General features: G+C 35.5%; 1 protein-coding gene and 1 long non-coding RNA gene across 8 annotated transcripts; both read left to right on the top strand.

The window, feature by feature from the left end:
* The first annotated feature begins 27,094 nt into the window (after positions 1 to 27,094).
* Positions 27,095 to 39,379, top strand: LOC121413208. 3 transcript variants are annotated; one of them, XR_005969707.1, is made up of 4 exons: positions 27,095 to 27,600; positions 31,846 to 31,927; positions 34,158 to 34,192; positions 38,350 to 39,379. It is a non-coding gene; the product is annotated as an uncharacterized LOC121413208 (long non-coding RNA). The 3 variants fall into 3 exon arrangements; XR_005969705.1 differs by lacking the exon at positions 38,350 to 39,379 and having other exon boundaries at positions 27,103 to 27,600; positions 34,158 to 34,641; XR_005969706.1 differs by lacking the exon at positions 38,350 to 39,379 and having other exon boundaries at positions 27,105 to 27,600; positions 31,850 to 31,927; positions 34,158 to 34,641.
* An 835-nt stretch (positions 39,380 to 40,214) lies between these two features.
* LOC121413207 lies at positions 40,215 to 61,250 on the top strand. 5 transcript variants are annotated; one of them, XR_005969704.1, is made up of 3 exons: positions 40,215 to 40,328; positions 60,110 to 60,302; positions 61,197 to 61,250. XR_005969704.1 is itself a non-coding variant. In XM_041605961.1 (2 exons), exons 1-2 carry the CDS (start codon positions 40,421 to 40,423, stop codon positions 43,104 to 43,106), a joined length of 1,941 nt encoding a protein of 646 aa, XP_041461895.1. In that variant the 5' UTR covers positions 40,338 to 40,420; the 3' UTR covers positions 43,107 to 43,747. The 5 variants fall into 5 exon arrangements, 1 of the variants encoding a protein (XP_041461895.1); XR_005969703.1 differs by lacking the exon at positions 61,197 to 61,250 and adding an exon at positions 42,148 to 42,212 and having other exon boundaries at positions 60,110 to 60,130; XR_005969702.1 differs by lacking the exon at positions 40,215 to 40,328 and adding an exon at positions 40,338 to 42,212.
* The last annotated feature ends 10,839 nt before the right edge of the window (positions 61,251 to 72,089 follow it).

Below are 72,089 nucleotides of genomic sequence, written 5' to 3'. Positions count from 1 at the left end.
TTAATACTCTATCGATATATGAAAAAAAAATTGGGGGTCAATGGACTATTTAAAGAGCTACAGTGAATTTGCAATAGGCATGTTTTTGCCCATATACGGCCTATAGTGAGAGCTCGCGCGCACACGTGCTGCAAACTTTAACGGGTGTTAATTTCGTTATTATTGGTCATAGAGAGCTAAATTGGGTATCAAATTGTTCAAAATTATGTTATCGATGCAATGATGTAAAAAAAACGGTGTTTTTGCACTGCGTTAAGGCATTACGCGCGGAAACGCGCGCGCATACGTGTGCGCGCGCAAATTTTTGAAATGCTTAGAATGACCTGAAACGTACTCTACTTTGGTCAAAAAGTGATTTTGAGCATTTTTTAATTTTGACGCGCGCGTACGCGCGCGTCGTGACCTCCAGCTGACCTTTGATGACATGATTTGATGACCCTTGACCTGAAGTTGGTATGATGTAAATTTAATTGATTTTTGATAATTGATAATGGAGATATGATATATAATGGGATTTTACAAAATGGCGCCTAGATGACGTCATCATGACCTGATGACCTTGAAAAGCTTATTCTGACGTGTCCATGACAGATTCTATAATTGACAAAAAAATCAGCAAAATTGATTCAGCCGATTCGGAGAAAAGTTGGCGACAAACATAGATGCGAAAAATAAATCAATGAAATGCTAACAATCACAATTAAAATACTAGAATTTAATTCGTCATGCGGACGAATTAGGTGGTCTGTCATGATTTGTCATTCAGTGTCGGCTGATGTATGAAATAAATCATTTAGATATCATTGATAATCTTGATCGTAGACATCCTAAGAATAAGTTTTGACCATTACTAAATGTGATTATTGATGTGGTGATGACAATCGTCAGACATACATCTTCAAACAGATACATACAAGATAGATGATTATACCTCACGGATCAACACGGCAATGCCGGCATGATCCGGGGAGGTCCGGGATAGTTTTGCCCCAGATGACCGTGAACACGGCATCAACACGGCAGCTTCACACGGATCTACACGGATCATGCCGGCAGAGCACGTCGTCAACACGGACCAATACGTCAGCAACACGAACCTACACGTCAGCTACACGGACCACCACGTCAGCAACACGGACCTACACGTCAGCAATACGGACGAACACGTCAAATGCGTTATCCATTAAGCTAGCATATTCCCCATAGAGATTACACGTAAGCAAATTTGAGAATTACAATTCAATTTTGCAAGCGAAATACGGGCATGATCCCGGCATCTGATCAAAAAATGGAGGGCATATTTTCGAAAGCTTAGAATCTCGGCTACAACATACTAAAAGCTCAGGGAAAACTGACAAGAAACAATGGAGATATGGCTCACGAAATAGAGGAATGTTGAATCTAGTTTTGAGAAAAGGTCATGTCCCATAGAGATTACACGCAAAATACATGTGATATGAAAAAAAGTAATTATAATCTGTTTTATCTTGCTAAATTTAAACTTTTATACCTTTAAATTATCATAAAGGATCATGTAAGAAGTGGCAAAAAGAAAAAAAAGTGAAAAAAAAATTCATCTTGTTCACCCCAGGACTCGAACCCGCGCCCTTTAAGAAGCAGTCAAAGCCACGATATTCCCCATAGAGAATACACGTAAGCAATTTTGAGAATTACAAGTCCAATTTTGCAAGCGAAATACGGGCATGATCCCGGCATCTGATCAAAAAATGGAGGGCATATTTTCGAAAGCTTAGAATCTCGGCTACAACATACTAAAAGCTCAGGGAAAACTGACAAGAAACAATGGAGATATGGCTCACGAAATAGAGGAATGTTGAATCTAGTTTTGAGAAAAGGTCATGTCCCATAGAGATTACACGCAAAATACATGTGATATGAAAAAAAGTAATTATAATCTGTTTTATCTTGCTAAATTTAAACTTTTATACCTTTAAATTATCATAAAGGATCATGTAAGAAGTGGCAAAAAGAAAAAAAAGTGAAAAAAAATTCATCTTGTTCACCCCAGGACTCGAACCCGCGCCCTTTAAGAAGCAGTCAAAGCCACGATTTTCCCATAGAGATTACACGTAAGCAATTTTGAGAATTACAATTCCAATTTTGCAAGCGAAATACGGGCATGATCCCGGCATCTGATCAAAAAATGGAGGGCATATTTTCGAAAGCTTAGAATCTCGGCTACAACATACTAAAAGCTCAGGGAAAACTGACAAGAAACAATGGAGATATGGCTCACGAAATAGAGGAATGTCGAATCTAGTTTTGAGAAAAGGTCATGTCCCATAGAGATTACACGCAAAATACATGTGATATGAAAAAAAGTAATTATAATCTGTTTTATCTTGCTAAATTTAAACTTTTATACCTTTAAATTATCATAAAGGATCATGTAAGAAGTGGCAAAAAGAAAAAAAAGTGAAAAAAAAATTCATCTTGTTCACCCCAGGACTCGAACCCGCGCCCTTTAAGAAGCAGTCAAAGCCACGATATTCCCCATAGAGAATACACGTAAGCAATTTTGAGAATTACAAGTCCAATTTTGCAAGTGAAATACGGGCATGATCCCGGCATCTGATCAAAAAATGAAGGGTAACGTGCGAAAGCTTAGAATCTCAGCTACAACATACTAAAAGCTTAAAGAAAACTGACAAGAAAAAATGGAGATATGGCTCACGAAATAGAGGAATGTCGAATCTGGTTTTGAGAAAAAGTCATGTCCCATAGAGATTACACGCAAAATGAGGAAAAATGACATTCCTCTTTTCATCGCTGTTTTACGCAATGATGCGTTTCTCAAAACGAATATTCATGTTAACTAAGGAGAAAGAGTACATTCTAAACTACAGCATATCGAAATCTGGGCGAAAAACGATCTATATTCGAGAAGTTACAACCAAATTTGCATAAATTTGATGACGTCATTTTTGAAAAAATGAAATTTTTAGTTTAGGCGCCATTTTGATGACGTCACGATATAATTTAGGGACAATGGTGACATGAAATCAAATCTACAACTCATACTCTATCGATTTATGAAAAAAAATTGGGGGTCAACGGATTATTTAAAGAGCTACAGTGAATTTTCAATAGGCATGTTTTTGCCCATATATGGCCTATAGTGAGAGCTCGCGCGCACACGTGCTGCAAACTTTAACGGGTGTTAATTTCGTCATTAATGGTCGTAGAAGGTTGATCAAGGTATCAAATTGTCCAGAATTTTATTATCAATGCAATGATGTAAAAAAAAACGGTGTTTCTGCGTTGCGTTAAGGTGTAACGCGCGGAAACGCGCGCGCATGCGTGTGCGCGCGCAAATTTTTGAAATGCTTAGAATGACCTGAAACGTACTTTCGTTTGGTCAAAAAGTGATTTTGAGCATTTTTAAATTTTGACGCGCGCGTACGCGCGCGTCGTGAATTCAGGTGACCTTTGATGACATGACCTAATGACCTTTGACCTGAAGTTGATGTGATGTTAATTTAATTGATTTTTGATAATTGATAATGGAGATATGATTGATAATGTGATTTTACAAAATGGCGCCTAGATGACGTCATCATGACCTGATGACCTTGAAAAGCTTATTTTGACGTGTCCATGACAGATCCTATAAATGACATGAAATTCAATGAAATTGATCAAGTCTATTTTGAGATAACTTGGCGACAAGAAAATCCGTAAAAATAAATAAATAATAATAAGAAAATTCTGACGAAATTAAGAGGTGATCTGTCATAAATGACAGACCACCTAACTAGAATTTAATTCGTCATGCGGACGAATTAGGTGGTCTGTCATGATTTGTCATTCAGTGTCGGCTGATGTATGAAATGAATCATTTAGATATCATTGATAATCTTGATCGTAGACATCCTAAGAATAAGTTTTGACCATTGCTAAATGTGATTATTGATGCGGTGATGACAATCGTCAGACATACATCTTCAAACAGATACATACAAGATAGATGATTATACCTCACGGATCAACACGGCAATGCCGGCATGATCCGGGGAGGTCCGGGATAGTTTTGCCCCAGATGACTGTGAACACGGCATCAACGCGGCAGCTTCACACGGATCTACACGGATCATGCCGGAAGAGCACGTCGTCAACACGGACCAATACGTCAGCAGCACGGACCTACACGTCAGCTACACGGACCACCACGTCAGCAACACGTACCTACACGTTAGCAATACGGACGAACAAGTCAAATGCGTTATCCATTGAGCTAGCATATTCCCCATAGAGATTACACGTAAGCAAATTTGAGAATTACAATTCCAATTTTGCAAGCGAAAGACGGGCATGATTCCGGCGTCTGATAAAAAAATGGAGGGCACACGGGCGAAGGCTTAGAATCTCAGCTACAACATATTAAAAGCTCAGGGAAAACCGACAACAAAAAATGGAGATATGGCTCACGAAATAGAGGATTGTCGAATCTAGTTTTGAGAAAAAGTCATGTCCCATAGAGATTACACGCAAAATGAGGAAAAATGACATGCCTCTTTTCATCACTGTTTTACGCAATGATGCGTTTCTCAAAACGATATTTCATGTCATTGACAAGAAAGGGTACATTCTAAACTACAACATATCGAAATCTGGGCGAAAAACGATTTATATTCGAGAAGTTACAACCAAATTTGCGTAAATTTGATGACGTCATTTTTGAGAAAATGAAATTTTTAGTTTAGGCGCCATTTTGATGACGTCATGATCAAATTGAGGGACAATGGTGACATGAAATCAAATCTACAACTCATACTCTATCGATATATATAAAAAAAATTGGGGGTCAATGGACTATTTAAAGAGCTATAGTGATTTTTCAATAGGCATGTTTTTGCCCATATACGGCATATAGTGAGAGCTCGCGCGCACACGTGCTGCAAACTTTAGCGGGTGTTAATTTCGTTATCATTGGTCATAGAGAGCTAAATTGGGTATCAAATTGTTCAAAATTATATAATCGATGCAATCATGTAAAAAAAAACGGTGTTTTTGCACTGCGTTAAGGCATTACGCGCGGAAACGCGCGCGCACACGTGTGCGCGCGCAAATTTTTGAAATGCTTAGAATGACCTAAAACGTACTCTATTTTGGTCAAAAAGTGATTTTGAGCGTTTTTTAATTTTGACGCACGCGTACGCGCGCGTCGTGACCTCCAGGTGACCTTTGATGTCATGACTTGATGACCCTTGACCTTAAGTTGGTATGATGTTAATTTGATTGATTTTTGATGATTGATAATGGAGATATGATTGATAATGTGATTTTACAAAATGGCGCCTAGATGACGTCATCATGACCTGATGACCTTGAAAAGCTTATTCTGACGTGTCCATGACAGATCCTATGTATGACGAAAAATTCAGCAAAATTGATTCAGCCGATTCGGAGAAAAGTTGGCGACAAACATAGGTGCGAAAAATAAATCAATGAAATGCTAACAATTACAATTAAAATACTAGAATTTAATTCGTCATGCGGACGAATTAGGTGGTCTGTCATGATTTTTCATTCAGAGTCGGCTAATGTATAAAATGAATAATTTAGATATGATTGATAATCTTGATTCTAGACATCCTAAGAATAAATTTTGACCATTGCTCAATGTGATTATTAATGTTTCCCATAGACTTTACACGTAAGCAATTTTGAGAATTACAATTCCAATATTGCAAGTGAAAAACGGGCATGATCCCCGGCATCTGATCAAAAAGTGGAGGGCACATTACCGAAAGCCCAGAATCTCAGCTATAACATATTAAAAGCTCCGGCAAAACTGACAAGAAGAAATGGAGATATGGCTCACGAAATAGAGGAATGTCGAATCTAGTTTTGGGAAAAAGTCATGTCCCATAGAGATTACACGCAAAATGAGGAAAAATGACATGCCTCTTTTCATCGCTGTTTTACGCAATGATGCGTTTCTCAAAACGAATATTTATGTTAACTGAGGAGAAAGAGTACATTATAAACTACAACATATTGAAATCTGGGCGAAAAATGATCTATATTCGAGAAGTTACAGCCAAATTTGCATAAATTTGATGACGTCATTTTTGAAAAAAATGAAATTTTTAGTTTGGGCGCCTATTTGATGACGTCACGATATAATTTAGGGACAATGGTGACATGAAATCAAATCTACAACTCATACTCTATTGATATATGAAAAAAAAATTGGGGGTCAACGGACTTTTTAAAGAGCTACAGTGAATTTACAATAGGCATGTTTTTGCCCATATATGGCCTATAGTGAGAGCTCGCGCGCACACGTGCTGCAAAGTTTAACGGGTGTTAATTTCGTTATTAATGGTTGTAGAAGGTTGATCAAGGTATCAAATTGCTCAGAATTTTATTAGCAATGCAATGATATTAAAAGAAACGGTTTTCCTGCGTTGCGTTAAGGTGTAACGCGCGGAAACGCGCGCGCATATGTGTGCGCGCGCAAATTTTTGAAATGCTTAAAATGACCTGAAACGTACCCAAAAAATTTTATAGGTCATTTGGACGATTTTTTTACCTTTGACGCGCGCGTACGCGCGCGTCATGACCTCTACATGACCTTTGATGACATTGACATTTGACCCTTGACATGAAGTTAATGTCATGTAAATATTGTTAATTTTTGATAATTGATAATGAAGATATGATCAAATGAAGAATTTTACAAAATGGCGCGTAGATGACGTCATCATGACCATATGACCTTGAAAAGCTTATTTTGCCGTCTCTATGATAGATTCTATATATGACGAAAAAATCAGCAAAATTGATTCAGCCAATTTCGAGAAAAGTTGGCGACAAAAAATAGGTACCATGAATAAAGAAATAAAGAAAGAAAGAAATAAAGAAAATTCTGACGAAATCAATAGGTGATCTGTCGTAGACAGACCACCTAACTAGAATTTAATTCGTCATGCGGACGAATTAGGTGGTCTGTCATGATTTGTCATTCAGTGTTGGCTGATGTATGAAATAAATCATTTAGATATCATTGATAATCTTGATCGTAGACATCCTAAGAATAAGTTTTGACCATTACTAAATGTGATTATTGATGTGGTGATGACAATCGTCAGACATACATCTTCAAACAGATACATACAAGATAGATGATTATACCTCACGGATCAACACGGCAATGCCGGCATGATCCGGGGAGGTCCGGGATAGTTTTGCCCCAGATGACTGTGAACACGGCATCAACACGGCAGCTTCACACGGATCTACACGGATCATGCCGGCAGAGCACGTCGTCAACACGGACCAATACGTCAGCAACACGGACCTACACATCAGCTACACGGACCACCACGTCAGCAACACGGACCTACACGTCAGCAATACGGACGAACACGTCAAATGCGTTATCCATTGAGCTAGCATATTCCCCATAGAGATTACACGTAAGCAAGTTTGAGAATTACAATTCAAATTTTGCAAGCGAAATACTGGCATGATCCCGGCATCTGATCAAAAAATAAAATGCAAGTTCCGAAAGCTTAGAATCTCAGCTACAACATACTAAAAGCTCAGGGAAAACTGACAAGAAACAATGGAGATATGGCTCACGAAATAGAGGAATGTCGAATCTAGTTTTGAGAAAAGGTCATGTCCCATAGAGATTACACGCAAAATACATGTGATATGAAAAAAGTAATTATAATCTGTTTTATCTTGCTAAATTTAAACTTTTATACCTTTAAATTATCATAAAGGATCATGTAAGAAGCGGCAAAAAGAAAAAAAGTGAAAAAAAAATTCATCTTGTTCACCCCAGGACTCGAACCCGCGCCCTTTAGAAAGCAGTCAAAGCCACGATATTCCCCATAGAGAATACACGTAAGCAATTTTGAGAATTACACGTCCAATTTTGCAAGCGAAATACAGGCATGATCCTGGCATCTGATCAAAAAATGGTCGGCACACTTGCGAAAGCTTAGAATCTCAGCTACAACATACTAAAAGCTTAAAGAAAACTGACAAGAAAAAATGGAGATATGGCTCACGAAATAGAGGAATGTCGAATCTAGTTTTGAGAAAAGGTCATGTCCCATAGAGATTACACGCAAAATACATGTGATATGAAAAAAAAGTAATTATAATCTGTTTTATCTTGCTAAATTTAAACTTTTATACCTTTAAATTATCATAAAGGATCATGTAACAAGTGGCAAAAAGAAAAAAAAAGTGAAAAAAAAATTCATCTTGTCCACCCCAGGACTCGAACCCGCGCCCTTTAAGAAGCAGTCAAAGCCACGATATTCCCCATAGAGAATACACGTAAGCAATTTTGAGAATTACAAGTCCAATTTTGCAAGTGAAATACGGGCATGATCTCGGCATCTGATCAAAAAATGAAGGGCACACTTGCGAAAGCTTAGAATCTCAGCTACAACATACTAAAAGCTTAAAGAAAACTGACAAGAAAAAATGGAGATATGGCTCACGAAATAGAGGAATGTCGAATCTGGTTTTGAGAAAAAGTCATGTCCCATAGAGATTACACGCAAAATGAGGAAAATGACATGCCTCTTTTCATCGCTGTTTTACGCAATGATGCGTTTCTCAAAACGAATATTCATGTTAACTGAGGAGAAAGAGTACATTCTAAACCACAACATATCGAAATCTAGGCGAAAAACGATCTATATTCGAGAAGTTACAACCAAATTTGCATAAATTTGATGACGTCATTTTTGAAAAAATGAAATTTTTAGTTTAGGCTCTATTTTGATGACGTCACGATATAATTTAGGGACAATGGTGACATGAAATCAAATCTACAACTCATACTCTATCGATATATGAAAAAAAATTGGGGGTCAATGGACTATTTAAAGAGCTACAGTGAATTTGCAATAGGCATGTTTTTGCCCATATATGGCCTATAGTGAGAGCTCGCGCGCACACGTGCTGCAGACTTTAACGGGTGTTAATATCGTTATTAATGGTCGTAGAAGGTTGATCAAGGTATCAAATTGTTCAAAATTTTATTATCAATGAAATGATGTAAAAAAAACGGTGTTTATGTGTTGCGTTCAGGCGTTACGCGCGGAAACGCGCGCGCGTACGTGCGCGCGCGCAAATTTTTGAAATGCTTAAAATGACCTAAAACGTACCCAAAAATTTTTATAGGCCATTTAGAGAATTTTTTACCTTTGACGCACGCGTACGCGCGCGTCATGACCTCTACATGATCTTTGATGACATTGACATTTGACCCTTGACATGAAGTTAATGTCATGTAAATATTGTTAAGTTTTGATAATTGATAATGAAGATATGATCAAATGAAGAATTTTACAAAATGGCGCGTAGATGACGTCATCATGACCATATGACCTTGAAAAGCTTATTTTGAGGTCTCTATGATAGATTCTATATATGACAAAAAAATCAGCAAAATTGATTCAGCCAATTTCGAGAAAAGTTGGCGACAAACATAGGTGCCAAGAATAAAGAAAGAAATAAAGAAATAAAGAAAGAAAATTCTGACGAAAACAATAGGTGATCTGTCATAGACAGACCACCTAACTAGAATTTAATTCGTCATGCGGACGAATTAGGTGGTCTGTCTTTATTCTCGCCATCATGATTTATAGACACAGATCTTCACGGATCAACACGGCAATGCCGGCATGATCAGGGGAGGTCCGGGATAGTTTTGCCCCAGATGACTGAACACGGCATGAACACGGCAGCTTCACACGGATCTACACGGATCATGCCGGCAGAGCACGTAGTCAACACGGACAAACACGTCAGCAACACGGACCTACACGTCAGCTACACGGACCAACACGTCAGCAACACGGACCAACACGTCAGCAACACGGACCTACACGTCAGCTACACGGACCAACACGTCAGCAACACGGACCAACACGTCAGCAACACAGGACCAACACGTCAAATGCGTTATCCATTGAGCCACGATATTCCCCATAGAGATTACACGTAAGCAATTTTGAGAATTACAATTCCAATTTTGCAAGCGAAATACGGGCATGATCCCGGCATCTGATCAAAAAAATAAAGGGCACATTCCGATAGCCCAGAATCTCAGCTACAACATACTAAAAGCTCAGGGGAAACTGACAAGAAACAATGGAGATATGTCTCACGAAATAGCGGAATGTCGAATCTAGTTTTGAGAAAAAGTCATGTCCCTTAGAGATTACACGCAAAATGAGGAAAAATGACATGCCTCTTTTTATCGCTGTTTTACGCAATGATGCGTTTCTCAAAACGATAATTCATGGCAACTGAGGAGAAAGAGTACATTCTAAACTACAACATATCGAAATCGGGCGAAAAACAATCTATATTCGAGAAGTTACAACCAAATTTGCATAAATTTGATGACGTCATTTTTGAAAAAAATGAAATTTTTAGTTTAGGCGCCATTTTGATGACGTCATGATATAATTTAGGGGACATTGATGACATGAAATCGAATCTACAACTCATACTCTATCGATATATGAAAAAAAAATTGGGGGTCAATGGACTATTTAAAGAGCTACAGTGAATTTTCAATAGGCATGTTTTTGCCCATATATGGCCTATAGTGAGAGCTCGCACGCACGTGCTGCAGAGTTTAACGGGTGTTAATTTCGTCATTAATGGTCGTAGAGAGCTAAATTTGGTATCAAATTGCTCAGAATTATATTATCAATGCAATGATGTAAAAAAAACGGTGTTTCTGAGTTTCGTTAAGGTGTAACGCGCGGAAACGCGCGCGCATACGTGCGCGCGCGCAAATTTTTGAAATGCTTAGAATGACCCTAAAACGTACTCTCGTTCGGTCAAAAAGTGATTTTGAGCTTTTTGAAATTTTGACGCGCGCGTACGTGCGCGTCGTGACCTCCAGGTGACCTTTGATGACATGACCTGATGACCTTTGACCTAGAGTTGATGTGATGTTAATTTAATTGATTTTTGATAATTGATAATGGAGATATGATTGATAATGTGATTTTACAAAATGGCGCCTAGATGACGTCATCATGACCTGATGACCTTGAAAAGCTTATTTTGACGTGTCCATGATAGATCCTATAGATGACATGAAATTCAATGATATTGATTAAGTCTATTTTGAGATAACCTGGCGACAAGAAAATCCGTAAAAATAAATAAATAAATAATAATAAAAATAAGACTAGAATTTAATTCGTCATGCGACGAATTAGGTGGTCTGTCATGATTTGTCATTCAGTGTCGGCTGATGTATGAAATAAATCATTTAGATATCATTGATAATCTTGATCGTAGACATCCTAAGAATAAGTTTTGACCATTGCTAAATGTGATTATTGATGTGGTGATGACAATCGTCAGACATACATCTTCAAACAGATACATACAAGATAGATGATTATACCTCACGGATCAACACGGCAATGCCGGCATGATCCGGGGAGGTCCGGATAGTTTTGCCCCAGATTACTGTGAACACGGCATCAAACACGGCAGCTTCACACGGATCTACACGGATCATGCCGGCAGAGCACGTCGTCAACACGGACCAATACGTCAGCAACACGGACCTACCACGTCAGCTACACGGACCACCACGTCAGCAACACGGACTACACGTCAGCAATACGGACGAACACATCAATGCGTTATCAATTGAGCTAGCATATTCCGCATAGAGATTACACGTAATCAAATTTGAGAATTACAATTCCATTTTGCAAGCGAAATACGGGCATGATCCCGGCATCTGATCAAAAAATGGAGGGCATATTTTTCGAAAGCTTAGAATCTCGGCTACAACATACTAAAAGCTCAGGGAAAACTGACAAGAAACAATGGAGATATAGCTCATGAAATAGAGGAATGTCGAATCTAGTTTTGAGAAAAGGTCATGTCCCGTAGAGATTACACGCAAAATACATGTGATATGGAAAAAGCAATTATAATCTGTTTTATCTTGCTAAATTTAAACTTTTATTATACTTTAAATTATCATAAAGGATCATGTAAGAAGTGGCAAAAAGAAAAAAAAAGTGAAAAAAAAATTCATCTTGTCCACCCCAGGACTCGAACCCGCGCCCTTTAAGAAGCAGTCAAAGCCACGATATTCCCCATAGAGAATACACGTAAGCAATTTTGAGAATTACAAGTCCAATTTTGCAAGTGAAATACGGGCATGATCTCGGCATCTGATCAAAAAATGAAGGGCACACTTGCGAAAGCTTAGAATCTCAGCTACAACATACTAAAGCTTAAAGAAAACTGACAAGAAAAAATGGAGATATGGCTCACGAAATAGAGGAATGTCGAATCTGGTTTTTGAGAAAAAGTCATGTCCCATAGAGATTACACGCAAAATGAGGAAAAATGACATGCCTCTTTTCATCGCGTGTTTTACGCAATGATGCGTTTCTCAAAACGAATATTAATGTTAACTAAGGAGAAAGAGTACATTCTAAACTACAACATATCGAAATCTGGGCGAAAAACGATCTATATTCGAGAAGTTACAACAAAATTTGCATAAATTTGATGACGTCATTTTGAAAAAAATGAAATTTTTAGTTAGGCTCTATTTTGATGACGTCACGATATAATTTAGGGACAATGGTGACATGAATAAAATCTACAACTCATACTCTATCGATATATGAAAAAAAAATTGGGGGTCAATGGACTATTTAAAGAGCTACAGTGAATTTGCAATAGGCATGTTTTTGCCCATATATGGCCTATAGTGAGAGCTCGCGCGCACACGTGCTGCAAACTTTAACGGGTGTTAATTTCGTTATTAATGGTCGTAGAAGGTTGATCAAGGTATCAAATTGTTCAGAATTTTATTATCAATGCAATGATGTAAAAAAAACGGTGTTTCTGCGTTGCGTATAGGCGTTACGCGCGGAAACGCGCGCGCATATGTGCGCGCGCACAAAATTTTGAAATGCTTGAAATGACCTTAAACGTACTCTCGTTTGGTCAAAAGGTGATTTTTAGCATTTTGAAATTTTGACGCGCGCGTACGCGCGCGTCGTGACCTACAGGTGACCTTTGATGACATGACCTGATGACCCTTGACCTGAAGTTGATATGATGTAAATATTGATAATTTTTGATAGTTGATTATGAAGATATGATTGATAATGTGATTTTACAAAATGGCGCCTAGATGACGTCATCATGACCTGATGACCTTGAAAAGCTTATTTTGACGTGTCCATGACAGATCCTATAGATGAATGAAATTCAATAAAATTGACTGAGTCCATTTTGAGATAACTTGGCGACAAGAAAATCCGTAAAAATAAAGAAATAATAAAGTAAGAAAGAAATAAAAAGAAAATTTTGACGAAAATTAAGAGGTGATCTGTCAAAGACAGACCACCTAAAAATTCTGACGAAATTAAGAGGTGATCTGTCATAAATGACAGACCACCTAACTAGAATTAATTCGTCATGCGGACGAACTAGGTGGTCTGTCATGATTTGTCATTCAGTGTCGGCTAATGTATGAAATGAATCATTTAGATATGATTGATAATCTTGATCGTAGACATCCAAAGAATAAATTTTGACCATTGCCAAATGTGATTATTAATGTGGTGATGACAATCGTCAGACATACATATTCAAACAGATATATAGAAGATAGATCATGATAATATATATAGTGGATGGCGCGATGGATGGATCAAGTGAGGGATAGAGAGATAAATGATAGGTGGTTATATTAATAAAACATAGATAGACAGACATATAGATAGATAGATAGACAGATAGATAGGTAGGTAAAGAGACAGATAGATTGATATAGAAAGATAGACATATTCAAATAGATATATATAAGAGAAATAGATAGATAGATAGATAGCCAGACAGACAAACATATAGAACGATAGATAGACAGGCAGATAGTTGGATGGATATATAGAAAGATAGATAAATATATATATCTAAACCGATAGGTATATTATATTAGACAGAGAGAGAGATAGATAGACAGATACATTATACAAAGTAGGTAGATAGATATTGACATATATATGGATAGATAGATAGATAGAGTGAGAGAGAGATACATATTCAAACAGGTAGATATATATTAATAGAGAGAGATAGACATTTATGTCATGTAGGTAGATAGATAGACAGACAGATGGATAGATAGATAGAAATATAGATAGATTTATAACAGATAGCGGATGGACGGATATGATTAGATAGATATATTACGAAAAAAAAGTAATTATAACCTGTTTTATTTTGCAATATTTAAGCTATTAATTATTAGAATTGTTATAATTGATCGTGCGCAAGATAGTAAAAAAAAAAAATCATGTTCACCCGCGGACTCGAACCCCTGCCCGCATGATTGAATGAGATGCAAGTCTGACGCCTAACCGATTGAGCTAGCATATTTCCTATAGACTTTACACGTAAGCAAAATTTGAGAATTACAAATCCAATTTTGCAAGCGATAAACGGGCATGATCTCAGCATCAAATCGAAAAATGAAGGCACAGGTGTGAAAGCTAAGAATCTCAGCTACAGCATACTAAAGGCTCAGGGAACACTGACAAGAAACAATGGAGATATGGCTCACGAAATAGAGGAATGTCGAATCTAGTTTTGAGAAAAAGTCATGTCCCATAGAGATTACACGCAAAACACATGTGATATGAAAAAAAAATCAATTATAATCTGTTTTATCTTGCTAAATTTAAACATTTATACTTTCAATTATCATAAAGGATCATGTAAGAAGTGGCAAAAAGAAAAAAAAAATGAAAAAAAAATCATCTTGTTCACCGCAGGACTCGAACCCGCGCCCTTTAGAAAGCAGTCAAAGCCACGATATTCCCCATAGAGAATACACGTAAGCAATTTTGAGAATTACAAGTCCAATTTTGCAAGTGAAATACGGGCATGATCCCGGCATCTGATCAAAGAATGAAGGGCACACTGCGAAAGCTTAGAATCTCAGCTACAACATACTAAAAGCTTAAAGAAAACTGACAAGAAAAAATGGAGATATGGCTCACGAAATAGAGGAATGTCGAATCTAGTTTTGAGAAAAGGTCATGTCCCATAGAGATTACACGCAAAATACATGTGATATGAAAAAAAGTAATCATAATCTGTTTTATCTTGCTAAATTTTAACTTTTATACCTTTTAATTATCATAAAGGATCATGTAAGAAGTGGCAAAAAGAAAAAAAAATGGAAAAAAAATCATCTTGTTCACCCCAGGACTCGAACCGCGCCCTTTAGAAAGCAGTCAAAGCCACGATATTCCCCATAGAGAATACACGTAAGCAATTTTGAGAATTACAAGTCCAATTTTGCAAGTGAAATACGGGCATGATCCCGGCATCTGATCAAAAAATGAAGGGCACACTGCGAAAGCTTAGAATCTCAGCTACAACATACTAAAAGCTTAAAGAAAACTGACAAGAAAAAATGGAGATATGGCTCACGAAATAGAGGAATGTCGAATCTAGTTTTGAGAAAAGGTCATGTCCCATAGAGATTACACGCAAAATACATGTGATATGAAAAAAAGTAATTATAATCTGTTTTATCTTGCTAAATTTTAACTTTTATACCTTTTAATTATCATAAAGGATCATGTAAGAAGTGGCAAAAAGAAAAAAAATGGAAAAAAAATCATCTTGTTCACCCCAGGACTCGAACCCGCGCCCTTTAGAAAGCAGTCAAAGCCACGATATTCCCCATAGAGAATACACGTAAGCAATTTTGAGAATTACAAGTCCAATTTTGCAAGTGAAATACGGGCATGATCCCGGCATCTGATCAAAAAATGAAGGGCACACTGCGAAAGCTTAGAATCTCAGCTACAACATACTAAAAGCTTAAAGAAAACTGACAAGAAAAAATGGAGATATGGCTCACGAAATAGAGGAATGTCGAATCTAGTTTTGAGAAAAGGTCATGTCCCATAGAGATTACACGCAAAATACATGTGATATGAAAAAAAGTAATTATAATCTGTTTTATCTTGCTAAATTTTAACTTTTATACCTTTTAGTTATCATAAAGGATCATGTAAGAAGTGGCAAAAAGAAAAAAAAATGGAAAAAAAATCATCTTGTTCACCCCAGGACTCGAACCCGCGCCCTTTAGAAAGCAGTAAAAGCCACGATATTCCCCATAGAGAATACACGTAAGCAATTTTGAGAATTACAAGTCCAATTTTGCAAGTGAAATACGGGCATGATCCCGGCATCTGATCAAAAATGAAGGGCACACTGCGAAAGCTTAGAATCTCAGCTACAACATACTAAAAGCTCAGGGAAAACCGACAAGAAAAAAATGGAGATATGGCTCACGAAATAGAGGAATGTCGAATCTAGTTTTGAGAAAAAGTCATGTCCCGTAGAGATTACACGCAAAATGAGGAAAAATGACATGCCTCTTTTCATCGCTGTTTTACGCAATGATGCGTTTCTCAAAACGAAAATTTATGTTTACTGAGGAGAAAGAGTATATTCTAAACTACATCATATCGAAATCTGGGCGAAAAATGATCTATATTCGAGAAGTTACAACCAAATTTGCATAAATTTGATGACGTCATTTTTGAAAAAATAAAATTTTTAGTTTAGGCGCCATTTTGATGACGTCACGATATAATTTAGGGACAATGGTGACATGAAATCAAATCTACAACTCATACTCTATCGATATATGAAAAAAAAATTGGGGGTCAACGGACTATTTAAAGAGCTACAGTGAATTTTCAATTGGCATGTTTTTGCCCATATATGGCCTATAGTGAGAGCTCGCGCGCACACGTGCTGCAAACTTTAACGGGTGTTAATTTCGTTATTAATGGTCGTAGAAGGTTGATCAAGGTATCGAATTGTTTAGAATTTTATTATCAATGCAATGATGTAAAAAAAACGGTGTTTCTGCGTTGCGTTAAGGTGTTACGCGCGGAAACGCGCACGCATGCGTGCGCGCGCGCAAATTTTTGAAATGCTTAGAATGACCTAAAACGTACTCTCGTTTGGTCAAAAAGTGATTTTGAGCATTTTTAAATTTTGACGCGCGCGTACGCGCGCGTCGTGACCTCCAGGTGACCTTTGATGACATGACCTGATGACCCTTGACCTGAAGTTGATGTGATGTAAATTTGATTGATTTTTGATAATTGATAATGGAGATGTGATTGATAATGTGATTTTACAAAATGGCGCCTAGATGACGTCATCATGATCTGTTGACCTTGAAAAGCTTATTCTGACGTGTCCATGACAGATCCTATAAATGACATGAAATTCAATGAAATTGATCAAGTCGATTTTGAGATAACTTGGCGACAAAAAAATCGTTAAAAATAAATAAAAAAATTCTGACGAAATTAAGAGGTGATCTGTCATAAATGACAGACCACCTAACTAGAATTTAATTCGTCATGCGGACGAATTAGGTGGTCTGTCATGATTTGTCATTCAGTGTCGGCTGATGTATGAAATAAATCATATAGATATCATTGATAATCTTGATCGTAGACATCCTAAGAATAAGTTTTGACCATTGCTAAATGTGATTATTGATGTGATGATGACAATCGTCAAACATACATCTTCAATCAGATACATACAAGATAGATGATTATATATATAGATGGATGGAGTGGTGGATGGAGCGATGGATGGATCAAGTGATCGATTGAGAGATAAATGATAGGTGGTTATATTAATAAAACATAGATAGACAGACAGACATATAGATAGATAAATAGATAGATAGATAGAGACAAATAGATTGATATATAGACAACAAAAAAAGTAAGTCCCCCTTAAACAAACATCAATAATTTCCAAACCAATGCTAGTTTTTAATATATTTTTACATGAGCGTGTAGGTAATTTTATAAGCTACCCTTTGAGTAAATGTTATGGACGTATTTTACGTCATATGCTTCAGTGAGCACCATCAGAAGGCAAAAATGTCACTTTTCAAAAGTCACAAGCCAAATATCATGACTTTGATTCCATTTTACTGGAACTTATTCCACATTCTCATCATGAAAAATAGTCAGAAGGCTTATAAAAGGTACTTTCTAAAAGACCATACAACTTTTTGGCTAAATTTCACGGTTGAATAAACACCAGTCCGAATTTGCTATCATTGGATATTTTACACTTTTCTATCAATAAAAATGATAGAATATGATGACAGTTATTTTTGGGAAGAGTTTCTTCAACAGTATTCATCGTTTCACGGTTCAATGAACATTTATTGAAAACAAAAAATATGATTTTCAAATATCATAGGCAAGTATTGTTTCATTTTGGTAACTGAAAATGATCTTTTCTCAACTTTTTCGTTGTGTTCATGACCAATTAACATGCTTCAATGATTCAAAGGCGTTTAATTAAACATTCACGCTTGAATGAACATGTGGAATGTGATTAGCTCTTTTTTACGTTATTGGAAAAAATGCAATTTGTAACTATGGATATCTGTCACAAACCTCCTTGCATAGTTAATTTGATTTAATTTTTGTGAAAATCCTGATGTTTAATGCATCAGTGAGCACACAATACTCGAAAATTATGCAAATGAGAAGAAAGTTCAAGGCCTTGGCCCCACTCTGTGCCGCATCGAATGGTTATTTTGGTGTGCGCACCTTTTGGATAGTGTTACTCTGAAGCCATGTGCGAAGTTTCATGAAATAACTGTTGGCAGAAGTAACAAAAACCGTCCATGAAACAAACCCTCATTTCAAAATTTTGACTTCCTCTCTCATAGACTTGTGTACATTATGGGTGCATATGTTTACGAATAAGTAACCCCTTATTCAATATGGTGGAACTTTTTTTCAAGGCTGTCTTTAGCAATGTCGTTTGGCAGTAATGTTTATCAACCTATGGGCAAAATTCTGTGCAAAAATGAAATCGATTTGTTTATTTATGGATGAGTGAGCACGCATCAAAGTGGGAAAATTGGTATTTTCAATGTCACAGACGCATTTTAAAGGATAATAAAGTGATTATTGGGGGCAAATTCGGTTTCAAATATGACTTTAATTGCTGTCGTTTTTATCATCCATCATTTCTATCACCACATACTTTCCGAATTTTAAACACTTTCATGGTTGAGCGAGCACAATCGAAAACTTAGGAATTAATACTCTTTATACTGCATAAATGTATTCTTTTCCTAACAATTTCTCAGGATCAGTTGAATGTATGGACAAATCAGTGGTAGATCCAGAATTTTAAAATAGGGGAAGGGGCCTACAATCAGGGAAGCCACCAACATTTTTAAATTTTAACAAGTTGTAGAGGATACTACCATAAACCCCTATAATTCAGGAGCCGCTGAACGGTTTTCAAAGTGGGAGGGGGGGGGGGGGGAGACCGGGCCAAAAGTGAGGGGGGGGGGGCTGATCATGCAAAAAAACAAAATCGTATGGTCATTTTTACATTTTTGTACATGCTTTTGGAAAAAAGTTGGGGCTGAAGCCCACCCCCCCCCCCGCTTCCGCAGCCCCTGCAATACATTGTGCTCACTCAACCATGAACATACGATATCAAAATCTGGTCTGAAGTGGTTGAATGATGGATAGTAAAACAGCATAACACCATAAAATTCACCTGAAAACAACTTTTGCCCAACTTTGTATTTGAACAAACTGAAAAATGACTCTTGTGACTTTTAAAAATGGTCATTTTTAATTCAATCTTAAATTACTCATGCATGACTCAACCGATCGATCTCATTTTTCCCCAAGAGTTGCTTAATAAGTGCAGAAAACCACCTATGAAATATCATATATTAAACTAATTTGGTTCAAAAGTTACAGCAATTTGATTTAGGGGGGACTTACTTTTTTTGTTGTGTATAGATAGATAGCCAGACAGACATACATATGGAAAGATAGATAGAGACAGGCAGATAGATTGGATATATAGAACGATAGATAGATATACATATCTAAACAGATAAATATGTTATATTAGACAGAGAGATAGACAGATACATATACAGAGTAGGTAGATAGACAGACATATATTCATGCAGATCAATATGATCTTCATGATGACGACGGAATATTCATTATGGATGGAATACTTGTGAAAGACGGGAGATGATAAAGCACTGTTAAAAGGGTCTCTTTCATGTATGACAATACATGTGATATGAAACAAAGTAATTATAATCTGTTTTATCTTGCGAAATTTTAAATTTTATACCATTAAATTATCACGAAGGATCATGGACGAGGTGGTAAAAAGAAAAAAAAATGAAAAAAAAATCTTGTTTACCACAGGACTCGAACCTGCGCCCCTGTGAAAGCGATTCAAATGCGTTATCCATTGAGCCACGATATTCCCCATAGAGAATACACGTAAGCAATTTTGAGAATTCCAATTTTGCAAGCGAAATACGAGCATGATCCCGGCATCTGATCAAAAAATGAAGGGCACACCTGCGAAAGCTTAGAATCTCAGCTACAACATACTAAAAGCCTAAAGAAAACTGACAAGAAAAAATGGAGATATGGCTCACGAAATAGAGGAATGTCGAATCTAGTTTTGAGAAAAAGTCATGTCCCATAGAGATTACACGCAAAACACATGTGATATGAAAAAAGCAATTATAATCTGTTTTATCTTGCTAAATTTTAACTTTTATACCTTTTAAATATCATAAAGGATCATGTAAGATGTTGCAAAAAGAAAAAAAAAACTGAAAAAAAAATCATCTTGTTCACCCCAGGACTCGAACCCGCGCCCTTTAGAAAGCAGTCAAAGCCACGATATTCCCCATAGAGAATACACGTAAGCAATTTTGAGAATTACAAGTCCAATTTTGCAAGTGAAATACGGGCATGATCCCGGCATCTGATCAAAAAATGAAGGGCACACCTGCGAAAGCTTAGAATCTCAGCTACAACATACTAAAAGCCTAAAGAAAACTGACAAGAAAAAATGGAGATATGGCTCACGAAATAGAGGAATGTCGAATCTAGTTTTGAGAAAAAGTCATGTCCCATAGAGATTACACGCAAAACACATGTGATATGAAAAAAGCAATTATAATCTATTTTATCTTGCTAAATTTTAACTTTTATACCTTTTAAATATCATAAAGGATCATGTAAGATGTTGCAAAAAGAAAAAAAAAACTGAAAAAAAAATCATCTTGTTCACCCCAGGACTCGAACCCGCGCCCTTTAGAAAGCAGTCAAAGCCACGATATTCCCCATAGAGAATACACGCAAGCAATTTTGAGAATTACAAGTCCAATTTTGCAAGTGAAATACGGGCATGATCCCGGCATCTGATCAAAAAATGATGGGCATACTTGCGGAAGCTTAGAATCTCAGCTACAACATACTAAAAGCTTAAAGAAAACTGACAAGAAAAAATGGAGATATGGCTCACGAAATAGCGGAATGTCGAATCTAGTTTTGAGAAAAAGTCAGGTCCCATAGAGATTACACGCAAAATGAGGAAAAATGACATGCCTCTTTTCATCGCTGTTTTACGCAATGATGCGTTTCTCAAAATGAAAATTCATGACAACTAATGAGAAAGAGTACATTCTAAACTACAACATATCGAAATCTGGGCGAAAAATGATCTATATTTGAGAAGTTACAACCAAATTTGCATAAATTTGATGACGTCATTTTTGAAAAAATGAAATTTTTAGTTTAGGCGCCATTTTGATGACGTCACGATATAATTTAGGGACAATGGTGACATGAAATCACATGTACAACTCATACTCTATCGATATATGAAAAAAAAATTGGGGGTCAATGGACTATTTAAAGAGCTACAGTGAATTTACAATAGGCATGTTTTTGCCCATATATGGCCTATAGTGAGAGCTCGCGCGCACACGTGCTGCAAACTTTAACGGGTGTTAATTTCGTTATTAATGGTCGTAGAAGGTTGATCAAGGTATCAAATTGTTCAGAATTTTATTATCAATGAAATGATGTAAAAAAACGGTGATTTTGCACTGTGTAAATGTGTTACGCGAGGAAAACGCGCGCGCATACGTGCGCGCGCGCAAATTTTTGAAATGCTTAAAATGACCTAAAACGTACTCTCGTTTGGTCAAAAAGTGATTTTGAGCATTTTGAAATTTTGACGCGCGCGCATGCGCGCGCACATGACCTCCAGGTGACCTTTGATGACATGACCTGATGACCCTTAACCTGAAATTAATGTGATGTAAATATTGTTAATTTTTGATAATTAATAATGGAGATATGATTGATAATGTGATTTTACAAAATGGCGCCTAGATGACGTCATCATGACCTGATGACCTTGAAAAGCTTATTTTGACGTGTCCATGACAGATCCTATAGATGACATGAAATTCAATGAAATTGATCAAGTCTATTTTGAGATAACTTGGCGACAAGAAAAATCCGTAAAAATTAATAAATAAAAACTAGAATTTAATTCGTCATGCGGACGAATTAGGTGGTCTGTCATGATTTTTCATTCAGAGTCGGCTAGTGTATAAAATGAATAATTTAGATATGATTGATAATCTTGATTCTAGACATCCTAAGAATAAATTTTGACCATTGCTCAATGTGATTATTAATGTTTCCCATAGACTTTACACGTAAGCAATTTTGAGAATTACAATTCCAATATTGCAAGTGAAAAACGGGCATGATCCCGGCATCTGATCAAAAAGTGAAGGGGACATTACCGAAAGCCCAGAATCTCAGCTATAACATATTAAAAGCTCCGGCAAAACTGACAAGAAGAAATGGAGATATGGCTCACGAAATAGAGGAATGTCGAATCTAGTTTTGAGAAAAAGTCATGTCCCATAGAGATTACACACAAAATACATGTGATATGAAAAAAACAATTATAATCTGTTTTATCTTGCTAAATTTTAACTTTCATACCTTTTAATTATCATAAAGGATCATGTAAGAGGTGGCAAAAAGAAAAAAAAATGAAAAAAAAATCATCTTTTCTACCCCAGGAATCGAACCTCCGCCCTCGAGAAAGCAAGTCAAATGCGTTATCCATTGAGCCACGATATTCCCCATAGAGATTACACGTAAGCAATTTTGAAAATTACAATTCCAATTTTGCAAGTGAAATACGGGCATGATCCCGGCATCTGATCCAAAAATGAAGGGCACACTTCCGATAGCCCAGAATCTCAGCTACAACATGTTAAAAGCTCAAGGAAAGCTGACAAGAAAAAATGGAGATATGGCTCACGAAATAGAGAAATGTCGAATCTAGTTTTGGGAAAAAGTCATGTCCCATAGAGATTACACGCAAAATGAGGAAAAATGACATGCCTCTTTTCATCGCTGTTTTACGCAATGATGCGTTCCTCAAAACGAATATTCATGTAACTGAGGAGAAAGAGTATCTTCTAAACTACAACATATCGAAATCTGGGCGAAAAATGATTTATATTCGAGAAGTTACAGCCAAATTTGCATAAATTTGATGACGTCATTTTTGAATAAATGAAATTTTTAGTTTGGGCGCCATTTGATGACGTCACGAGATAATTTAGGGACAATGGTGACATGAAATCAAATTTACAACTCATAATCTATCGATATATGAAAAAAAAATTGGGGGTCAACGGACTATTTAAAGAGCTACAGTGAATTTGCAATAGGCATGATTTTGCCCATATATGGCCTATAGTGAGAGCTCGCGCGCACACGTGCTGCAAAGTTTAACGGGTGTTAATTTCGTTATTAATGGTTGTAGAAGGTTGATCAAGGTATCAAATTGCTCAGAATTTTATTAGCAATGCAATGATATTAAAAGAAACGGTTTTTCTGCGTTGCGTTAAGGTGTAACGCGCGGAAACGCGCGCGCATATGTGCGCGCGCGCAAATTTTTGAAATGCTTAAAATGACCTGAAACGTACCCAAAAAAATTTATAGGTCATTTGGACGATTTTTTTACCTTTGACGCGCGCGTACGCGCGCGTCATGACCTCTACATGACCTTTGATGACATTGGCATTTGACCCCTGACATGAAGTTAATGTCATGTAAATATTGTTAATTTTTGATAATTGATAATGAAGATATGATCAAATGAAGAATTTTACAAAATGGCGCGTAGATGACGTCATCATGACCATATGACCTTGAAAAGCTTATTTTGCCGTCTCTATGATAGATTCTATATATGACAAAAAAATCAGCAAAATTGATTCAGCCAATTTCGAGAAAAGTTGGCGACAAAAAATAGGTACAATGAATAAAGATAGGAAGAAAGAAATAAAGAAAATTCTGACGAAATCAATAGGTGATCTGTCATAGACAGACCACCTAATAAGAAAATTCTGACGAAATTAAAAGGTGATCTGTCATAAATGACAGACCACCTAACTAGAATTTAATTCGTCATGCGGACGAATTAGGTGGTCTGTCATGATTTGTCATTCAGTGTCGGCTAATGTATGAAATAAATCATTTAGATATATTGATAATCTTGATCGTAGACATCCTAAGAATTAGTTTTGACCATTGCTAAATGTGATTATTGATGTGGTGATGACAATCGTCAGACATACATCTTCAAACAGATACATACAAGATAGATGATTATATATACATGTATATATATAGATGGATGGAGTGATGGATGGAGCGATGGATGGATCAAGTGATCGATTGAGAGATAAATGATAGGTGGTTATATTAATAAAACATAGATAGACAGACAGACAGACATATAGATAGATAAATAGATAGATAGAGACAAATAGATTGATATAGATAGATAGCCAGACAGACATACATATATAAAGATAGAGACAGGCAGATAGATTGATGGATATATAGAACGATAGATAGATATACATATCAAAACAGATAGATATGTTATATTAGACAGAGAGAGAGGGATAGATAGACAGATACATATACAAAGTAAGTAAATAGATAGACATATATATGGATAAATAGATAGATTTATAACAGATAGCGGATGGATGGATATGATTAGATAGATATAATATACGAAAAAAGTAATTATAATCTGTTCTATTTTGCAATATTTTAGGTATTAATTATTAGAATTGTTATAACTGATCATGCACAAGAGAGTAAAAAAAAAAAAATTCATGTTCACCCGCGGACTCGAACCCCTGCCCGCATGATTGAATGAGATGCAAGTCTGACGCCTAACCGATTGAGCTAGCATATTTCCCATAGACTTTACACGTAAGCAAATTTGAGAATTACAATTCCAATTTTGCAAGGGAAATACGGGCATGATCCTGGCATCTGATCAAAAAATGGAGGGCACATTTCCGAAAGCTTAGAATCTAAGCTACAACATACTAAAAGCTTAAAGAAAACTGACAAGAAAAAATGGAGATATGGCTCACGAAATAGCGGAATGTCGAATCTAGTTTTGAGAAAAAGTCATGTCCCATAGAGATTACACGCAAAACACATGTGATATGAAAAAAAACAATTATAATCTGTTTTATCTTGCTAAATTTTAACTTTTATACCTTTTAATTATCATAAAGGATCATGTAAGAAGTGGCAAAAAGAAAAAAAAAGTGAAAAAAAAAATCATGTCGTTCACCCCAGGACTCGAACCCGCGCCCTTTAGAAAGCAGTCAAAGCCACGATATTCCCCATAGAGAATACACGTAAGCAATTTTGAGAATTACAAGTCCAATTTTGCAAGTGAAATACGGGCATGATCCCGGCATCTGATCAAAAAATGAAGGGCACATTCCGAAAGCTTAGAATCTCAGCTACAACATACTAAAAGTTTAAGGAAAACTGACAAGAAAAAATGGAGATATGGCTCATGAAATAGAGGAATGTCGAATCTGGTTTTGAGAAAAAGTCATGTCCCATAGAGATTACACGCAAAATGAGGAAAAATGACATGCCTCTTTTCATCGCTGTTTTACGCAATGATGCGTTTCTCAAAATGAAAATTCATGACTACTAGTGAGAAAGAGTACATTCTAAACTACAACATATCGAAATCTGGGCGAAAAATGATCTATATTTGAGAAGTTACAATCAAATTTGCATAAATTTGATGACGTCATTTTTGAAAAAATGAAATTTTTAGTTTAGGCGCCATTTTGATGACGTCACGATATAATTTAGGGACAATGGTGACATGAAATCAAATCTACAACTCATATTCTATCGATATATGAAAAAAAAATTGGGGGTCAATGGACTATTTAAAGAGCTACAGTGAATTTTCAATAGGCATGTTTTTGCCCATATATGGCCTATAGTGAGAGCTCGCGCGCACACGTGCTGCAGACTTTAACGGGTGTTAATTTCGTCATTAATGGTCGTAGAAGGTTGATCAAGGTATCGAATTGTTCAGAATTTTATTATCAATGAAATGATGTAAAAAAAACGGTGTTTCTGAGTTGCGTTAAGGTGTTACGTGCGGAAACGCGCACGCATGCGTGCGCGCGCGCAAATTTTTGAAATGTTTAAAATGACCTAAAACGTACTCTCGTTTGGTCAAAAAGTGATTTTGAGCATTTTTGAATTTTGACGCGCGCGTACGCGCGCGTCGTGACCTCCAGGTGACCTTTGATGACATGACCTGATGACCCTTGACCTGAACTTAGTGTGATGTTAATTTGATTGATTTTTGATAATTGATAATGGAGATGTGATTGATAATGTGATTTTACAAAATGGCGCCTAGATGACGTCATCATGACCTGATGACCTTGAAAAGCTTCACTGCACGTGTCCATGACAGATCCTATAGATGACATGAAATTCAATGAAATTGATCAAGTCTATTTTGAGATAACTTGGCGACAAGAAAAATCCGTAAAAATAAATAAATAAAGAAATAAATAAGAAAATTCTGACGAAATTAAGAGGTGATCTGTCATAAATGACAGACCACCTAACTAGAATTTAATTCGTCATGCGGACGAATTAGGTGGTCTGTCGGAGGAAGATAAAGAGACATAATTATTTAAACAGATGAATAGATATTAGATTATAAGATAAATTGACAGACAGATAGACATAAACAGATATGAGGTAAATAGTTGGATGGAGAGGTTACCGTTTGAGTAACTCGTTGAACTCAGATACTTTTCAGGTCATTTTCACCTTTAAAATTACCTTTTTGTAGAATGTCAGTGCATAATAATGACAAGCTTTATGTGTTTTGGTGTTTGTGTGTTTGTGTAGCGCATATACGACGAAAAAAATAGAGTCAGGTATGTATAGCATACTGAAATTTGGGGGGGGGGGAAATGAGAGGAAGAATGTAGAGATAAGGTGGCCGAGATCAAGACAAAGAAAACTGGAATGTAAAATGATGATTTGAGAAAGAGTAATAAAGAATACACGTAAAATGTGTTAACTTGACATGCGTCCTTTTATCACAAAAATGCGGCGTGATACCTTTGAAAAAAGTATGTTAAATGATACCTGAAAAGAATACGGTCAGCGCAAATTTTGGATGCATATTTTTTTCCTTTGTAGTTGGTGTGTTGAAAATTACGGTATCCTGGTAATTGAGAGGATTCTTCAGTTAGCTTAGAGATCTGAGGTGAGTGGCGTTGTGCCGTAAATTTTCAATGTTTATTTCAAAAGATTTTTACATTTATTTGTAGTAGTTTTAAATATAGATTTGGATAAGTGTGTTCGTATATCGCTTTTGAAAGTCGTTGAAGTTGTTTTGCTCCAAATGCTGTGAAATATTGGTCGTATTTCTACACGGGCGCGGGCGTGAGCCAGGCATGACGGCCACGGCATGCATGCACGTACTGACGTAGGCATGGTAGGCGTAGCGCGTAGCGTAGGCCTAGAGCTAGATCCAGTACTAGGCCTAGACCTAGTCAGTACGGTATGGTGAATCAGGGTAATGCCTAATGGATACGGTAATTCGTTTTTCATACCCGTTCAGCGTACAGCGAAAACGGAAAATCAGTAGGCCTACGTGGTTCGGTCTTTGAAAACAAAAAACGAAATCTCAGCGTGAAAACCCGTGCTGTGATTTCGTTTTTGTTGATCAAAAAACAGTCAGAATATTGAAATCAGAAATGTTTTGGGCTCTCTCTGATTTCTCATTTTATATTTTTTTTTTTATGTATCAAAAACAAAACCAGAACACGATTTTGGCTCTGTGACTTGTGTTTTCATGCATCAAAAACAAAATCAGAACACGCTCTCCGCTCCGTGATTCCGTTTGTAAAAACGAAAACAGCGAAGACGAAATCAGATTCAGAGACTCCCTTTTCCACTCCCTGCACCGTGATTTCGTTTTTCGTACAACCTACAGGCATATTAAAGAGCGCCCTCTACGATAATTATAACATGCCTGTTGCTGCGCTCTGGCGGTAGGCACTTAAAGGGGAAGTTCACCCTGACAAAAAGTTTATTGTAAAAATAGCAGAAAAGGTCGCATTTCATAAGCTGGGCCGGGTATGCAAAAAGGGTGGCGTATGAACAATTTTCCGCACGGTGCCATGGATAAATTGTTGCTACATCACAGCATCTTGACCAATATTACTATGAATTAAATTAATACAATATCAGGAACAAAAACTATAGCACATTAAGTAACAGGGGTGGCGGAGCCGGTGGATGTGGTAAATGATAAAATATTAATTAAACCTAATTAACAACTTACTATAATATGTAATATGACTGTTATCCTCATATTTTTGGGCGTTTTAAAGCAGGGAACAACTAAATGTCATAAAAATTTGACAATTTTGAAAATATGCAGCAATGGAATACATGTGTATGTCAGCTCGGATCTGCAACCTAATCAGTTAGTAAACCGGAGAGATTTGGTTAATTATCTAATTTGTAATCTTAATTTTTAGTACAAATGTTGTGTATCATTGCAATAAACATTTCTACCCATGATATTGTCATTTTGCCAAGCATATAAATACAGTGACAGGTATTTTGGGGGCAAAAATGTGAAATTAAATACTGTTAATTAGTATAATTAATATGCATACAATAATAGATAATTATTTGATGTTTGGTACAGATTTAATAATTGATGTTTAAAGATTATAAATGCAAAATACTAGGGCGATCCAATGTTGCATTAACTACATGTATTGACACCATTTTATATGCAGCAGGTCCATTTTGAGAAAAACACATTTCAAAATTCACATTTACATTGACATCTATGTAATAATTAGCTGTTAATTAGTCATTTTAAGGAAAAGGTATTCGAGACATTAAACTTTTTCATTATTTAGAGAATGGTAATAGCTATAACATATCAAAAAATAAAATTTTTGACCATTTTCACCCTGTTCGCGAAATTGGACCACCTTATGACATGCGACCAAAAATTAATGAAAAATATTGCTGAAGGTTTGAGAAAAATTCATCAAATAATTAAAAAGTTATTAGAATTTCAATTATTTGATTTGTGACGTCATATGCGAGCAGCATTCCTACATAGCGAATGGTAAAATATCAATGAAATGTCATTTTCTCAGAAAATTGAAAATGGTTTTCACTGTAACTTTTGTATATCAATTGTACTGTACTACACATTATAGTGAAGCCAGTTTAAAAGGAGATGAAGCAAGTTTCAATGGAGGTTTTTATAACTGTACTCTAAATTATGGTGAAGCCAATTTCAATGGAGGTGAGGCAGGTTTCATTGGAGGTTTTTTAAAAAGAATAAACTGTACCACACATCATGGTGAAGCCAGTTTAAAAGGAAGTGAGGCAAGTTTCAATGGAGGTTTTTAAAAAGAATAAATTGTACTACACATGATGGTGAAGCCAGTTTAAATGGAGGTGAGGCAGGTTTCAATGGAGGTTTTTTTTTAAAGAACAAATTATGGTGTAGCCAATTTTAAAGGAGGTGAGGCAAGTTTCAATGGAGGTTTTTATAACTGTACTCTAAATTATGGTGAAGCCAATTTAAAAGGAGGTGAGGCAAGTTTCAATGGACACACTTGAAAAGGCCATCTTGTAACGGAATCACAGAGCGGTAAGCGTGTTCTGATTTTGTTTTCGATACATAAAAACACAAGTATAAAATGAGAAATCAGTGAGAGCCCCAAACGTTTCTGATTTGAATGTTCTGTTTTGATCAACAAAAACGAAATCACAGCACGATTTTTCGTGCTGTGATTTTGTTTTTTGTTTTTAAAGACCGAACCACGTACTGATTTTCCGTTTTCGCTGTACGCTGAACGGGTATGAAAAACGAATTATCCATTAGTACCCTGATTATGGTGGCATGGGCATCTGCATGATTAACCCAGGGAACTCCGGTAAGTGATGAATTCCAATTACCGGAGTTAGAAATGAATATTCATTATGAATGACGTATTCTGTTGAATCCCGGGGTGTTGAATTTCGGGAATTGAAGAGTCATAGCGCGCGTAATTTGATAGCGTTGTAGGACTAGAGACGTACAAACTATTATGTGGTGCCAAAGAGAACTCGTTTGGAGAACGGTGTAGAAAACTTATGTTGGTTGCCAGACTTATTTTAATTTGTCTTCTCGATCTCCGTAGGTAGGTAAAATATTTTAATCTGGGCATGCTGGGTATACCCTTGAACTGGCAATCCTGTATTTTAGGGGTCTAAATTATTTTAGGTTGCTAACTTCAGGCAACAGCTCCAAGACCATTGTTAACGGTAGTTCAGTAGTGAGTACGTACGTGCCGGGTATGGCGGGCCGTTAATGCCATTATTATAGGATTATACAGGTACACGCCTATGTAGTAGATGTAAAGTTGTATTTACCAATGGGGTATCATGCGATACAGGGAGGGGGGGGGGGGGTGGTATAGAATAACGGTATACGTAAAGCCGTTGGGGTGTCAACGTGACCCGGGACTAGTCATGGCCGGGCGGGGGGGGGGGGGTATTCAATGAAGATATAATGCCATGCAGCACGCCTTGGTTCTAGAGGGTTTTATTATTTGGGGCATAATAGGGGGTATATCTGAGCACTTATGGGTGAAGGATGAAGAGTATAATGGTATATCAAACCAACGGTTATCAGTGTTACTTGTCATGGTGGGGGGGTTATAGAATGAAGAAATAATAAACGGCCTGCCATACCCGGCAAGAACGTACGCACTACTGAACAACTGTTAACAGCGGTCGTGGAGCTGTTGCCTGAACTGAAGTTAGCAACCTAAAATAATTTAGACCCCTAAAATACAGGATTGCCCTTGAGCTGAGGGTCAAGTTTGAGATATAGGCCTAAATAGCAGCTAGACTTAGTTGGCTAGCTAGACCTACTTAGTAGGCTACTGAGCCAGAACTAGTCTTAGCCTTAGGTATCAGAGCCTGAGCTGAGGTAGCTCACTAGAATACCGTCTAGGTAGCTACCTCAGCTCAGGTTTTTGTGTCTGTGTGTGTGTGTGTTCTGTGATGACTCGTACTAATTGTGTACTACTGTAATGTAATTTATGCATGTCGAAGTATGAGTTGTCGCGAAGGAAGCTAGACACAAAAACTAAAGCTGAAGTTCAAGAAGCTGTGGCGTAATTTGCTGCTGAACAGGCATGCAATCTTAACAAGAATAGAAAGGGAAGGAGAGAAGATGACCGAGAAGAAAAGTGAGATGATTTAGAGAACAATGAAATAAGCCTGAATGAGTTGAATTTTTATTGTGATTCTGCTCATATCAGCATGTAGAGGAAAGATTAGCTGAATCTCTTGATATACAATGTATGAAGGGAGTGTGAGCAGGAGTTCCGGTGCTTTCAAAAATTTCCTTTATTGATTTTACTGAGGTGCTTAATTATTATGCAAATATTTAATTCATATTTTATGTGTTACTTTTCTCAAGACAGTTTACATCACTTGAGTTGAAATCAAAGACTTCTTCAAAGCCAAGTTTCAGTTTTTGTCAACTGCAGCCTCATTTGTGTGTAAGTATATTTTAATATAAGTTGATGTAGGCCTACTTGGTGATTAAAAATGTTTCTAAATGTTTTTTTAGTAGTTCATTAAAGTAGCATAATTTGATGCACATGATTTGTCTGTGGTCGTCTTCTCTCCTTCCCTTTTATTGTCTCGCCCACCAGAGGTGAAGGCGAGACTTAGGGATCCAAATGTCGTCCGTCATCTGTCCGGCGTCCATCCGTCGTCTGTTGTCCGTCCGTCTGTCACATACCTAATGACACATAACTCCACAACCGTAAGTCTCTTTTCAACCAAACTTGGATGGTAGATGGACTTGGGGGACCTGCATGTTATGCTGCACTCAGAGGTCACATGGTAAGGTCAAAGGTCATTTTCAGGTCAACGTTAAAGTTTACATGCAAGACTCTCTTATGACACCTAACTGTAAGGCGCTTTTCAACCAAACTTGGATGGTAGATGGACTTGGGAGACTTGCATGTTATGCTGCACTCGGAGGTCACATGGTAAGGTCAAAGGTCATTTACAGGTCAATGTTAAAGTTTACATGCAAGACTCTCTTATGACACCTAAATCCTCAACCGTAAGTCTCTTTTCAACCAAACTTGGATGGTAGATGGACTTGGGGGTCCTACATGTTATGCTGCAGTTGGGGGTCACGTGGTAAGGTCAAAGGTCATTTTTAGGTCAATGTTAAAGTTTACATGCAAGACTCTAGTATGACACCTAACTCTGCAACTGTAAGTCTCTTTTCAACCAAACATGGATGGTAGATGGACTTGGGGGATCTGCAAGTTATGCTGCAGTCACAGGTCACACGATAAGGTCAAAGGTCATTTTTAGGTCAACGTTAAAGTTTACTTGCAAGACTCCCTTATGACACCTAACTTCGCAACCGTAAGTCACTTTTCAACGAAACTTGGATGGTGGATGGACTTGGGGGACTTGCATGTCAGGCCGCAGTCAGAGGTCACATGGTAAGGTCAAAGGTCATTTTCAGGTTAACATTAAAGTTTACATACTTGTAAGACACCCTTGTGACACCTAACTTCGCAACTTGTAGTCACTTTTCAACCAAACTTGGATGGTAGATGGACTTAAGGGACCTGCATGTTATGGTACAGTTGGGGGTCACATGATAGGTCAAAGTTCACTTTCAGGTCAACATTAAAGTTTATGTGCAAGGCTCTTATGACAAGTGTTATCATCCCAGTCATTTCACCATGAAGTTTCGATACAATTCTGTTGTGTGCCCTCGCAAATCACGATATTTCTGGTCATTTTCACATGTGGGCGAGACACAAAATCACTCTTGCCTTGTTCTTGTTGGAAACGCTTGTTCGAAACGCTCGCCTGTTCGGCAGCAAATTACGCCAGAACTTCTTTAACTTCAGCTTTATTTTTCATGTCTGGCTTCCCTCATGACAACTCGTACTGCAGCACACACAATCTACTTCCAGGATTCGTGTGTATATAGTGCTTACACGAGTCATTGCCACGAAGTGAAGAAAGTGAGACACAAAAACTAAAGCTAAAGTTGAAGAAGTTCTGGCGTAATTTGCTGCTAAACTGGTGTACTTTTCGAACAAGAATAAAAAGGAAAGGAGAGAAGACGACTGAGAATGAAATCAAAGCAATTTAGAGAAACGATTGAGCCTGAATGAGTCCAATTTGATCGCTATTCTGCATAGGCCGGAATCTCATAGTCTAGCTATATACAGTACGTACTGATGTAACGTCCAGTTCTTCTAAGGGTGGCTTGTGGCTGTATCGGGCCCGCTTTCAATTGGATATGACCACACGCGTGTGGCTGTCTGGTAAAGACACATGCGTGTGGCTGTAATCACTGCCTACATTATATTGTGGCTCATGAATATATGAAGGTTACATAGTAAAATTTTTTTTAACTCTGTATAATACATTGACAAGTGCACTGAAAAGTCAAAAGCAATTGGGTAGGACTGACAGTTTTATGGCCTTATTTAGTTTGGAAGCTGATGACTTGAATAATGGATGATGATTGACGACAATTTGAGGAAATGTTATCACAAACCTAATGATATTTGGTATTTCCTTACATTGTCATGAGACATGTTGTATTGCAATATTGTTAATTTATTTAAGTTTTGATGTTAAATATTGTGATGTTATCACAATATTGTGCAGCTCTAGTGAAAGTTGATTCATTATTGATTGTATTCTTGTTAAATAAATCTGTCTTTTTTTGTATTTTTGCAGGTTCTGTAGATGCTCAAGACTTCTGAAAGAACAGTGTATGTTTTCTTTCTCTATGGTTTTGTTGGGTGCATCTAGCACAATTTGTGCAATTTGTGATAAAACACAAGTGAAACTAACAATTCTTCTGTCCTTGTAGTACTGTTTTGTGACTTTCTTGTGTTTGTAATTTTCTATCCTTTGTGTTTTCTAGTGTATGGCAGTCTGGTGTTAAGGACACTCAGGAATCGTTCTGTGTAGAAGTTTATGTGGAAATTACTAACCTTGGCTAGATACTGCCTGGTTCTGGCATGAAAGAAATACTGATAGGGCTGTAAATAATGAAAGAAGTACTGCCAAGGCTGTCAATACTGAAGTGAAATGAAATACTGAATGAAAAAGTGTAAAGTCAAGACTGCATTGAATACCGGTAAAATAAGGAAACAACCCTATCTCTAGTGATATATAAATTACATCTTTTAAGTGACATAAATTTGAAGACCAAAAAGAAAAAAGCGAGAAAGAAAGAAGTAGAGTAGTTGGATAGAAGGTACTTGATTATAGAGTCTTAAAATGAAAAGAATAGAGTTTGAAAAATTGCAAAAGAGTGAGTAAAATTGAAGTCAAGAGAATGAGTAACCTTGAGTAGTTTAAAAGAGCATATTTGATTACAGAGAGGTTTTTGTCTCACCTGCGAAGCAAAGTGAGACTATAGGCGCCGCTTTTCCGACGGCGGCAGCGTCAACATCAAATCTTAACCTGAGGTTAAGTTTTTGAAATGACGTCATAACTTAGAAAGTATATGGACCTAGTTAATAAAACTTGGCCATAAGGTTAATCAAGTATTACTAAACATCCTTTTAGAGTTTCATGTCACATGACCAAGGTCAAAGGTCATTTAGGGTCAATGAACTTAGACCATGTTGGAGGATTCAACATCGAAATCTTAACCTGAGGTTAAGTTTTTGAAATGTCATCATAACTTAGAAAATATATGGACCTAGTTCATGAAACTTAGACATAAGGTTAATCAAGTATCACTGAACATCCTGCATGAGTTTCACGTCACATGACCAAGGTCAAAGGTCATTTAGGGTCAATGAACTTTGGCCGAATTGGGGATATCTGTTGAATTCCCATCATAACTTTGAAAGTTTATGGATCTGATTCATGAAACTTAGACATAATAGTAATCAAGCATCACTGAAAATTTTTTGCAAGTTTCAGGTCTCATGATTAAGGTCAAAGGTCATTTAGGGTCAATGAACTTTGGCCGAATCGGGGGTATCTGTTGAATTACCATCATAACTGAAAGTTTATTGGTCTAGTTCGTTAAACTTGGACATTAGAGTAATCAAGTATCACTGAACATCCTGTGCGCGTTTCAGGTCACATGACCAAGGTCAAAGGTCAATGAACTTTGGCCGAATTGGGTGTATCTGTTGAATTACCATCATAACTTTGAAAGTTTATGGATCTGATTCATGAAACTTGTACATAAGAGTAATCAAGTATCACTGAACATCCTGTTCGAGTTTCAGGTCACGTGATCAAGGTCAAAGGTCATTTAGGGTCAATGAACTTTGGCCGAATCGGGGGTATCTGTTGAATTACCATCATAACTTTGAAAGTTTATTGGTCTAGTTCATTAAACTTGGACATTAGAGTAATCAAATATCACTGAACATCCTGTGCGCATTTCAGGTCACATGACCAAGGTCAAAGGTCAATGAACTTTGGCCGAATTGGGTGTATCTGTTGAATAACCATCATATCTCTGTAAGTTTATTGGTCTAGTTCATAAAAAGTGGACATAAGAGTAACCATTTATCACTGAACATCTTGTGCGAGTTAGAGTAGTATTCAAAGTCAGCACTGCTGCTATATTGAACTGCGTGATGCAGGTGAGACGGCCAGAGGCATTCCACTTGTTTTGAATAGGAGTAACCTTTTAATTACAAAGAGTGAGGAAGATTGATGTAAAAGAGTAAGGTTTCGAAGTTTCAGAGCTTCAAAAAAAGGGGGGATTGGCTCTTAACCCTATATAGCCCTTGGGGGGCCTAAAGGCCCCCCGCCCCTCGACATTTTTTGTGATAATTTTAAATGCAAAAAAAATAATACGCTGAAATTTCATGACTTTTTTCTTTCACATCTCCCGCACTTTTTAAGATCCTGTTTGCGAAAATTGGGGGTACACTTGTGGAGATATAGCACATATTTGTGACCGAAAATGGCAATTTCCATTGACTTTTGTGTGTACAATGTATGGGTTTTACAAGAAGTGTTGTCAGATGTATGTTTTTTTTTTCTGTTTTTCCTCACATAACTTTCTTTTGGGCTATCACCAACTCTTCTAGATTTAAAAAAAACAATAAAAAATAGAGATTTGAAAACAAAGAAATACATAATAAATTAAAAACAAAGAAATACATAAGAAATTTGAAACACAGAAGGAAACAATATTATCCATCTAATAAATTACTTTGAACCATTCAACTTTCTGGCTGCTAATGAATATTCATTTATCTCTAATTTGCATAAGTATCTTCACTTTTTGATGATATAATGTTAAAATTTAAAGTAAATATCACCTTTCTTCAGTACACAACTAGAAAAAAAAATTTATGCCCAGACGTAGTAATATGTGAAATTCAGAATTTCGAGAAAAATTAGCAAATGCGCATTTTTAATTACTATTATAATCTAATAATTATACAATTACAATACAGTTGAGTGAGCTGTCTTTTAGATTACATGACTGGCTACTAACATGCTTGATTCCATTGCATTTTCTCAAAAAATGGGGGGAAAACTACAAAAAAAGTGAAAATTCCTTGAAAAAATTTGAATAGTTGCATAATTAATTAGATAAATAAGAAATAATAAATATGACAAATTTGACAACCCATTCTTGTAAAATACATAATGAGACACCCACACACCGAATTTGGTCGCAATTGGTCAATAAACAGCCGAGATCTGAGGGGAGGGCCCCCCCCCCTGGGCTGTGCAATTTCAAAATAGTGCAGGCTATATAGGGTTAAATTATACATTATGAAGTTAGGTGAGGAAAATTTTTGTTAAAAAATCTGTGATAAATAACAAAAAGATTGAAGAAAATTAAAGTAAGAGGAAATATTGTAAATACAAGTGAGGTTAAGTGGTTGGAAAGAAAATATTTGATTAGAAAGTTTTTAGAATAAAAAAACCGGAACTTAGTAAATTTCGTATTTGTGAAGAAAAGTAAAGCCAGAGAAAAGATTGAGAACTACAAGTGGGTTTGGGAACGTTGATAGAGGATATTTGATAACAGATTCTTTTATTTAATAAAGAAGTAAGCTTGATTAATTTCAAAAGCTTGAGAAAAGTTGAAGTAACAGAGTAAAGTTGAGAAGTTACAGAGTTTAGAGAAAAGGAAGTGAATTTGATAAGTTACACATTTAAAAAAAAATGAGGAAAATTGAAGAGAAGGTTCAGAAATACAAGTGGGTTGAGAAGTTGCAGAGAGGGTATTTTATCCTTTACAGAGTTTTTTTTAGATAAACAATAAGGAAATTTGAAGTACTAAAGAGATCAAGGTAGAAAAATACAAGTTGGCTTGAGTGGTCGGAAAGACAATATTTAATCACAGATTTTCCCTTTTTAGCTTGATAAATAACAAAAGTAGATAAATTTAAGTATAAGGGTTAGGAAGAGCAAGGGTTATGAAAAGCAAGTAGGCTTAAGTAGTTTTATAGACAGTATGAAACATGTTAATATAGTTAATATCTAAAGTAATAAACTCAAGTTTGTTGATTGAGAAGAAAGTTTTTAAAAAAGTTGGATAAGATATTCAGTGTCTGTATTAAGTGACTTTCATTACAAGGAAAATAATATTATAATAAACCTTTAAGTGTGAAAAGGGGATAAAGAATTTTGTATTGAGACTGACAGAGTCCACTTACACGTCTGCTTCATTGACAAAATACAGATTTTCAAAAGGGAACTGAAAGTTTTTAATAAAGTACCTGTATTACAATTTGAAGAGAGATATTGCAGTACAAATACAAGGAGTATACTCGCATATCTTATTTACGTTATGCATTGTGTAATTTACTGGGTTTTTTTAGCGTAGTGTCAATGTTTCAGTAGCAGTAGTCCCCCCCCCTCTCCCCCCAGGGGTTTTATGGTAATTTGTTTTATAATAACTTATGATTTTGGTTTGGTTGTTTTTCAGATTTTCTGGGGCTCAACTAGGAGAAATAAGGACTTGTGTTGAATGTATGTAGTCTTGTTGCAGTGATTGTGAGTTTTGTATCTGCAACAGTCAGACGTATCCACTAACCACTGAACGTTAGCTGGTGTGTCCGGAGACTGTTCAGACCCGAGCAAACTAACACTAATTGTTTGTCTTGTCTTTGTTTAAAGTTTTATGTATCTGACAGTCAGACGTATCCACTAACCACTCATAGCGTTAGCTGGTGTGTCCGGAAGACTGTTCAGACCCTGAACATACTAACCTTCAGTTTCCATTCGAAACTGAACTGAATTCAAATTGAGAAATACCATAACTGAATTCTAAAAGCAAGATCACTATCAAAGAGAACCACCAAAACCAAGAGAGTACCATCAAAGAGAATCAGAATCAAGAAACAATAAAAAAGAATAATCTAAAAAAGGAGACAATCAAGTGTAAAAAAGTGAGACCTTGGATTTGCATACGAAACCTTGAACTGAATTGAAATTGAGAAATACCATAACTGAATTCTAAAAGCAAGAGCACTATCAAAGAGAACCACCAAAACCAAGAGAGTACCATCAAAGAGAATCATAATCAACAAACAATAAAAAAGAAGAATAATCTAGAAAGGGAGACAAGTGTGAAAAGGGGATAAATAATTTTGCATCAAGAGTGACAGAGTCCACTTAAGAGTCTCGTTCATTAGAAAACAGAATTGAAAAATTGTTGGGGAACTAACAGTTTTTAATAAAGTATTGCACTTTGAAGAGATATATTGCACAATAAATACAAAGATTCGTATTTGAAATCTCTGTATTATCTTCTTGTACATCCAAAACAAATCGAGGCATTTGTTTGAATATAACTATAGTTAGACTAAACTTTTAATATTGTGCATTTTATGCCTATTGAGATAAAGAGATTGAAAATGGCTTCCACTCAATTCAGCTCTATTGTTCATGAGATTCTAGGCATGCTTTCCAGTTACACATCGATGATAAACACAGATGTTGATGAATGTTATCATTGCATGGATAAGATCAATAAAAGTGACAACTATGTAACATGCGAGTCTTGTACAAACCATTTCCATGTGACATGTGAGGGAAACTTGAATAATGATAAACTTACTGACCAGAGATTGATTTGGATTTGCTCATGCTGTGGTCATAGCAACATTGGTGATCGAATATTTGACAAAGTAGGTATTCCATCTCATTACAACAGATATGAACCTCTCATGTCAGGAGATGATAATGATGACAATGATGATGAGAACATGGAAGTCTTTAAACAGACAAGACAAGTAAGGAGAGCAAAAAAGAGGTATGTTAAAGTAAAAAAGAGCACAGTGTTTGCAGAGCAATGCAACAGATGTGAAAATGGTGTAACAGACAATCTGTCTCATGTCAAAGATCAAAACTTGCTCAATGAAGAACTTGACGATAATTGGGTAAAAGTGAAATGCAAAAGAACAAAATTGATGGCAAGAAAAACAGAAGGAAGAACACACTCAGATGAAGAAAACGAACAGGACAGAAGAAAGAGAAGATCAGTTAATGGTGTATTGTTAGAACCAGGTGTAACCTACATTGGCAAAGCATTCAAGACGTTTTATGGGAGTCATAAGAGAAAAAACACAGTACATGAAAAAGAGTGTAAGGTGAAGCAGAAGATGAAAGAAAAAGATGTCAGTTTGCAATCCTATGCAGAAAATTTATTGAGCATTTATGCTTGCAGTGTGCAATCTGTACATTCTATGAAGGTTTACAATGAAGCCTGTGAAGAAATGAAAAGAATGCATAATCAATCATACGCTGACGTAACTGCTAATTTGTCTCCATTGTCAAAACCAGATTCTGATCAACGCTGTAATCAAAGAACTTGCAACATTCTGGAAAAGATGCAGGATTTGAGACGATACAGGGTCTATGCAGGAGGTAAAAGAGGAAGAGGTCGAAAAAGGAACATGAAAGGTCAGTTTACAAAAGTGAATCAAAGGGTACATGATGATGATTGCCCTGATGTTTCAAAGTTGTCGAAGAAAGAGATCACAAAACAATTTAACATGGATACGATTAAGAATGATGCAAATTGTGACAAAGAACCAGTGTGTAATCAGTTGAACAGTTCTGGTAGATCAATCACAGTAGGCAAAGATAAAGGAGAATTGACAGACAGAAACAAAAATAATCATTCAAACATATTTTCAAATGAGAGTGCATGTCCAGCAGATGGAATTTCAAAAGAACACATGACTAGTTCAGAAACCGTGAACATCCCAGATGGAGTAAGCCATGTCAAATTACAGATTGATCTTGAAGAGAATGAGAGCGATAGTGACATTGACGCAATCAAACGCAATCGTGGGAGAAATTACATAGAATCTGAATCAGACACAAGTGTTGAAGATGATGATTTACTGAGCAGTTCATTTGAAAGTGAAAGGTCATGTCAGCCTATTGATACACAGCTTGTACATGATGAAACATGTCGCGTTGAAATTGTCCCAGATGCAGGATTGAATAAAAATACAGACAATGCAATTTTGAATGCAGGAGATGAGTCTACTGATGATTCTTTTGCACAAAATTCCTTTGAATCTCATATGAAAGCAGCAATTGCTCAGGAAAGAAAAGAAGATGATATGCATCCTTTGTACAATGAATCGAGAGACGAAGTAGAGTTTGTATCAGATCTTGGAATGTGTGATAGGCCAGACAAATATTTTAAATTTTTACCTCTTGAGATAACTGACAAACAAGCCATTTGTAGAAAATTGAATATTCCCTATACAGACAGAAGCTTCCATGCAAAGTGCAATAGCAATGAGTACATTGGAATTCCTTCACACATTAAAACAATAGATGAGGATGGCAACTGTTTCTTTCGTGCAATTTCATATGCTATTTCTGGAACTGAATGTTATCATGTAATTCTAAGGAATCTTACTGTGAACCATTTATTACAGACCAATGATAAGTTTAAGAGTACATTGAGAAGTGAGTTCAGAACTGTCAGAGAATATGTTTTGAAAAATAGAATAATGGAAAATGGAACTTGGGCTACAGACACTGAAATGAGTGCATTGGCAAATTTGATTGATACCGATATCTATTCTTACAATGATCAAGTACCATGTTGGCAGTTGTACTCTGCAAGGAAACCGGGAAGAATAAATGTTGTTACATCTCATAAAGGCATTTATATACAGTACACAAGAAATGTTCATTTTAATGTAGTTGAATCCGTTACTTCTGTCAGTAGTGATTTATCAAAGAACATAGCAACAATGAAAGATATAAACACAACAGTAAACATGCAAATAAAACCAGTTGCACAAGGAACATTTCATCAAGGTGACATGAGATTTGGTGATTCAGCAGGAAAGCAATGTGTTGCCAATTCATTGTCTGCTTTGTTGTATAGCAAAATGAAAAATGCTAATGATTGGGACAATAAAGATTTAGATAAAATTCTGGCCAATGGTGATGAACTCTATCGTTACATAAGGTATTATGTAGCACGTGAACAAGAATATCTATTAATTTCTGATCTACTTGAACACTTAGAGGCATATGATGAGTTGTTTGAGATAAAGCGACGTGAATCAATACCTGGATTGTTAGAAGGAGATGAAACAAAATTGGAAGAATCTATTTCAATGCCATTGAAACAGGCACTTGAACAAGAATTGAGTAGTGACTCTGATGCATGTTTTGTGACATTTTCTGGAAATACTTTTATTGTCATATCTAGTTATGATTGTTTCTTTATATTTGATTCACATTCAAGAAACACAAGAGGCTTACTCGTTGATGATGGCTATAGTGTAGTGCTTCAAACTCCAAGTTGGCAAGGTGTTTATAATCATTGCATGAGGCTGGCAAAAACATTGAAATGTTCTTCACAAACTGAATATGAGGTAACTAGTATATGTGCAAAAGCATTGTCAAATAAAAATGAAACACTGAATGGTCGTTTTCAATTAGAAAATTCATTGAATGAAGGTCCTTCAAATACAAATAGTCAAAGAAATTTTGGATCATCTGAATTTAACATGGAATCTGATTGCTTAGATGAAACCGAAAGATTAGATGGAAGGATATTTGCACAAGAAGTATTTCATAAACATGATGTATATTTCACTGAGGATTCTAATGAAGCAGTTAATAATGATTTACACGATAAAGAAATAATGCATGTAAATGAAAATGAGCCAAACTTGAAAGATAGTGTTGACAGCAATGACTATAAAAAGTTGAAAATTATGACTAAAATAGAGAACTCAAATAGCATTTTAGGTACAAAACGCAAATTGACTAATCCTGAAAGTGGATTGAAATGCAATGACAATTTTCACACAGAAATTCATAATTCAAAATTGGCAAAACTTCATGAAACTGATACATCAACCAGTGGTGAAATTGATTATGATACGATTGATGATTTAATGATAATTGAAGAAAGTCATAGTATATTGTGGTTCAAGCCTCTTGTTGGTAAACAGAAAAAAAAATGTTGTGAGATAATAAATATTCCACATTTTGTTGCTAGTTTTGAAAATTATGCTTATGAAAAATGGGTACCTCTAGAGCAACCAAAAGATGTAAAAGATATTGAAGATGATGGAAACTGTTTTTATCGTGCTATATCATTTGCATTGACAGGAAGTGAGGAATATCATCTTATCATTAGGCAAGCTATCCTTACACATCTCATGGAAAATGAAGATAGGTTTGTTGGATTCTTGAGAATGGGTTACTCTAGTATTTCACACTATGTCTCAAATAACATTATTGAGGAAAGTGGTACATGGGCAACTGAAATGGAAATTGTGGTTTTAGCTAATTTGATTGAAACTGACATTTATGTATATGATGAAGACCGGTTAAAATGGAGTCTATTTTCTGGTAAAAATGTTCAAATAGGAAAGGAAACAACTACGTATGGTGTTTATTTAAGAAATACTCATGGCATCCATTATGATGTTGTTATGTCAGTGCAATCATGTGATTCTAGTTTTTCATGTAATGAAACCACAAATATAAGTAGCTGTGCAAATGACAAAGAAAGAAAATATGCTAGAGTAAACAATGCTAAAATATCTGATTTATCAACGAAAAGACGTAGAAGTAAGAGAAGTTATCGTGTAATGAAGGATATAAAAAAGAAACAAAAAAGAGAAGAACGGAGTTTTAAGAAAACAAAAGATATGGATATAGAAAAGCTTGTTAATTATGAGGATTTGAAGAAAACAAAAAAATATGAGGATGCTGGAAAAAGGGGGAAAATGACTTATACTAACAACAAAAAATATCATACTGATCCAATTTATCGAATAACACTTTTCAATTTGTTGAATGAAAAGTATAGATTAAATAAAGTATTTCGTGAAAATAGGAAAGAAACAACAAGAAAATGCTATCAGACAAATGAACAATTTAAGCAATCACAAAAGAGTAGGATGAGAAATACTATGAGAATTAAATATCAGTCTGATGAACAGTTTAAGCAATCACAGAAGAGTAGGATGAAAAATACTTGGAGAATTAAATATCAGTCTGATGAACAGTTTAAGCAATCGCAGAAGAGTAGGGTGAAAAATACTAGGAGAATTAAATATCAGTCTGATGAACAGTTTAAGCAATCACAGAAGAGTAGGGTGAAAAATACTAGGAGAATTAAATATCAGTCTGATGAACAATTTAAGCAGTTACACAGAAATATAATGAGAAATAAATATCAGTCTGATGAACAGTTCCAGCAGTCACACAGAAATACAATGAGAAATAAATATCAGAAAGATGGTAGTTTCAAACAAACAAAATTGCTGAGTTTAAAAATCAAGTACCAAAAAAACATTAAGTATAGAGAACAAATAAAAAAAAACTATATTAAGAGAAATGTAAAGAAAACATTGGAAATGTCTCAGTTTGACAATGTTTTGCAAGAATTTCAGAAGATTATCAGTCGTGGCCCAGAATATGTTTGCTGTGTGTGCCTTAAACTTCTTTTTGAAAACCAAGTTATGAAATGCAATAAAAGTAAATATAAATTACAGACATGTATCAGCGAAAAGTATTTACATGTTTGCAACTCAACATGTCGATTAGAATGTCAGATAGGCCAATCAGTGAGATCATCCTTGTGGATATGTTACACTTGTCATAGAAAGTTACAATATGGAAAAGTCCCAGCAGAAGCACATACTAATAATTTGCATTTACATGAAATTCCAGAAGAACTTGCTAATTTAGGGAGCCCATCCATATTGCATTGGCAGCGTGCACCCCGCGAGCGTACGCTTGCACACTCTAAGACGGGATAATAGCGTCGGCCAGCGGCAGCTAGCTGCGATAATTAAAGCACAATAGAACTCACATCCGCTCTCGCAGCTCCCCCTGTGCCTGCTGCCGCTCGCTGCCATACTTTATGTTACATTTGATTATAGATTTAATCCTCAGCTCGCTGCATCTAGCGGCAGCTAGCGGCCGCTAGCTGCGCTGTCGCTGCCCCCCCATTTCTATCAAAATTCGCAAAGGCAATCTCACCCCGCGCCGGCCACGGCTAGCCTTCAATTCCGCGACTCGCTCTGGAATGAAGACCCGGAATGAAGAGTAAACATGTACGTCGTGGTGCCTGTACTAGTTCCACTTGTCGTGCTACTCGACTTCAAATTATTATATTTAAAAGCATGATAATGAAAGGCGTTCCTCTTTTATGTCCGTATCGAAGCATTTCATGCAAGCACGCTCTATTGGAAATGACTACAGCTAGCTAGTGATAGAATATATCAACACGTGCGCATAATTATGAATATGACAAAAATTCTCGATCTCGATAAGTCGATGGTTCTCAATAGTTTCCGTTGTCAACGAACTGAACTGAAAATTAACGCCATCAATAGAAATACTGCCGATTTCGAAAATGTTGCAGCTTTCGAGTTGAGATTGACACGGAAGATTCACACATGAAAAATAAGTTGAATTAATGACCTTTTTTTAACGTATGATTTTGGGACCGGATACAGATGGATTACACGCCTATTTTATCCCGTTTTATCCGAACGTCAACGTTGCTTCTTGGCACTGACAAAAATATTAATTCCCGAGCATGAAAATCAAGAAGCGCAAGACAAACCGTTCGTTTAAAAAGAATATTAATGATCGAGCAGTTGCACGAATGGTACCCATGCATAGTTTTTTTTACCTCTATTAAGGCCATAGTTTGAGACATCTTGGTATGAATAGGCCTATATCATCCAACTCGCCGGATAATGTCCGCCAAGAGTGTATAACTAGAGGGGTAGGCCTATTCATCTTTGCCACGGGAAGATTAATATTTTTAGAACATTTATTTTTTCTGACAGAGGCCAGATAAAATGACACAATATGAATATGATGCCCGAATGTAACTAAATTAGTGCGAACATTGATATCAACGGCAAACTAAATTTTGGAGAATGATAATGACGCCATATCATTAAACACGCTAAATCGCAAATCAACAAAATGTCTACTTCTTTTTCTTTTGTTAGACATACTGCCTTACTTTTTATGTTGGTTTGAAATACTTCCTTTTATGATATTTTTGTTTTGATTTTTTGACATTTCGATTTTGTTTCTGACATCGTATAAATTGTTTGGGTATATTTATGTTGGGTTTTTTGTTTAACTTATGCCGAATTTTTGATATTGTAGGCACTCTTGATTCTAGAAAATTATTGGAAACGCAATCTGCTTCTTTTGGACTTTTTTTGGAAAAATACGCGATTGTATTTCTTCCAGGAGAATAAAAGTTTACATTGGAAGGTTTTAATTGATTTCATGATATATAATTTCCACTTCAAAACAATTTCAAAAATACGTCTCGAACGATCGTGCATTAATCTAAGACTAAGATGTTGAGTACTTTTATTCCAACGTATTTCCCTTTTATTGGAAAGATAAGCGAATAATATTTATTTCAGGAAAAAGAGCTTATGGTATCTGAAATAAATTCTATATAATTTCCACCTCAAAACAATTTTGAAATACGTTCCGATCGATCATGAGCTGTGATCTGAGAGTTGAGACCATTTATCTAATGTATTTAGGACTTATATTTATGACTTAATTGAAAAGATAAGTGAATTGTACTTCTTTTTAGGAGAGTGTTTATTCTCAAAGGAAATTAAATTATTTCAATATAATTTCCAAATCAAAACAATTTTGAAATAATTTCTGTCTCGAACGATTTTCAATTAATCTGAGACGTTGAAAAAAATTGGTCCAACCCTTTACCTCTTACCGGACCTAATAAACCGGCCAAAGTCAACGATCAGCACCATTAGCGTACCTAATAAGGGGGGGGGGGGCAGACTGCCCCCCTGACGAGTCACAACACATGCAAGTGACGTATCCCTGCCCCCCCCCTGACGAGTCCAAAGTGATCCCTGACGAGCCATAAGTGACCCCTCTCCTATGTGAAGACTTTTTTTTGCTTGTCAATTTTTTTTTACCATTTGTACCTCGGTCACATTTGCTCTATGGCGGCTGTTCGGCGAGTCGGAAACAGCCGTTTTAACATTTTTGAACCAGCTGCATATAGGTGGTTTGTATATAAAACAAATGAATAAACGGCTGTTTTAATTCGCCTTACGGCTGCCGTACATCAAATGTGACCGAGGTTTAAGTCTCGGTATAAAAATCAGTGCTTTTCAGTATCAATAATCTTCAATACTGTCTTTCTAGGCACGGGATTAAATCCGATCAGCCTTTCATCCACCGGTTTTCTATAGTGCGTTAATTCCCTAGTGACGCTAAAGACCACACGCAGAGGGGGAAGGGGGGATTGCGGGGGCGTTAAGGGTCGAATGCAAATTACAAACGCCGTCTTTTGATCGCTCTATATCATTTCGAGCAGGAACAATAATAAAAAAACCCGGATGTGCGGTTTAGTAGTCCATAGTTTTTTTTCTTATTATAAAAAAAACATTGAATGAAGAAAAAGAAAACGCTTGGGATCCAGATGACATCCCATACAAAACATCAAAGTTTTGAAAAAAAAGTGAAACTGTATGATACTCATTGTAATTTCCATACTGCAGTATTTGATAAATCCAATCATTTGAGGCCTATTTTTTAGTTTAGCAACATTTTGTGAATAAATAGGCTAGGGCCATTACACACATAATAGGAACTGATACATGTGACAATCCTTTTTTAGTGCCGCATGTTTTTATTCAAATGAGGAAACTCTTCACCCTCTATATTTTATTATGAACATGATGAATGGGTGCTACCCTGTATATTTCGCGAACCGATTCCATTGTTGGATGCATGGAATATCTCTGTCGTTCTTTGATTTTCGCCATCATTTCCGATTGATCATGTGTTGATGTAAGAGCGATTGTTTTAAGGTGCAAACAATTTAAGATAAATTTCATATATCTTCAGGACTGAATTCATGTTCTCTGAGAACGTAAATGACACTTTCCCGGCAATATCGGAAAGGCAAATGAAATGGAGTTACAAACATCTCAAATTAATGCAGGATCGATCACGCATGATTTTAAATTTAATGCGAGTGTAAACGATTTAAATAACTGATATTCCCGTATATGGACGAACCCATGTTCTGTCAGAAAAAAATGAAATTACTAATTTTCCCGACAAAGTCGAAAAGGCAATATTTTAATGGAATAAAAGTCGCAAAATTTCTTATTCTTGATCCAATCCGACATGAGATGAAAGTATTTCAGTATGGAATATCGAGTTAAAAGATATCGTCTGTCAATAAAAATATATTTTAAGACTTTCGATGTGGAAATAATTGATTATTGTTGGGCTATGGATACCTATATCTTCCAACAACATACGATTGTTGTTCTTGGTCCGACCCGTTATAAAATGATGGTCGACTTTAAGAAAATCATAGATATATACGGAGTTTCGATCTAGCTGATACTTCTAAAAGGTTTCGAATCGGAAAGAGATCCGACCCGACATAAAACTGACAAATATCGAGTTCATAAATATCTTGAATTATTAAAAATATACTTCTGAGGAGTTTTGGAACGGAAAGAATATAATTCGCACTACGCTATAATATCTACATCTTCTAACAAGATGCAATTATTGCTTGTTCTTGATCCGACCCGATATGAAATTAAGTATACAAAAAAGTTACTCCTCCCCGTAATCAAAATTACCCTGCCGCCGCCCATCCTCCTACCCCGGATGGCGGGCAAGGGGATTTAAAAAAATAGTAATACATATATAATGATAATATGACAAAATATATTTTGCGTTCAGAATTTTATGTTGCTCTATATACACAGCACATGGCGGTAAATGAACGTGGACTGAAAAAGGGACGACATGTTCTATTTCCACTCCATGCAATATTATTGCCACTTTCGTGCCATTTCTAGTTAATTGATGCATACGCAATTGTTGATGATTATTTTACATCTCGTCTTTTTTTAACAATTTTGTCCAATAGGCGTCACTTTTCTTCTGTGTCTAATTTGTCAACAAGGTTAGAGCTGCAAAATATGTTGCAAATGTGCTTTTATCCTCTCAACGATGAAATGCGAAGGAACAATAGATTTAATTCCTTATAGAATTAGAGCTATTGTGACAAGTTCGGGCAACTGGCACTTCGTCATTTCACAAAGGAGTGATTAAGTGCCCATGATCGAATTCATTGACCCTGAGCTTCATTGAAAACATTTACGTTACCATCTCGTTTTTTTTTGTCAGGACGACCTTTGTGCTTTTCTTGGCAAAAATAACAATTACAAGAATTCTTTGAACAGGAGTGAAAGCAGGAAGCCTGACCAGGTTGACGTTATTCCAAATGGTGCAAAAATAACCCCAACAGGAAACTACAATGAGCACGCAATAAACAGACGAACATTATATTTCAAAAGTGGTTCGGGTTATTATAATTTTGTAAATGTAATTTGAAAAATCGCGAGAGCAAAAGAAAGTTTAAAAACAGAGAAAAGAACGCAAATACAATGAATTGAAAGATGTGAAAAAAAACAAGTATGAAAAGTAGATCATGAAAATTTAAAGAACGGGATTTAAAAAATAGCGACCAAGCCGACCATTATATGTTTTGGGTAGTTGGACATCAAACATGTCGGGGGGGGGGGGGGGGAGAACACGTCCTTCCAAAAGTCAGTTAAGCGTAGGGGACACAAAATGTCATACACCCCACCCTCTCCCTGGCTCCCCCAACAAATGGAAGCTTTAATTCATTTGATTATTTACGAACGTTCTCTAAATGTCAAAACTATCAAAATTGTTGAAGATATGCCTTATAGAAAATTCAAGCGCGCTTCGTGTCGTGTTTTCGTGCTTGCACCATTTACAAAGGCCAAATGAAATCTGATCTAGTTATATAGCAATATAATGAGGCATATCTTTTAAAGTAGCTGATAGGGCAGCTAGGCATTGTGGCCCCGGGTAAATCTATTAGTGCCCTCACTAGTATGGACTTGGTTGTATACCCCCCCCCCCCCCCGATTTTAAGTTTATCTTTCTTTTAATTATGTTAACAATTTGCAAAGATTTTGTATCCCCACGCCGATACAAAAGGTAAGTTATAATCAAAGTTCTAATAATCCCGCCTTCTAACAAGGTATTCTTTTTAGATGCCTATTGACATTACCGCCCTAAAAATATATATGTACATAATTATACCAAAGGGCTATACATACTTTGTTGGTTTCAACGTGCCCAGGATTTTATAGGTCTAATAATTTTCGACACCCCCCCCCCCCCGTTTACATGAAATCGCCGAACAATTTTTCAAAAGATTCTAGTGTTGGATGACTTTTAAAAGCATTAAAATATTATAAGAGGGCAAAAAAGTAGACTCCACAGGATGTTCTTTCTTATCCTCTTTTAAGATTAACTGATTAAATACCTAACAATGGTGCTGTTTAAGTCATTAAAGATCAAAGCGGCCATTTGCTTTCACAATATAATGCGCGGCAAGTTCTTTTCAAAGAAAGTATCCGACGTAGATTATATTGATTAATTATCATTGAAGGGTCATGGGCGTAGCGGACATGACTATTCTGCGAAAGATCCTGCTCTTTTCATTGCGCTTGAGCGTTTTTCAGACTACTCGTTACAATGGGCTTCTAAATTGATTAATTGTGTATACATTGCACGAGTATGGAAACATAATGAATTGCGAAGAAGCACCATTACACTCACCTGCTGCGGCAAAATAATCCAATGATTATATAAAATGAAATGAAATTACTTGAATTCTTTTGCATCAAATATTATGGCATAAAATCACAAATTTAGTAATTTGAACCATCAAATTAATGGCAAGGTGAATTGTATCATTCTAAAACAGGAACAAGCGATTATCGTGCATTGGTGGAAGAAATAGTTAAGTTTTAATTAGATATATATGAATTCTTCCACCTTGAAACGTACTAGAAGTATTTATAAAATCATTTATTAGACAGTTTTTGGCTCAATATTTCGTACATTTATGCCTTTATTTCGTGTCGGAGCAGAAATAAACACAAGCGATAATCGTACATTGTTTGAAAATACCGTAGATTATTGCGAAAGGCAGTCAGATGCTTTCCGCCTCATAACTATTTAGAAATCTACGGCCTATTTTATCTATTAACATGCCAAATATTTTGCGTCATTTCATGTCGGGTCGGATTCAAGAACAAGCTATCATCGTACATTGTGCGAAGAAAAGAAAGGTTATTTTATTTCCGCCTTAAAACTATTTTCAAATAATCTAGGACACATGTTATCTGTCAATGTTCCATATATTTTGTTTTCTGGTCGAATTCAAGAACAAGCGATTATCGTACATTGTTCAAAGAAATACGTAATTATTTCGCAAGTTTTATTATATGAACACGAATCTTTCCACCTAGAAACGTACCAGAAATATTTTCAAAACCATTTAAGACACTTTTTAGCCCAATATGTCATTTTTTATACCTTCATTTCTCGGTTCATTTCGTGCCAGAGCGGAAACAAACACGCAAGCGATAATCGTACATTGTTGGAAAATGCCGTAGATTACAACGAAAGGTAATTGGATTCTTTCCGCCTTAAAACTATTTAAAAGTATATTTCGAATAATCTACGACCCATATCTATTAATATTCCATATATTTTGTTTTATCAAATGTCTGGTCGAATTCAAGAACAAGCGATCGTCGGACATCGTTCAAAGAAATGCATAATTATTTCGCAAGTTTAATTATATGAACACGAATCTTTCCACCTTGAAACGTACCAGAAATATTTTTAACACAATTAAAAACACTTTTTAGCTCAATATTTCATTCTTTTATACCTTCATTTCGTGCCAGAGTGGAAACAAACACACAAGCGATAATCGTACATTGTTGGAAAATATCGTAGATTATTACTAAAGGTAATTAGATTCTTTCCGCCTTAAAACCATTTTGAAAGTATATTTCGAATAATCTAGGATCCGTGTAATCTATTAATATTTCATACATTTTGTTTTATTACATATCTGTTCGAATTGCGACGATTGTCGTACATTGTTCAAAGAAATACATAATTATTTTGTAAAGTTTAGATACATGAATACAAATCTTTCCACATTGAAACGTACCAGAAATATTTTTAAAACCTCTTAAGACACTTTTTAGCTCAATATTTCATTCTTTTATACTTTCATTTCGTGCCGGAACGGACCTAAAACTATTTAAAAGTAGGCCTATATTTTGAATAATCTACGACCCATTTATATATTTCATATATTTTATTTTATTAAATGTCTGGTCGAATTCAAGAACAAGCGATCATCGGACATTGTTCAAAAAATGCATAATTATTTCACAAGTTTGATTATATGAATACGAATCCTTCCACCTTAAACGTACCAGAAATATCTTTATAACCATTAAAAACACTTTTTAGCTCAATATTTCCTTAATTTCCCCGTTCATTTCGTGCCGGAGCGGAAACAAACAGGCAAGCGATAATCATACATTTGGGAAAATACAGTAGATTACTATACGAAGGGTAATTAGATTCATTCCGCCTTCAAACTATTTAAAAGTATTTACGACCCATTTATCTTTTAATATTCCATATCTTGTATTATTGATTGTCTGGTCGAATTCAAGAACAAGCGATTATCGTACATTGTTCTAAGAAATACATAATTATTTCGTAAAGTTTAGTTACATGAATACAAATCTTTCCACAATGAAACGTACCAGAAATATTTTTAAAACCTCTTAAGACACTTTTTAGCTCAATATTTCATTCTTTTATACTTTCATTTCGTGCCGGAACGGACCTAAACAAACACGCAAGCGATGATCTTACATTGCTAGAAGTTACTATGTCCTATTTCATGTCGGGGTCGGATTAAGAATAAGTGATGATCGTACTTTGTTGGAAGAAATAGATCATTATTACGCAACGGAAATAATATAAAACTAATATCAATATGAATCTTTCCACCTCGAAATGTATAAGAATTATTTTGCTAAAGATCTAAGACACTTTTCAGCTCAATATTTCATACTTTAATACCTTCATTTCGTGTCGGGCAGACAAGAAAATCGCCTCATCGGTGGCGCACATTTCACCAATGGATTTAGAAAGCACATCATTTTGAGTACGAGTATTCGCCTGCAAGTTGACCGCGTGCAAGCTGCGAGAAGCGGCGAGAAGCTGCAATGATAAAATCTAGGATTAATGGGGCTGTTAATCTGCTTTAATCTGAGCAGCGCGCCGCCGCTAGCTGCGTCTAGCGGGGAGATACATCCTGTTCACTAATTACCGCAGCGGGGGTGTGCTCGCGGGGTGCACGCTGCCAATACAATATGGATGCGGTCCCTTAAACACTCTAGAGCAACATTTGATTGCACTTAATATTACTTTCATGAAAATGATGTCATTGCCAAAAGGTGGTCAAAATGGAGTTCATGGTCCAGTTGTTTGTGTTCCTTCAAATACCATTAAAACTGTACAGATATTGCCTAGACCTGAGACAGAAGATCAGCTGATACGTGTAAAGTTGAAAAGGAGGTTGTCTTTTAAAAGTTATTATGAGTATAAGTTTGTAGATAAATCAAAATTATTGAATGCATTAAGTTATTTGAAAATGAATAATAAGTATTATCATGATGTTTTAATTAATGATGAATGGGAAAATTCAATGGGAAAGAATGAAGAAGAAAATGAAAGTGAAGAAGTATCATCATTGTGTGATATATCTAATTTAAAGAAATTTAGGAGAAGAGTTTTGGATTGTTTAGATGAATACTTCCCAAAAGATGTTGAAAGTTCACATGGAAAAAAGAAAGAAAACAGTGTTTCAGTCAATGATAAACCAAATGATGAAGATGATGATGATGTTGAAGAAAGATTAAATGGGATTCACTTGAATTCATGTCTGCAGCCAGCTGACATTGGACAGGAAATTTTAGATCAGTATTTTGACGATATAATATGTTGTGCTCCATGTGAAGGAAAAAGCCCTGTATCACTATTGCAAGATGAAACCAATGAGGCCAAATGTTTTCCTGTATTGTTTCCTCAAGGTCAGCCTACTTTTCATGATAAAAGAAATGAAAAGCTAACATTGGGACGATATTTACACAATCGACTAATGCATGTTGATAACAGGTTCGCACAAAATACAGACTTTATCTTTTATGCACAGTATATTTATGAAATTCAACAAGTTTTGTCGCAAGTTTCTATTGCATTGAGACAAAGTAAGAATACCAAAGATAACCTTTCACCGATAACTGCCAAGGATTTGAAAGATGCAGAAAAAATTCAGAATATTTTAAAAGCAGACAAAGGATATAAATTTTTAAAACAAATTCGTGGAACACCTCCTTACTGGCAAAAGACACAAAAAGATGTATTGGCAATGGTAAGGCAACTTGGAAAACCTACATGGTTTGCTTCATTTTCATGTGCAGATATGAGATGGCCAGAATTATTAAATACTTTATTATGTCAGACTGGAGACTCAAGAAAATTGAGTGAATTAGATTGGGCAGATAAGTGTAAACTTATAAGATCAAATCCAGTAACCGTTGCACGAATGTTTGATCATAGATTTCATATGTTTATGAATAAAGTGATTATGTCTACAGCTGCACCAGTAGGTCGTTGCATAGACTATATTGAAAGAATCGAGTTTCAGAGTCGCGGAAGTAGTCACGTACATTTATTGATGTGGGTAGATCAAGCACCGCAATTAGGAATTGATAAAGACGATGATGTTACACAATTCATAGATAAATACATTTCTTGCCGAAAACCTGATAAGGAAGAAGATCCAGAACTCTATGAAATAGTTAGCTCTGTACAACAGCATAGCAAAAAACATTCTAAATCATGCAAAAAGAAAGGAACTACATGTAGGTTTAATTTTCCAAGGCCACCTTCAGAGAAAACCTTTATCATAAAACCTGTTGAGGATACAGAAGTGAAAGATAAAAAAACAAAGCAAAAAAATAACAATGAGACCGAGGGGAAAAAATCTGAAAAAACAAGGAGGATAGAAGATGCAAAACAATTATTGAATAGTGTAAAAGATGCATTATCTGGCGGGACTGAATATAACAGTGTCAGAGATCTTTTTGAAAAATTGGGTATAACACAAAACCAGTTTGAAAGTGCACACAACGAGATTGCTTCACAGGAAAGTGTGATCATCCAAAGAGAACCACAAGATGTATGGGTAAATCAATATAATCCAGAATTACTTAGAGCTTGGAATGCAAATATGGATTTGCAATATGTTACTAATGCATATGCCTGTGTAGCTTACATTGTGTCTTATATGTCTAAGGCCGAACGTGAAATGGGAATGCTTTTGAGTCATACCTTATCGGAAATGGAAGAAGGAAATACAGATGCAAAACAAAGTATGAAAAAACTAGGTCAAGCTTACATGCATAATCGCGAAGTGTCCGCTCAAGAAAGTGTCTATCGTGTTTGTAGTCTTCGATTAAAAGAGAGCTCTAGAAAAGTAGAATTCATACCTGTTGGACCTGATCCAGTTAGAATGAGTTTACCATTAAGTGTCATTAATAACAGACCAGAATGTGATGATGATGAAGATAATATCTGGATGCCAAGCAAACTGGACAGATATAAAGCCAGACCAAAAACCAAAAGATTTAGTGCTATGTGTCTTGCAACGTTTTGTTCGGAATATCGAATTTTAACAAAATCACAAATTACCAATACATGTAAAGAAAATATCTTTAAATTGGACAATAATTTGGGATATGTTCAAAAACGTACACGTGGAAAAGATGCAGTTGTAAGATACCCTCGATATTCTGTTGTTGTTTCACCTGAAAAGTATTTCCTTAGCATCTTACAGCTCTTTTTTCCACACTATGATGATGAACATCTAAAGCCTCCAGGTTTTGAGTCATATCAAAATTTCTATGAAACAGGTGTTGTGAAGATACATGGCTCAGTACAAAAAGTTAGTTTGATTGTCTGCACAAATCGAAAGAAATTTGAAATAAATGCTGAATCAATAGATCAAGCTCAAGCACATTTAGAAGAATTTGGTGTACAGGAAGATGCCTGGAGTCTTTTATGTCCTGAAAGTGAAGTAGAACGCCTTGAGCATCCAAAACAAAACATAGATTTGGAAGATTGTGATGAAAATCTTGATATTCCTGATTTGAAAAATGATTCTAAATCAGAAAATTACAGTTTAGAATTACGGTCATCAAAAATATCTAAAACAGAAAGACATGGTATGATAAGAAATTTGAATGAAACACAAATGCTTGTCTTTTATAAAATACGAGAATGGTGTTTAAATAAAGTTAATGGAAAAATGATAGAACCTTTTCATGTATTTATTACTGGTGGTGCTGGAACAGGAAAGAGTCATCTAGTCAAATGTCTTTATTATGAATCTACTCGTATACTGGCCAGAATGTTACATTATCCTGACGATATTTCAGTGTTAAAAATAGCCCCTACAGGTGTAGCAGCATATAATGTCAATGGTCATACTATTCACAGTATCTTGTCAATTCCAATTAGAGCTCAAATGCCTTATCAGCCGCTAAGTGAAGAGAAAATAAGTGCTCTCCGTAATAAACTAGCACAGTTGCAAATTCTTATTATTGATGAGGTATCAATGGTAGACCAGAAGTTACTGTATTATATTCATAGTCGTCTACGACAAATCAAACAATCTCGAGATGAAACTCCTTTTGGTGGTGTATCTGTAATTGCTGTTGGAGATATGTATCAGTTACCACCTGTGTTTGGAAATCCTTTGTATAAAGATAGTCTTCAAGGGGTATTATGGAATGATAATTTCAAAAAAATAGAACTTCAACAGATAATGAGACAAAAGGATGATACAGAATTTGCGCTTTTATTGAATAGATTACGTATAAAAGAACGTGATGATGTTCTTAATGATAGAGACTTATCAATGCTAAAATCCTGTGAAACAGGTGAAGAATGTGAGGATGCTTTGCATATTTATTCATGTAACATGAATGGAATAAGAAATTATTGCATAAAAAATGTGCTAATGTAATTTGTTTAAAAGCAGAAGACACTGAGAAAGATGCAAAGAATGGAAGTAAAATTCGTGAAAATCCCGTCACACGTTGTAAAAGCCAGTTACCTAATTATTTGTGGATTGCTGTTAATGCAAGAGTCATGTTACTTAAAAATATTGATGTTAGCAAAGGTCTTACAAATGGGTGTTTTGGAAATGTTACTGAAATAATCAAATCAAATTCTAAAACAATTTGCATCAAAGTAAACTTTGACAAAGAAAATGTTGGTATTCATTCTATTGAACGATGTGAAGAATTTTTGGGTAAAAAATATGCAAGGAAACAGTTTCCACTTAAACTGGCTTACGCATGTACAATACATAAAGTACAGGGTTTGACGTTAGACAAAGCTGTTGTATCATTGAAAAGAATATTTGACTGTGGACAAGCATATGTAGGCCTTAGTCGTGTTTCTTCATTATCTGGACTTACATTGGAGAATTTCAAACCACAAAATATACATTGTAATCCTGAAATCAAAGAAAGAATGAAAAACATGAAAGTATTCCTTGAAAATGTTGAGAATGAAAATGATGATAGCTATAACTTTACATTGATTTTACACAATATACAAGGATTAAAACAACATTTCATAGATCTTCAGTCACAGTGTCAATTTATGAATGCAGACATCATTTGTTTGACTGAAACATGGATCAATGATGACGACATCTATGATGTTAATATACAGGATTTTAAATTTTATCATCAGCCACGCCATCATTCATACAATGAATCTGGTATATTAAACAAATTTAAAGACCAATCACATGGTGGTGTTGGAATTTACACTAAAAAGCAAACTTCAAGTAGATTAGATATATGTATAGATAATTTAGAATTTATTGCAACTGTTATTACTGATCCAATTTCAATTGTTATTTCAGTGGTATATCGACCTCCATCTTACAATATAACATCATTTTGTGAAAGTTTAGGTACTTTATTAGACAAACTAAGTAAACAAACCACAAATTGTATTATTACAGGCGATTTTAATGAAGATCTATTAAAAGGAACTTCAAAAATACACCAGTTAATGTGTTTACATGGTTACACACAACATGTTGTGAATGCTACAACAGAAAATGGAACATTGATAGATCATGTTTACAGTATAGGATTGGATTCATTGAAAACAGAAATCATACCAGTGTATTATAGTTATCATGAAGGAATTAAAGTACTGTTTTAGTATATGAAATAAGATAAATATTACAAGATGAAAGATAATTGACTGATGGGTATTTACTAAGCGGTAATAATATTCATAGTTCATAGTTATAGTTCATAGTTCATTTATTTCTTCCTTTCACAAAAAACATTCATACATGGTAGTTACATAACAAATGATAATAAAATAAATAGCAAGATAAAAAAATGGATTGTCAGCGTATAAACATACTTTGAGGTTGTTAACATAAATCATACCCAGTAGGATTACGGAGACAAAAGTAACACAAAATTTCACATTTCTGAAAGAAAGAGGAGACCTTAAAAAAGCTAGGCTTGTCAAGACAAGGTCCCCAGTTAGGATACGATAAGTGTATGTGTATAGATATTTTACATACTTTAGTAGGACTACACATCTAAATCTACATAATGGAAAGAAAGGGAAAGAAGGAAATACAAAGAGAAATTAGCAAAAGAAGAAAAGAGTGAGGATATATATGAATTTATATAAAGAATGAAAAGACATAGGGAACAATAAGAGAGGAATTATGAAACGAGGAAAACAAAGTGTATACAGGGAAGACAAAGAGAGGGAATTACATGGGGCCAATAGGTATAAAGCAGTTTATAAGGTAAACGCTAAAAGAGGAGAGGAAAAAGAGGTGTACAACAAAAACAAACGAAGGATTATAATAAGTAATCTATTTTACACTAAATATTTTGAAGAGTTTCAGCATAACCTTTCAGCAAATGTAATTTCAACTTATGTTTAAAGACCGACACACTGACAGAATGAGTTACTTCAATGGGAAGTGTGTTCCAAAATTTGGGACCAGTAACGGATAGTGTATTTAGAGCAAAACTAGTTCTTACCCGTGTTATATGAAGAGCAGCTGCTTGTCTTGTGATTATGAATTTGACAGTTTTTAATGAATAGTTGAGCCAATGCATTTGGAAGAGTACCATTTTCAAAATCATACATGATTGAGCCTAACTGCAAACGATAGATATCCTCTATCTTCAGCAGTTTATTCCTTGTTTAATTGGTAACAATAATTTGTAATCTGTGATGATTTTAAAGACATTCAAATAACGTTGTCACTAGGGCATCCATCGATACAACTGTATTTTTCAAATTATTGCAATTTGTTTTATTTCTGATAAAAATATACACAAATCATAGGTGATACAATCTAAAATTTTCACATATTCACAATGATAGATTATAATGAATGAATCTTTATATAATGTAATCATACATGTACATACATGTATTGTACTAAATGATCATGTTTGAAAATTTTAGGAAACAACTGTACTCTATTATAAGACAATGTAATTTGCATGAAATATACAGTACCTTGATTGCATTCAGAAAGAAAATGTCTTAACATTACTTGAGTATTAGCAATTTGTTACAATTACATTTCTATTCACCTTTTATAACTGTACTCCATTATAAGACAATGTAATTTTCATGAAATATACTTTGTTTGCATTCAGAAAAAACTGGCTTAACATAAATTACATTTCTATTCATCTTTTTATGATTTGTAATATTGAAAAAGATTTATGAAGAATTCAAAAAATGGGATTTAAAATAAATATGTATTTGTATGATATTTTCAAGATTTAATGAATTACCATGAACATTTTACAGCTTTGAATGCTAATAATATAGATTTGTTTTTTTAAATATTGATTAGTGTAAATGATAATAGAAGGATTAAAGAATATCAAGCAAAAAAGAAGGATTTTGACATGTTTGCTTTTATATTCATTCGTTAAATACAGAGTTATACACTTTTAAAGTGCTATTGACCATATCATGATAAAACATGGATACGCTTGATGATAATTTTGATGTGACCATATTTTTTGTGGGGTATAAATTGAATATCATGATTTAAATTTCTTTTATTAATATTCAGTTATTCATTAAGTTATCATGAAGAACCCAACTATATTATGATATTATATTATCAGTTCTGGGCTCCTGGCTGAGGGACTGTCTCCTATTGTAATCCAGAGAGTCAAAGATGGTCAACCTTTGCTGAGGGAAGTGAATCTCGCTTCCCAGGTCTCCCTTCTCAGGCCCCACGAGGTTTGCATAAGTTATGGACTGGTGCTGCATTAAGATTCTTTCCAGAATTTATCAGTGCATCCAAGTTCGTAAAAGGTATGTTGATTTTTTTTGGTAGACTTTATTGACAAACACAATGTGACTTATAAAAAAGTTATAGTTCAAAGTCTTGTACACAGCTTTTACCATTTGAAATTTAGTACATTTAGTTTTATAATTGTGGTGCTAAAATTGTAATTTAATTTACACAAAATATGTAACAGAAATTTAAATGATGTGAGAGTTTGTAATTGAAATTTCATTTTCAGCTTCATTATTAATAGTTATTTTCTTTATTTATTTATAAGCAATATTCACTTACAAAATTTTCTATATTGAAATTTTGTGCATTATTTTTTATACCAAAATCTAACATTTAGAAAATTTATTTAATCTTTTCAACTTTGATTTTTTTGTATGATTATTATGGTATATATTTTAATTTGAGTGATCTTAAAGATTAATGAAAGTAGTTGCAGTAAACACTGATTTCACAAGAAAGTCTGTAAAACTAGGCTTAATTGTCACTATATCGAGGATCTAGATCTGGTACAGTTACATAAACTGAACTTTGTGAAATCTTGAAATCTACACTGAAAAATGTTCACACTGAAGATCACCAACACAGATAAGCGCATGTGGGACAGTGTATTGTTATTGCTTTGAAAGTCGGGCATGACACTTTACCCGAATCCCGTGCTTATTTGCTAATTTCTCAGCAATTACACAATTTCTTCCAGAATCCTTTGGCACGTATTATTTATACAAACCAATACTTTCATGCTCATTTCATTGGATTCTGTATGAACTCACTTCGAAATCATTACCACAACTGGCATTATCTTTAAATGTTACACATGTGTTTTAATGATATGAGATTTTGAAATTTAAATTTGATTTTTAGCTGTATAATTGATAGTTGTTTTCTTTTTCTTTTGGTTTTATTATCAGTGTTGGCATAGAATTTATCTTTCATTGGAAAGTAAAGGGACAACATATCTCCAGCGTAACAATGAAAAGGGGACTTAAAAATGACCAGTCAACCTTTGTCTGAAAAGGAAGGTGAATCTCTTATCCCAGGCACCAAGAATTTTCCATCATGGACTCCTGTTTCATATTAGACCTACCTCATGATTATTCAACACCCACGAGCAGGACTATGGGAATTAGACTTATTACATTCTAAGGTAACATCATGGGCTCCTGCTTCATAAGACCAGGGTTGGCATATTTCCCGCTTCTGAGGCTTATTTCCTGGACGCCGGGAAATATAGTTTGATGCGAGCTTTTTGCGTTACACATTTAACGCAAAAAATCTTGAAGGGGAGGGAGGCACAAACAGCTCCCCCCCCAACATTATCATAATTTATTTAATTCTCTAAACTTCATAATAAAATGTATTGTTTTATATAATTGTAATGATAGACATTGTAATTTGAGTAAATTAAAATGTTACACATGGTCATTTTCAAACAAAAGTGGACATGGGGGTGAAAATTAAAACTTGCTAGAAATCATTAGGCTTCAATGTTTTTTTAAACTAGACATCTTAAAGTATATTTTTCCATTTCATTTACATAAAAGTATTAATTATGTCTTGAGATACAGTGAATTTTATGCAAGGGAAATTAAATGTTACAAAATGTTGATTTTTGTCTCACCTGCGAAGCAAAGTGAGACTATAGGCGCCGCTTTTCCGACGGCGGCGGCGGCGGCGGTGTCAACATCAAATCTTAACCTGAGGTTAAGTTTTTGAAATGACGTCATAACTTAGAAAGTATATGGACCTAGTTCATAAAACTTGGCCATAGGGTTAATCAAGTATTACTGAACATCCTATTAGAGTTTCATGTCACATGACCAAGGTCAAAGGTCATTTAGGGTCAATGAACTTAGACCATGTTGGAGGAATCAACATCAAAATCTTAACCTGAGGTTAAGTTTTTGAAATGTCATCATAACTTAGAAAATATATGGACCTAGTTCATAAAACTTGGCCATAAGGTTAATCAAGTATCACTGAACATCCTGCATGAGTTTCACGTCACATGACCAAGGTCAAAGGTCATTTAGGGTCAATGAACTTTGGCCGAATTGGGGATATCTGTTGAATTCCCATCATAACTTTGAAAGTTTATGGATCTGATTAATGAAACTTGGACATAATAGTAATCAAGCATCACTGAACATTTTGTGCAAGTTTCGGGTCTCATGATTAAGGTCAAAGGTCATTTAGGGTCAATGAACTTTGGCCGAATCGGGGGTATCTGTTGAATTACCATCATAACTTTGAAAGTTTATTGGTCTAGTTCATTGAACTTGGACATTAGAGTAATCAAGTATCACTGAACATCCTGTGCTCATTTCAGGTCACATGACCAAGGTCAAAGGTCAATGAACTTTGGCCGAATTGGGTGTATCTGTTGAATTACCATTATAACTTTGAATGTTTATGGATCTGATTCATGAAACTTGTACATAAGAGTAATCAAGTATCACTGAACATCCTGTGCGAGTTTCAGGTCACATGATCAAGGTCAAAGGTCATGTAAGGTCAATGAACTTTGGCCATGTTGGGGTTTTTTGTTGAACAGCCATCATATCTCTGTAAGTTTATTGGTCTAGTTCATAAAAATTGGTCTAGTTCATTAAACTTGGACATAAGAGTAACCATGTATCACTGAACATCTTGTGCGAGTTAGAGTAGTATTCATAGTCAGCACTGCTGCTATAACCGCATGATGCAGGTGAGACGGCCAGAGGCATTCTACTTGTTGCATTAAAATTCACATATTGCCTATCAGAATAAAAAAATTGTATTAGAAGCACATTTGTTGGCAAGATACAAGCTGTGAATTGTATGTAACTCCTAAATAGCCAAAAAAAATTCTGTGAAGTGTTTTTCTGAAAAAAATTGGGTTTCAGAGTTTTCAAAACTGGTTGTCGTGTCACTCATGTTTTAAATGCAAAAACTTTTCTAGAGCTGTGTATTCTGAAAATCAATTGATCCCAGTACTGGAGCAAATAGAGTTTATCTGTACCGTATTGTATATAAAGTAACTTGGTCCAATGTGTTAAGGTAAAGCTAAAATTAACTGTTAAAGTTGTGTCGTGTCAGTCACAATGTCGTGTCACTCACGAAATGTCTTGTCACTCACGGTATTATATTGTGTATAAAAAAGGACATCCAGTAATTTTTGAAGCGTTTTACCAGGGATACAGTCAGAATGTTGTTCCTGACATCATTTAGGCCTATTTTAGGCTAATAATTTCCTCCATCTTCCTAATTTTACTCCTTTTTATGGAAATATTGAATTTGACATTGAGTTCATCTATTTTCTCTCCTCTCCGTGGTTGCCTTGGTTTAAAAAATCCTGACAATTTTCCATTGGTGTGAAGACTCAGATCCTAATTCATATTTTGGTGAATGTACTGTGATTATGAATATAACAACATAATCAATCAACACAAAATTATGAATGTATCAAGAGAAAAACCACTATACTTTAGCAATGGACATACAATGCATAAAGGGTTGGTGATGGTGATGGTTCAAGTCATACCTAGGTATTACTCGAACATTCTCTGTCTCCATTTACAGAAATGAGCAGAAAGTTCACCTTTCTTTTGAGCAATGTTATTTCTTTGTTATACTCATAGCTAGAAAAGTCAGGGATCCTTTTTTAAAATTTGCAGAAATTTTAGTGGTAAAGTAGTGTACATGAGATATAAGAGATCACCATGAACACCAAACATTTTTTCAAATTTGGAAAAGAAAAAAAATTTCTTTTCCTTCTGATTGATTAAATCAACCTTTTCATTTGCCATAAAGCTTGTATTCCAGGACATGAAATAAACAAATTTGCAAGATAACATAAACATTTCAGGTGAGAATGTACTGAGATTTGATAGAACATTTTGGATATTGCTTGAAGCAGCTACATGCCAAGTTCAAAATCATTATTTGTTCGGCCACCATTCATACCACTACATTAACTACATGTAGGGTCTGAACAGCAAACTACCGTAAGCGGGCCGATGTGTGTTCAGAGCAGATTTGCATTTACACATATTCATTACAACAAAATGATGCATGTTCATGTAGGTCCCAGCAAGTCCCAACTGAGACCGCATTTTGATTTGAGCAACTTTGATGGGTTGCCATGTACCAGTAGATCAATTTTTTTTTGGGGGGGGGTACCCTGATAAGATCAGAGCTGGACCTCGAGGGGAAAAAGCTATTGAGGTATAAAGGGAGCCTGGTTGGGATGCTGAATTGGATTTTAGTGTGACATCCAAGGGCTTAGAAAAGGAAAGGCTAATGACTTGTAGTTGTAATAGTAGCAGACTGCAAGAATCAGGTACTGACTGCGTCTTTCACCTTGTGGCTTTCCCTGGATTCCCGTGGTATGGTATATGATCAAATAATCAGCAATGAAAAGGCACTTACAAGATTCCAGCTAAAAGCATAGCTCTGAATTTTGGTACAGTGCCTACATGTACTGCCTTGGGAGGGTCCACATACAAGCAGTGTTCAGGAGAAAACCTATGCTTGTTGAGTTGAATTCCCAAGTTTCTCAAGGATTTGCTGATAGTCCATCTGAAGTGTGCAGCAACGTGATTGTGGTTTGGTACCAAAAAAGACATTGAAACTGCCATGTCCTATTTGGACAATGCCTAAAATATTAAAGGAGGATAATATTGTAATCCAATATTTCAAGAAAGAGGAGTCATACATGACATCATTGGCTACCAGACCATGCCAGATGATGTGACTATTGAGAATACCTTTCTTACAAGGAAAAATTATTCCATCCGTTGTGGATGCTGAATTGTATAAACCTGTAAACTTTCATATACAGATAGGGAGAAATAGTTAAAGTTTTGAATGATATCAGGCCACAAAAAGAATGTTTGAGTTGATGTCAATGCCAAGACCTCATAACACCTCCTTCAAGTGCCCCCTCTCCTCTAAAGAGGAGAGTGGTAGAAGCCCTAGTGTGACAATGTGGTATGGTATAGGGAATGTGAGTTGATGGGCAAATATGACCATAACCCAAGAATAAAACATCAGGATGACATATTCTGAACTTTAAAGAAAGCAGTTATTATGTAATCAAGCTTGTTTTTTAGTTAATGGTATTTTACTCTTCTACATCATGCAAAAAATACTTTCAATGTTGAGATAAATGTTGTATTTTTGCACTTGTCGTGTCACTCACGTTTTGGATGTCGTGTCACTCACGGTATATAGGAGGGTACCATTTTCCATAGAGAAGGTTTGAATGATTTTGACTATATGTGTTAGATAGGTACACTATTTATGTCCATTTACTGGTACTCACAGTACTCCATGACAACTACTTGGGCACGAATCCAACCATATGTGTTAGTGGTCAGAAACCTATGTCCAAAATTTGTCGTGTCACTCAAGCACCGTTTTTTAATCATATCTACTAAACGAATTGTTGAATTCAAATCAAACTCGTAGTGGCCCATGCCAGTCCTACATTGTATATAATATAGTAGTCATGATTGATTCATAACCTTTAAGTTTGAAGATATGAGCCCTTAAACCTCTCCGATTGTCATGTCACTCACGTTTGAAAATGACCACATGTGTTTTAATGATATGAGATTATGTCATTTAAATTTTGTTTTCAAATTCATTACTAATTTTCTTTGTTTTTTCTTTGTTTAATTATTAGTTTTGGCAAAAAGTCATCTTCAATTGGAAAGTACAGAGTCAAGTATTCCAAGTGTAATGATGCATAATGGTTAACTTGTGTGCAAAAAAGGAAGATATATCGTACTTTGTGGGCTTCAGCAAATTTCAATAATGGACTAGTGCCTGAAACAATTAGCTAGAAGCGTGATAGTCCAAATTTTCTGAAGTAATCTTTAAGAATAACTCTTTTGAGTATAGGGAAGAATTGCACTACACGGAGAACATTTTGTTGATATTATCATTTTTCTCTATTCAAATCTTTATGGAATAATAATTATGAGAAAATGATAATGAAAATTAGTAGGATGATAATGATGATAATGTTAATTGTGTAATGATAATGATGATGTACATACATGTATTCATGTACTAGTATTTATATATGTAGAATGGATAAAATTATGAAACCAAGAGTTCCGAGTGTGTGGGGAATCAAGATGGCGCCGTACGTGTAGAGTTCGTCAGTAAACACCTGGGATAAAAATGCCAAAAAGTCTAAGCCTAGTCCTGGATTCAACTCTGGATCCTTTACCTTTTTTAAATAGGATCAACTTTGGCTTACATATTAGAGAGTTAAATATAGATGATACCCATGGCGTTTACTAGGAATTCACTGTCTATGAAGAATTGTAGGAACGAGTTTGCGTGTGTGTGTGTGCTTGTTGTGGAGTGTGGTCTTCCAATGTAGTAGGTTTATTTTGCTTCAAGACTTTGATGTGAAGGTTTATCAAGAGTTTCACTGTATGCTTGCTTTTAATGTCATTACTCCTCAACACTTTTTATTGTAGAGGCCTTCAAGATGGTTTTAAAAGGAAAAAAGTATTTAATTTTTTACGAGAATCCAAATATGGTATAATTTTTCTTCAGGAAACACACTCAAGTAAAAGTGATGAAATGTTATGGCGCCCCCAATGGGTTGGACAGGCTATGTTCAGTAGTTATACAACAAATAGCAGAGGAGTAGCTATTTTATTTAAGTCTTCTTTGAGAATATCTTTATCATCATTTTCTGACCTGGAAGGAAGGTTTCTTATCCTTCATATGAGTGTAAAAGATATGGATCTTATATTGGTCAATGTATATGGTCCAAACAAGGATTTACCAGAGTTTTTTGTCAATATGTTTGCAAAAGTAGATGATGTAGGTAACTCAATGATTGTATTAGCAGGTGACATGAATATCACAGTAGGTCCCTTGCACTACGAGGGCTCCTGTCCTGTTCACCATAATATTCAGGCTAAAAGTTGTTTTAACATGTATGTCGAGGAATTAAGCCTTGTTGATGTTTGGAGAAGAGACCACAGTCGAGATAAGGTTTTCACACGGCACCAGAGAAGTCCATTAGTTTCCTCTAGATTGGATTATATTTTTGTGTCCAGTGATTTGTTGACTTGTGTGAAAGATTCTAATATTGTAACTGGTATATGCTCAGACCACTGTATGGTGAATTTAAATATTGTACTAGATGAAATTCCGAGAGGCAAGGGTTATTGGAAGTTAAATACATCATATTTGAAACATGATAGTGAATTTTGTACCATGATTAAAGATAAAATTAAGGAATTTAAAGAATTGCATGCTGATTCAGATTGTAATCCACACACTATCTGGGATGCTTTCAAATGTACCATTGTGGGGCTCTGTATTGAATACTGCAGCAGAAAACAAAAAGAAAAGATTAAGAACAATTCCAAATTACTGAAAAATATTTCTTCCCTAAAAGAAAAAATTGGTGTCTGTACTGATAAAGATGAATTGCAGAAACTGTATGGAGTCTTAGAGGCAGGGGAAATGGGCAGAGTATGGGGAGAGGACCTCTAAGTACTTCTGTAATTTGGAAAAGCGTAGCTATGAAAAAAAGAATATTCGTCAATTGAAAACTAATAGTGGTTCAATTGTGGTCAATCCTAAAAAAGTTTTACATGAAATTTATACTTTTTATAAGAATCAGAAGTTTCTCAGAATGATATGGAATCTGTTAATGATTTTGTTGCACCCTTAGATATTCCTTTGTTAGGGGAAGAGTCAGTTTTAAATTTGAACAAACCTATAGCCAAAAACGAAATATTGAATGCACTAAAGACAATGGGTAAGGATAAAAGTTCGGGATTGGATGGTCTTCCCTGTGAGTTTTATTTAACTTTTTTCAATGACATAATAGATTTATTGCTAGATCCTTATAATTATTCGTTTGAAATAGGGTTGTTGTCAAATTCGCAGAGGTGCGGGTTAATAACACTTCTTCCGAAAAAGGATAAAGATCCTATGCTGGTGAAGAATTATCGCCCCATTTCATTGTTGAATGTTGACTATAAACTGCTTGCTAAAGTCATGAGTAGTCGTTTGAAACCATGTTTGGACACTTTGATACAAGTAGACCAGCGAGGGTTTATGAAGGGGCGATTTATAGGCTCAAACATCCGTACCATTATTGATTTGATTGAATATACAGATGTAAACAATGATCCCGGCTCAATTGTGTTATTAGATTTTGGAAAGGCTTTTGACAGGATAGAACATAAGTACTTATTTAAAGTTTTGGAATATTTTGATTTTGGGAATAATTTCATAAAATGGATAAAGACCTTTTATAACAGTAGAAATAGCTGGATATTAATAATGGTTTTATTTCAGACCCTGTTTTTATAGACAGAGGCATGTTTGAGGGCTGTCCAATTTCTCTTTTATTTTTGTTAGCAATTGAGATTTTGGCAATTTCTATTAGATCCAACCCTCTTATTAAAGGAATTCCTGTTAAACCTTTAGAAAAGAAAATAAGTCTCTTTGCAGAAGATACAATACGCTTTTTGAAAGGAGAATCAGACTCCTTTAAACATTTGTTTTGACACTTTAGCCCATTTTGCAAAGTTTTCTGGCTGTCGAATCAATGTAAATAAATCGGAAGCTGTGCATATTGGTAAATTGAAAGGTAGTGATTTCATCCCAATAACTGCTCAGGGATTGACCTGGGCAAAGAACACATTCAAAGCTTTAGGAGTAGTATTTTCTCTAAATACAAAAGCTCTTTATGAATTGAATTATGTCCCCAGATTGGGCATTATTGAGCAAATTTTGAACTGTTGGAAGCACAAAAATTTCTCTCTTTTGGGCAAGATTGCAGTTGTAAAGTCTTTGTTACTTCCCCAGTTGTATTTGTTAAGTGTGTTGTGTATCAATCTGCTTAACACTTTTTTTAAAAGACTTAATAGCATGTTGTTTAAGTTCATTTAGAGCAATGGAAACGACAGAGTCAAGAGGCATTTTTTGTGCAATGACTATGAGGAAGGGGGTTGAGAATGATAAATCCTCTTGTATTTGCACAAGCTCAGAAAATGTATTGGGTTACTAGACTTTTGGATGACAATTATAAGAGTGCTTGGAAAGTAATAGAACTGAATATTTTATCTGATTTTTGTGAAGACAATTTAGCCCTTTTTAGGGCAGATGCCCCAGACATTGTTTTGTCTAAGTTAAAAAAATTGTCAACTGATGGAATCTATCAAAGCTTGGTATCTGTCTAGGCAAAATATGCTTAATGAATTTGGTTACAGCCAATATCATTTACAAGAATTTATTTGGTGGAATACGAATGTGAGGTTAAAGCACAGGTCTTATTTTTATTATCCAATATGGTATGCGAAAGGTATTTATTCTATCTCACAATTATATGATGGTGTTGGTAATGCAAAATTATTTGAAGATTTGGTTAGCGAATTTGACATTCCTATTAGGGACCGTAGAAAATATGATTCTCTCATGAACGGAATCTATCTCAGCTGGTTTGATGATGCTATGCACATTGGCGGCAGAAGCCAAAAATTTTAGGAGGGGACAACCCAAGAATAAAATTTGACAAGCAAAAAAAAAAAAAAAGTTCTCAACCTAAAAATTTTAGGGGGGGACGGGTAGGAAAATAAATTGACAAGCAAAAAAAAAAAAAGGTCATCAACTACAAATTTAGGGGGGACCGCCCCCCCCCCTCCTCAAATTTAGGGGGGACACGTCCGCCCCCCCCCCACTTCTGCCGCCTATGGCTGTGCACACTGATGAAGATATTTTCAGGAAGATTGTGAATAATTTATTGATTGAAAAGAAAAAAACCTAAACATGCATATGATATGCTACAAAAAAGTATTGTACTTCCAATACTAAGAGGGAGAGTAAGTGGGAAGAGCTTTTTGGGTGCCAGCCTAAAGAGATAGACTGGTCCATAATACACAGGGATAACTTAAGATGTACAATAGAAACTCAACTGAGAAGTTTTTATTTCAAGATATTTCACAATGCTATTGGAGTCAATGCTTTTTGTTTAAGATAAGGAAACAAGATTCCCCCGATTGTTATTTTTGCTCAGAAGAACCTGAAACATTGGATCATTTATTTTGCAACTGTAATAAGGTAGTCCCTCTCTGGGAAAATTTGATGGATAAAATATATACTAATTCTGACATTTCCATTGAATTAGTATTCTCAAAATTCAATTATTTCTTTGCTGTACATACGGGAAGTAAACATGACTCTTGTATTAATGTTCTAATTTTGTATTTGAAATTTTACATTTACTCATGCAAATTTCAGGAGAAAGAACTGAGGTTTGAGGTTTTTATCTCAATGGTTAAATCAAAACAAAATGTAGAATATAAGATAGCTCAAAAAAAGAATAAGCTGAGTGCTCATTTCAAGAAATGGAGCATACAGTTATAAGGAAATTTATCCCGGTTCAATTATTTTACTTATTTAATTTAATTTGTACTTGTTATGCAGTAATGAGGGTCCTCTTTTATAACATAGGAAAGTATGAAGAAAGTTAAACTTAATACAAGCTTTTAACATTGGTAAGACGTGTGTGTGTGTGTGTATGTGTGGATTTGTGTATGTGTGAGTGGTATGGTGTGAGGATGGATGTTTGTGGGTGATTATTAAGTTAATTTGAGATAATTAAGCTTGGTAATGTGTTTAAATAGCTTTGAACTTATTGTCAGCCTATATTGTTATTGTTATTTTATGAAAACCAATGAACTTGCATATGATTATTGCATATATCTTTTCTTCTGTTCAATATTAGTGATAAGTAATGGTAGGAGATGTTAGTGTAGAAGAGAGATGAAATGATAGGAGAAAGATAGAATGGTAATAGATAGATGAGATGGTGGGAGGAAGATGGGATTGAAGGAAAGAGATGGGATGGAATGAAGAGATGAAATGGTACAAGAGAAATGGGATGCTAGGAGAGAGATGGGATGGTAGGAGAGAGATGGAATGGTAGCAGAGAGATTGGATGGTAGGAGATAAACAAGATTTTAGGAGAGAGATAGGATGGTAGGAGAGAGATGGGATAAGAGAGAGAGATGGGATGGTAGGAGAGAGATGGGATAAGAGAGATGGGATGGTAGGAGAGAGATGGGATGGCAGGAGAGAGATGGGATGGTAGGAGAGAGATGAGATAGTAGGAGAGAGATGAGATGGAAGGATGGAGACAAGATGGTAGAGAAGAAATGGGATGGTAGGAGATAGAGGAGATTTTAAGAGAGAGATGGGATGGTAAAAAAAAGAGGTGAGATATTCGCTTGAAAGATAAATGGATAAATAGACAAACATATTCAAACAGATAGATATCATAGAGAGATAAGATAGGAGAGAGATGGGATGGTAGGAGAGAGATGTGATGATAGGAGAGAGATGTGATGATAGGAGAGATATGGGATGGTAGGAGAGAAATGTGATGATAGGAGAGAGATGAGATGGAAGGAGAGAGATGTGATGATAGGAGAGAGATGTGATAGTAGGAGAGAGATGTGATGATAGGAGAGAGATGAAATGGTAGGAGAGAGATGTGATGGTAGGAGAGAGATGAGATGGTAGGAGAGAGATGGGATGGTAGGAGAGAGATGAGATGGTAGGAGAGAGATGGGATGGTAGGAGAGAGATGGGATGGTAGGAGAGATGGGATGGTAGGAGAGAGATGAGATGGTAGGAGAGAGATGAGATGGTAGGAGAGAGATGGGATGGTAGGAGAGAGATGTGATGGTAGGAGAGAGATGTGATGATAGGAGAGAGATGGGATGGTAGGAGAGAGATGGGATGGTAGGAGAGAGATGGGATGGTAGGAGAGAGAT

Source organism: Lytechinus variegatus, chromosome 4, assembly GCF_018143015.1.
Source record: "Lytechinus variegatus isolate NC3 chromosome 4, Lvar_3.0, whole genome shotgun sequence".
NCBI classification, from domain to species: domain Eukaryota; kingdom Metazoa; phylum Echinodermata; class Echinoidea; order Temnopleuroida; family Toxopneustidae; genus Lytechinus; species Lytechinus variegatus.
Note: the sequence above shows the minus strand (reverse complement) of the source record. Positions and strands in the feature narration are given on the sequence as shown.

What these genes read in the sequence shown, in the direction of transcription:
- LOC121413207 (XM_041605961.1), top strand. Translation starts at nt 40,421, where the DNA reads ATGGATACGATTAAGAATGATGCAAATTGTGACAAAGAACCAGTGTGT. An exon ending in CTTCACAAACTGAATATGAG is followed by an intron (nt 42,278 to 43,022) that starts GTAACTAGTATA and finishes TTGCATTGACAG; the next exon opens with GAAGTGAGGAATATCATCTT.